Below are 68,528 nucleotides of genomic sequence, written 5' to 3' on the forward strand. Positions count from 1 at the left end.
TGAATATGCATAGAGTATAACCATATATTGTAATCTCCTGTGTGCGCTGTCAGGAGGAGATATCCCCGCACACCCAGTGTGCTGAATAAAGCAAATCCCTCTCCTTGGGCTTTGTCTGGGAAGTGTCTCTTGGCCTGGTTTGGGGCCATTCACATCCATGGGGTTCTGTCAAGTCACAGTGGAACCTTGGTGCCCTGTTGCACAGCCTCACAATGCTCTCCTGCTGCCATGAGGTCCCTCCCTCGGTGACACACTGCAGCCCTGGTTCCATGAGGGGCTCTTGGGTGCAGGCCTTTTTCACATCTGAGCCTTGCTTCCATGGGTTCCATGGACTGACAGTGGCCCTCTGCATTCCATGGGGCCCAGCTAGATCACAGCAGAGCCTGGCTTTCATCAGGTTCTGATACCTGTTCTGCCAGCTGACTGGGGTGATTTAAAGAACACAGAAACCAATGGGAAGAATGGTCTTATTTACTGGGAGTGTTAAGGCAACACAAAAGTTAAATTATGCATTCAATAAAACTACATGCTTGGATTTAGCAACAAGCAAAAAGAAGCAAGGTAATGCACTAAATCATTATTATAGGAGAGAAAGGATAGGGATTGAGAAAGACACATCACCAGTTGCCTAAATACTTTACCATCATCCAGAGTCTGCAGTTGCTGAAAGGTCCCATTTCACAGCAAGGACCTGGAGAACTCTTCCAAGAGATTGGGAAAATCCCATGTGGTGCATCCACCCATAGGTGAGTTCTCCAAATTTGTTCCAAATGCAGGTCCAGCTTTTATAGGCCCAAATCAGCAAGCCAAAGTGACTTGATTGTATTTTTAGCACATAAACTCCTGGGTCTCATGGCACTTTTCCTGGCCAGGAGGGGCCAGGGATTGGCCAGAGTACAGTCCTCAGCTTGGAGGGTTTCCCCTAAAATATCCTACAAGCCTCTATTCATGTCAATTGGGGAAATTTCTTAGAATGATGCATTTCTTGCAGGTAACTACACAAGATTATGTGGAAGTCTCCACAGCAGCTGGTTTTGTTTTAAACAGCAGCAGAATCATATGGGTCATCTCTTTTTAGCTCAATAAAACTGATGGTGTTAGTCACATAATGCCCAGGTTTTGTCCTGTAACCCAGCTCTGGCTGAGGCTGCCACTTAGGCCTGAGCACATCAGAAGCTGAAGTGACCACGACTGGGAATGGCAAAAACACCCCACTGGTACTGGTCCAGAGGCCCTGGGACTCCCTGGCATGGATCACCTCAGGAGACAGTATTTCAGGAAGCCCAAAGGACTTTTGGGAGAGATGCTGTGGAGACAGAAGAATTCCACAGCTGAATCCCTTACCTGGGCTCCCAGAGAACCCTTCTGCTGTGGGGCTGCTGAGGGTGGAGGAACAGCAGGTACCCATGGCCACCCCAAAACAGGGCCCCGTTGGCAACACGGCACCGAGCAGGATTGCGGGACCCCATCCCTGGGATGAGTCAGGAGCTGCAGAGCTGGGAGTGCTCAGCCAGACCCGCTGACCCTTCAGGAGCCCCACACGGCCAGAGCGTGAGCCCAGCGGGGAGTGGCCACTGACAGGGACTGTGGGGCCTGAACCAAGTCCCAGCCCCACGGAGAGCAGCTGTGCCGGACACGCTGGAACTCCAGGAGCAGCTGGAGTCCGAGGCAGCCAGGTGGTGCCACCATGGACGTTCCTTTCTTCCCCCTCAGAAAGGACACTGGGATCTGGGGAAGTGTCAAGGAAAGGAGTAGGGATGGTGGAAGCTGTGGAACAGCACTAACAGGAGAATCCCAAACTCTTCTGAGAAAGGAGGGCAGAAATCCCTGGTGTCCAGCATCCTGCCAGAGAAACCCATTCCCAGAATTGCCAACATGAAACCATGCTCCAATTCTCTGGATTGTGCTCCTCTTGACCCACTAACACCTGCCCACCAGAGTGATGCTCTGAGGTGGGATTGATGGAGGAAACCTGAGGCCTGAGCCATGCCAGGGTCAGTGCCAGGAGCATCTCCTGGCACTGTTTAACAGCGGCTCTGCAGGAACTGGGGATGCAAACAGGATGAACCTGAACACCTCCCACCAGCAGATACCTCAGAGCTTACACAGCAACACAGCCATGGCTCTCCCAAACTGGATTTAGGAATGGCACACCTACTGCAGCCATGGGATCCAGATCTGCCCAGATCCCTTTGGGACTCCTGCTTTTGGTGTCTCTGCCTCCTCTCCCTGCCCAAAGGAGGCTCCTCTCTCCCCTCTCCCTGCCCTGACAAGACAGTCACACAAATAAAGATGTGAGATTGCCGGTGCTGAGGGGTTGTAGAAGGAGCTTCTCCAGGTCTGGCCTCTTTCCAAAACCCATACAGTCTCCTGCAGCAAGGAACCTCCTTGTTCACCCTCTCCAAGGGTGTCAAGCTCAGGAAGGGACTCCTGACACCCTGTCCAGCTGGGAGAGCTCCTGTGTCTCCATATCAGGGGATAAAACTAAACAAAGGAACCCCGGGGGGACTGAGATTGTGGCATGGGGACATCTGCATTTATTTCCCAGTGACAAATAAATATTTGGTATGATGCCAGAGCTTGTTTTGATCTACATCAACCATTGATAAATGTCCCTCGTCCTGACAGCGACTCCTCTGCAGCTGCTCCGGGAGATCTCCCGGGCCAAGTACAGTAAGAGGAGATGTCAGTGGTGCTGAGGTGCCAGGGGGGCCATTTCAATGCTCTGCTGAATTCCAAGGATAATGTGTTTCCCCAAGGAGGAACATTCCTTTCTGGCACTCACTGCCCATGAGGGACATTATTCAGCTGCTGCTGTTGGGTGAGTTCCAGCTACAGGGAGAGGGAGGAGGAGATGATCCCACCCATGGCTGCTGCTGGGCCCAGACATCTGGGGAGATAAAGCTGAGCCAGAGCTTCAGCATCTCTCCCAAAATCACAGAATGACTTGGCTTGGAAGAGACCCTAAAGTTCATCTCATCGCACCCCCTGCCATGGGCAGGGACACCTTCCATTATCCCAGGCTGCTCCAAGCCCTGTCCAACCTGGCCTTGGACACTGCCAGGGATCCAGGGGCAGCCACAGCTGCTCTGGGCAAGCTCTGATCTCTGTCCAGGTGGGCAGGGACAGGACCTGAGGGAATGGCTGGAGTTGGGCCAGGTTAGGGCTCGGCTGGAGATCAGGAAAAGCTTCTTCCCCCAGAGAGGGCTCAGGCACTGCCCAGGCTCCCCAGGGAATGGGCACAGCCCTGAGGCTGCCGGAGCTCCAGAGGCCTTTGGACACCACTCCTAGGGCTGCTCAGGCTGCGATTGTTGGGGGGTCTGTGCAGGGCTGGGGGCTGGACTTGGTGATCCTAATGGGCCCCTGCCAGCTCAGCCCCTTCTGCAATTCTCACCCTTTGGCTCAGCCTTTGTGTCACCTCGAGGCACTGGCAGAGCTGTTGGGGACAGGGCAGGAGTTGTGACAGCCCCAGCGTTCCCCTGTGTGTGACACCCCAGCGATGACAGCCCCAGCGTTCCCCTGTGTGTGACACCCCAGCGGTGACAGCCCCAGCGTTCCCCTGTCTGTGACACCCCAGCAGTGACAGCCCCAGCATTCCCCTGTGTGTGACACCCCAGCGGTGACAGCCCCAGCGTTCCCCTGTGTGTGACACTCCAGCAGTGACAGCCCCAGCGCTCCCTCCCTGCAGATGCTCCAAGGGAAGCGTCCAGAGCCGTGTCCAGTCCATGGAACTGAGCGGCCACTGCCCAGCCCAGCCTGGGCTGATGTGGATTCCTCTGCACACAGCTCGGGGAAGGTCCCCCTGGCCACCTGCACAGTGCCACAGACAAGTGTCAGACACAGTTACAGAGCTCTGCCCAGAGATGACAGGGAAAGTTCATTAAAAAAAAAACAACAAAAAACAAACAAACAAAAAAACCCCAACAAATAGCCAAACAAAACCATACCAAAACAAACAAACAAACAAAAAAACTACCACCACCCCTACAAAAAGAAAGAAAGCCAAACAACCACAAAAAAAAAAATAAAATAAAACCAAACAAACCAACGAAAGCAAAACAAAAATACCCAAACCAAAATAAACAAAAGAACAACCAAAACAAGAAAAAGAGAACACCCTCCCACAAGAGCTGTTCCATCCTTCAACTGTCACACCTGCACTCACGCAAGGCCTGGGGCTGCAAAAAATGAGGGTTCATTGGGCACATTTGCAGGAAAAGCAGGTGTAGGACAGACTCTCAGCAGAACTGTTCTCAGCTGAGCCCCTTTGGCAGCTGCAGAGCCATTGGAAATGCAGAGCCTCAGCTCACAGGGCAGAAAAGGGCTCTGAGCTCCCCTCCCCTGACACCAAACCCTGTTCCCAGGCTGCCTCACACACAGGATTCTTCTGGAGCACCACGCAAAGCTGAGAGTGGGCTCTGGCTTCTCCATGGTGCGTGTCCTAAAGCTGCCTGGGAGAAGAAATTTCGGGTCAGCTCGGCTGGCACAATCCCTGCTGGCACAGGGCACAGCACCGGGAAGGGCTTTGTGTGACGAGGCTTTGCTGCAGCCAAGGAAAGCTCCTGGCTCAGGGTCACCTTTGCTGCTCAGCCAGAGCCCTGAGTGCCCCAGCAGCAGCAGCAGAGAATGGCAGCATTGCCACGGGCTAGCACAGGAGGGGAGATTTCCCCCTGGAGAGAGGCTCTCGTTGCAATTTTTGCACTCAGGCAGCTGCAGATGGCTCAGCTTTGGCTGCACAGCAGCTGGAAATGCAAGTCCAGGAGCTCTGTGCATGGTCAGCCCCAGCAGGTGACAGCAAGGACAGGGCCCTGGCACAGTGACATTTGCAGGGAGCGCCTTCAGCAAGCGCTGGGGGCTGGGACTGTGTGCAGAAAACGCCCTGGGGGTCTCTGCAGCCAAGCAAAGGGAACAAAGTTTCAGTTGTGGCCTGGCCAGGGAGCACCAGAATCGATTGTCTTCCATTGCCGGGTGTTGTAGGAGCCCCAGAGAAGAGCCCAGGGGGCCAAGGAATGGAGAGCGGGGACGGTGCAGGAGCCGGGGCAGCGAGAGAGGCCGGGCTGAAGGTGCGGGGCAGGCACGGGCTGGGAGGGGGCACAGCCCGGGGGTCCCGCAGAGCCTCCCTGCTCCAGAGCCGCAGCTGCCACAGCGGGGCAGCTGCCGGGATCGCTGTGCCAGGGACGGGCGGCAGCTGGGGCTGCCGAGGGGCTGGGCTGGAGCAGCTTTTTGTCCCCATGCACCGGGGGCATCGCCGCGGGGCTGGGGTCCCCGGGGAGGCGCAGCAGGACAGGGTGGCGGAGGTTGGTTTGTGGATTTGTTGCTGGGATGTTTTGTTGGCGGCCCCGGGCGGGCTGTGGGAGCCGGGAGCGGCCGGGCGGGCCCGGAGCCTCCCCTCTGGCCGGGAGCCCCGGGCAGAGCTCTGTGCTCGGGGGCCGGGCCGGGCAAAGGCTGAGGGAGAGCGGGGGAAGCGCTGGCACAGAGGCCCCGGGCTCGCCGTGCCCCCCTGGCCACGCAGCCGGGCTCGGGGCCGCCTCGCTCAGAGCCAGCCCCGGCTGCGGGGGTCCCCGGGGCTCCCTGGGCAGGGGGCGGCGGGGGCTGCCCGAGCTCTGTGCCCGGCGCTGGGCGCGGCTGCCGAGGCAGCGGAGGATGCAGGGTCCCCCCGTGCTGGGGCTGGCTCTGCCCGGCCCAGGGGCTGCACTGTCAGCCCAGAGCCACCTGGGGATCGCCTGGGACCGGCAGGGCTGGCAGGGAAACCGGCACTGGGGGGAGCAGAAACGGGCAATGCGAGAGCTGGGGGTGCTCCAGAAGCCTGGACATGTTGGCAGCATGGACAGGGGGGAACCCATGGATACCCCAGGGCTCTGAAACAGGGACCCCGGACAGTGCTGACCCCTGGGATGCCTGTGATGCCAAAGCGGTGAGCCCAGAGAAGGGGAAACTGCGGGATTGCCAGGAGCCCCAGCAGCCCAGAGAGGGGAACACCAATACAAACCTGACCCGCAGGAACCCAGACAGGGGGGCCTACAGGAGCCCAAAGTGGAGAGACCAGAGAGGGGAAATCCAGGGTTGGTTTCTTTGCCGAATCTTGGTCATTTGTGTATTTTGGGGGACTAAATCTCGGTGTTTTGGGGGTTTATACAGGCACCAGATTCCCAGTGACTTCTAGAGTGTGCAGGCACAGGGGCCAACATTGGAACTGTAATACCTCAGGGCAAAGGTGAACAGGGTCAGAGAGAGACACCCCTCTGAGGACAATGGTCTCACCATAAGCATTTGCAGGCTCATGTGAATGCAGCAGGCTTCATTGGTATCACCCACTCCAGCTGCCCTTTTTTCCTTATATGTACTCCCCTAGAATGTTCTTCCCTCTCTTGTCCCCCATTGGTCCCGGTTTACTGCAATGCTCCACCCCATTACCTCATTGGTTCCCCAGTTGGCTGCCCCTCCTCTGCGCCACCTGTGCTCAGTTCCCATTGGCCCTTGGCCCTCAGACCCGCCCCTTCCCCCCTTATCAAACCCTGTGTCCTCAGCCCCATTTTGTCTCTGTGCCTGGACCCTCTACATTGCAATAAACTGCGTTTGGAGCTGTGCACACAGACCCGTCTCTGGCCTTGTTCATCAGCAGGTTAAGCAAGCATGCTCCGGGCTCTGGGAGTGCAGGTTGCTCACAGGGGCTCGTTGTGGATGTGCTGCAGCACTAGAGATGGACTTGGGCAGGAGGAACCCCCTAACCCAATGTGCTCATACATTATGTTTTTCCCCAAACCAGGATTTCCCATTCCCAAACCTTGGCCGAATGGAGGGGGTGGCTGTGAGGAAGAGGAAGAAGCCCCGTGACACCGAGACAGGTGAGGCAGAAGTCATTGCCCCTTTCCCTCTCTCTCCTGCTCCATCTTCCAGCCCATCATGGCTGTAAGACAACCTCGCTGCTAACGCCATCCTGCTGGGGATGCACTGGGGAGATCTCCTTCCCCTTCCCTATTGCACAGAGTCAAATCCCATCCTCTCCTTGTCCTTCCTCCCCCAGACAAGGATCTGAGGATGGAGACAAGGGAGGACAAATCCCCATGGCAGAACCTCATGGCAGAGGCTGTTCTGAGCGATGCCACAGGGCAGAAACCCAAGGGGGAGAAAAAGCCTCAGAGATCCCACAGGAGGAGGGCCTGCAAATCCAGCCCAGGTTGCTCTGAGGGGGAAAGACCTGCCCTGTTCCAGGAAGGTGGACAGAGCTTCAGCCAGAGCTCAAAGCTGTTCTCCCATGAGCAGCTTCATGATGGGGAGAAGCCTTACAAGTGCTTGGAGTGTGGGAAGAGTTTCAGGCAGAGCTCCCACCTTCTCTGCCACCAGATGATCCACACTGGGGAATGAGCCTGTGAGTGTGGGGAATGTGGGAAGGGCTTCAGGTGCAGCTCAGAACTTGTGAGGCATGAACGCATCCACACTGGGGAGAAGCCGTATGAGTGTCCCGAGTGCCAGAAGAGGTTTGCCACCAGCTCCAGTCTCCTCCTGCATGAGCAGATTCACACCAAGGAGAAGCCCTTCTGCTGCCCTGACTGCAGGAAGGGCTTCAAGAACAACTCCAACCTCATCAGACACTGGTGCATCCACACCGGGGAGAGGCCCTACAAGTGTCCCCAGTGTGGGAAGAAGTTTCAGACCAGCTCCAATCTCCTCCTGCATGAGCGGATTCACACAGAGGAGAGGCCCTTCTGCTGCCCCGACTGCGGGCAGGGCTTCAAGCACAACTTGACCCTCATCACCCACTGGCGCATCCACACTGGGAAGAGGCCCTATGAGTGTCCCCAGTGTGGGAAGAGCTTCACCCAGAGCTCTCACTTGACCCAACACCAACGGAGGCACCAGTAAGGGAAGCCCTGCAAATGCCGTAGTTGCAGGAAGAGCTTCATGCCCAGTTGCAGCTTCATCCCCCATTGTAAGACCCATGTTGGGAAGAGCCCTGGTGATCGATGGTCCCTGTGATACATGCTGGGAAGACACCTGTACCTTTTCCTACCCTTGCCAACGACATGATGTGGGATCAAATAACATGAGGGTCAGGCCATGGCCCTGTCATTACATTCACTCCCATCTCTAGTCAGTGCCAGGAGCACTAACGAGACTCCCTGTCTCCCTGAAGAGAAGGGTGTCCTTCCCAGGAGCGAGGATAAACATGGTTGGGTAGAGGCAGCCAGTGGTAATGTAGTTTTTCCTGCAAATCCTTTCTCTTCTTCCCTGCTGTTATCGATATTGTTTCTGTTGCTCTTTGTTCTTTGTCTTGTTGCTATTCCCGATAAATTGTTCTTATCCCAGCCTGTGATCCTTGCCTTTTGTGCTTTCGATGGGAGGTGGGAGGGCAGTGAGGGCAGCGCGGTTTTAGCGGGAGCAGGAAACTGGGGACCCGAAGTCCTAAACCTCAGCCGGTGGAAACCAAGCCCTGGTGGCCATGGCAACAGCCTTGGGAGCGGGTCCCTGGCTGGGGCTGTGGGAACCTCTTCCCGCTGCTGCCCAGGGACAGGACTGGAGGGAACGGCTGCAGCTGAGTCAGGGCAGGCTCAGGTTGGATCTCAGGAAAAGGTTTTTCCCCAGAGGCTGCTGGGGCAGTGCCCAGGCTCCCCAGGGAAGGCTCCCAGCTCCAGGGCTCTCTGAGCTCCAGCAGCATTTGGCCAGCGCTGCCAGGCCCAGGCTGGCATTGTTGGGGTGTCCTGTGCAGGGCCAGCAGTTGGACTCCAGGATCCTGATGGGTCCCTCCCAACTCAGCCAATTCTGTGGATCTGGGATCCCATGACCCTGGGGATGGGACTGCCAATGGTTGCCATGGCAACGGGCTCTGGCTGCAGGCCTGCGCTGGTGTCCATGGCAACCACCCCTGGCATGGGGTCTGCATGGAGCTGCCAAGGGACTGAGCATAGCAACAGGGGGCTGGGTATGGTTGCCATGGAAACTGACCATAGCAACAAGGGGCTGCTGATGGTTGCCATGGAAACTGGCTATAGCACCAGGGAGCTGGGGATGGTTGCCTGCTAAGGATCAGATTTGTCACAGGCACTCAGAGGGGCTCCATAGTCACTTTCCAAGAGTCTCCAGGCTGTTCAAGAGCTGGAATGTCACAGGCAGAGACAGGGGCTCCATGGAGACCTCCCAGGGGTTTTTGGGAATGGTAAAGAGCCCTGTGTTCAGAGGCTGTCACAGCCATTCCACAGTGACATCCCAGGGCACCTTGGGCTGCAAAGGCACCGATCTGTCACAGGCACTCACGGGGGCTCCACAGTGACATCCCAGGAGTCCCCAGGCTGCCCAAGAGCCGGGATGTCCCAGACACTCACAGGGGTTCCTGTCATAGGCACAGTGGGAGCTTCAGGCAAAGTTTATTAGAGAAGCTCCTTTTAGGACACAACGTGCAGAGAGGATCCCCAATAGCCCTCATAGATTCCCAAATGTCATCACTGATTCAGAGATGACACAGACCAGAAAGCTAAGGGCTAAAAGCTGCCTATTTATGCAATCCTCTTCTTTCATACCTTGGTTTGCTACAGGTGGACCTCATTGGTCATTTAATCAACACATTCATTAAACATCTTTATGGAAAAAAACATCTTATTACAAATACCACCTGTGGATAGTTTACAATTCTTTCTCTCCAGCTCCCTAAATGTTCCCAGACCAATTAATGAGAAACCTTATCTTGTTATCTCTGTCTCTGACCACACTGTCATATCCACACCCAAATTCCCCCAAGGACCTCCAGGCTTTCGAAATTCTTTCTGTGAGAACAGCATTGGAGGAGCTGGTTCCAATGTCATCTCCAGACTTTTCAAGCCTTCATGTGTAAAGAATTATCAAAGTGGAATTAAGCCTTTATAGAATTTGTCCCACAGGATGAAGGATAGCAAACCAAAGATATTTATATAAGTATCTACTATGGTAATGATGAGACAAAATTATCTTAATCTGAAATTTTTACACCAAGATATAAGAGTAACATATTAATTTATATAGACCACTCCGAAGTGATTTCAAAGCAACTGTATTAAAACAAAACCAGTAATTAAACAGAGATTGATGTCTCGCCCCCAGACCAATGATCATGGGCATATCTCTTTGGTGTAGCCTTGAGGAGTGACCTTGAGGGGTGTCTCCACTGCAGGGAGGAATCTCCACACTCCCCAAGAAGGGAAATGTCAGGACACGCTGCTGTTAAAATCTGGGATGGGGCTTTTCTAGTCTGAAGTGCTGCCCTGTCAGTCAGATGTGCCCAGGCTGGGCCAGCTCAGCAGCTCTGCAGAAGCTCTCATTGCTGTCCCTTGGTTGTTCCTTTCTCTGGGCATTTTTCCAGCTCTGCCACAGCTTCAGCTCCCTCTGAGGATGTTGAACTTTGGGATGGAGAAGTCAGGCTGGTTTCAGATTTATTCACCCGAAAAGCAGCATGACCCTCCTCCTTCATTTCCCACTGGGGGCTTTGCAAACGGCCTGGCTGGAGTTGTTGGAGCCCATTGTAGGCAGAGCCTCCTGCTCCAGCAGGAACTGCCTTTCCTGTGCCAGGAGCAGGGCAGGTCCCGCTGCAGGAAAAGCCCCAGGCCAGCCCCAGCACAGGGAAGGGCTCGGGCACAAGGGCAGAGTGCCGTGCTGGCAGCTGTGCCAGGCAGAGCCTGAGGCACCAAAGGCACCTCGGCAGCAGCAGCTGCTTGCAGGGCATGGCCAGAAGCCTCCCTTGGCAGCCCGGCCTGGTGGCCAGCACTGCAGAGCTGCTGCCTCAGGGCTCATTTCTGCCTGGGCTCTGAAAAGCCACTTCTGCTCCAGGAGCCTGGCTGGGAAGCCATTGGCCCCTGCACCTTGGGGACAAGATATTCATGAGAAAACTCTTCATGCCAGCAGAGACAAGGCAGGGGCAGAGGAAAAGGCAGAGCCAGGCCCAGGGGACGGGGCTGCCATGGTGATGGCTGTGAGGTCACTGCCCCTGCAGCAGCCTGGCTGCCCTCAGCAGACGTTCTGGCCAGAAGCGTTGTGAGGGCACCCAGCACATCAGAGAACCCACACAACAGGAATTCTGTCCTTTGGGATGAGGGGTTTTCAATGGGTCCAGTTGCACAAAGCTCCTGCTCTTGGACAATTCCGAGGATGAGGCATCTACTTCTCTGGAAAAACAGTTGCAGTTTTGTGCCACTCTCATCATTGTAAAATATTTCCTCCTTTTAAGAAATGTAAATCCACCCTCATTTAGTTTAGAGATATTGACCCTTGTTCTGTCACTGCAAGATTTGGGAGAAAATAACTTTGACCACTATTTTTCCATTTTCACAGACCTGGAGAATACCGAAAAATCTCCCAAGATGGGGTTTGGAGGCCTCATCACATAACCAGCATGGAGAGGCTGATGGATCTGGGCTCAGTGGTGTGGTGTCTGAGGACAGAACAGGAGTAGTCCGGGAGGGAGTGAAGGGTTGTATCAGAAAGGAGTTTTTCTTGTAAAAAGCAGCTAGAGAAAGAAATAATGGCACCAAGGGTGTGGAGTGCCCCTGCCCCATGAGGTAGGGATTCTACCCAGACAGACACCATCAGGCGATGGGTGTAATTGAAAGCAGATTCCAACCCTCCACCCTGTGGGGTGTGCCTCTGCAATCCCGGGAAAAGACACTCCACCCCATCTGGTAAAATAAGGAATGGGCCCAGAATGTTCTTCCTTTTCTGTACCCTTATTGGTTTAAATTCTACTGCAATGTCTCCAGCTTAGATTTTTTTTGGTTGTCCTCCTCGATCCACCCATTTCCAGTCCCCTGCTCCCTCTGCTGTTGGACCCCGACCCTAAACTTCACCTCTAAACCCATGACCCCACCCCCTTCATTTCTTGTCTTGGTTCCCTGGCACAATAAAGGATCCTGGGTTTTCCTAAACAAGATCCATCCTGTTGCCATCCTTTCCCTGTTGGTCATCGGTGCCTGCCTGAGGTCTGAGACTCCAGGGCCCTGAGGGAATTGTTGCGCCCCTCACTGTGGTGGAACACAACACAGGGGCAGCTGGGGAGCCCCAGACTGGACATGAGGAGAAAAGAATTCCCCTCCCAGGGCAGGGCTGTGGTGCAACACATCCCCCAGAAGGACCCTGGAGCAGCCCAAGGCTTTGTGTGGGCAGGCAGAGGCAGGCAGGAGGCAGAGCTGTCAGCAAAGGAAGGGGCCAGCTAGGTGGGGCAGCCGGGGGATGACAACAGCCTGCAGGGACAGAGGCACAGGGCAGGGACACCATAGGACAGCCTGGGCTGCACAGGGCACAGGGATGGGCAGCAGCTGCAAGGCCCTGACACAGCCAACTTGTGCAGACACAAAGAGCACCAAAGCCCCAGAGGGTCATTAAAGTCCTTGTGCTGTGTCTGTGCTGCTGAGCTGGGCCGGGCTCCTGGCCCAGAGGCAGCTCCTGGCAAGAGCAGCGCTGCAGAGAGACAGCTCTGGCCAGAAGCAGCTCCTGTGCACAGCCCAGCAGGGCTGGGGCACTGCCAGGGCAGCTCAGGGACACCAGCAGGGCACAGACAGAGCTGAGAGGGGCTCAGCACTGGCAGGGGCTGGGGGATGTCCCAGAGGGGGCTGTGTCACAGCGGCACCTCTGTGGCTGTGTCCTAGAGGCACAGAGCAGCTGTGATGTCAGCAAGGGGCTGTGTGACAGCACAGAGTGGGCTGTGTGAGGTCACAGGTTGGGCTATGACATCACAGAGTTTCTTGTGTGAGGTCATTGAGTAGCAACAGCATCACAGAGGGGATTCTGTATGACATCGTAGAGCGGGCTGTGATGTGAAAGTGTGTGCTGTGACACTACAGAGTGGCAGTATGGCATCACAGAGAGGATTGTGTAACATCACGGAGGGGGTTGTGACATTACAAAGCTGTCTGTGACATCGTAGAGTAGGGTGTGAGGCCATGGAGTAGCCTCTGCCATCATGGAAGGTGACTCTGTGACATTAGAGAGTGGGTTGTGACATCACCGCGTGATGGAGTAACATCATAGAGCCAGCTGTGACATCACAGAACAGACTGGGACATCACATGGTGAGTTTGTGACATCACCAAATCTTCTGTGACATCACAGTGCAGATTTATAATATCACAGAATGGTATCCCAGCACTGGCCCTTTGATATCATGAAGCTGCTTTGTGACATCACAGAGCAGGCTGTGACATCACAGAGCAGTTGTGTGTCATCACTGAGTTGCCTGTGACATCATAGAGTAGGCTCTGTGACATCATAGGCTGGACATCATAGAATGGATTCTGCCATCACAGGGTATCTGTGTGACATCAGAGAGGGGTTGTGACATCACAAAATGGCTGTGTGACATCCCAGGGTAGGTTGTGTAATATCACTACAATAACTGTGACATCGTAATGTGGGCTGTGACATCACAAATGGGCTGTGTGACGTCACAGGGGCTTTGTGACATCACAGGAGCTGTGTGAGGTCACAGGGGCTGTGTGAGGTCACTGGGGAGGTCACTCTGCCCCAGGCCCCCTCACAGTTCCCCCAGAGCAGTCCAACCCTGCTCGTGCTCAGCGGGGTCCCCTGTCCCCCCGGGTCCCCCCGCCCCCAGCGCCGCAGCCTCCCCCAGAGGATGTTCCATGAGATTGACCCCAGAGCCTGACACGGGGACGGGGGGCCGGGGCCCTGGGGGGTGGAACAGGGGGACAGGGACCCCCCGGCAGCGTCCCTGTGTCCCCCAGGGCCAGAGCCTGGGCCAGGGCTCCTTCACCCTGTTACAAACGAGGGCTTGAGAGCGCTGAAAAAATCCCCAGCAAGAGATCAGCAACAACCAGATTTAATATTAAGTGACAGCACCACAAAGTTCCTTGGTAAGAGTCACTCTTGACTGGACACTTCAGGCACACCAAGGAAACAAAGCAACAACAAAACCATACAAAATCCCGACAATCAAACCAGAAATAAACCAAGACCTGACCCTGTGTGTGTGTGTGTGTGGTGTGTGTGTGTGTGACAACAGGACAGTGAAGGCAAGGACAAAAGGAATACGGCCTAAAAGCTGAACAGGACTAAATAGAGCTCAAGCTTAACAGGACTTAACTTATACCTTAACCTTAACTGATACCTTAAACTTCACAATGAAGCAAAAGAACAGCACTTAACAGTATTTAACCTAACTTATAACCGATGACTTATCAATTTAAAAGAGGAATAACATGTAACAATATTTAACTTAGCTAATAACTTATATTAAATGTAACAACTTAGCAAAAGAACAATTCTTAGCAGCATTTCATTTCACTTACAGGTTATGATTTAACCTCACTTACGGGCCTGACTGATTCAGCTATCCAAGGCACTCCAACCCCTCAGAGAGAAGCATTTCTGCCACATTTCCCCAGCACAGGCACTCCTGTGTGCACACAGACACAAAGAGTCAGTGCAAGGCACCTGTGAGAAATTCCCCTGAGGGCAGGAAATGCTCCCTGTGGATGCTTTGGCATCTCCCCAGCAGGTGAAGGGTTGAGCCTGGAGGAGTGGGGGGATCGGCCCAGGCTCCCTCGTTGTTTGGGATCCCTGAGTGCAGCAAACGGGAGAGTTCCCGGCTGGGAGAGGCCCCACTCAGAGGGAGTCGCTGGCCCAGGAGAGCTCCAAGGGGCTCCTTTTGGAGCGCTGTTTGTATGGCCCCAAGAGAGGGGCTTCAGTCACAGCAATGGTTCATCCTGGCCGCACTTGGCATCAACAGCTTTCTTTGGCAGTGTGAGAACAGGGATGTTGTGCCACTGAGGGAACAAAAGCAGTTCCCAGGGCTGCTCCTACAGAAACCAGGAGCTGGTTGGGCAGCAGCAGTGCCTGGAGCAGACAGTGTTTGTGCTGAGCTGCAGAGGAGCTGAGCCCAGGGGCTGTTGGCCAAGGCTGAGGCCCAAGGAGCATTTCTGAGCTGGCAGGGCTCAGAAGGGGAGGGGGGAATGCAGCAGCACAGGGCCCATGGAACCAAGGGACCGTGGTGACACTGTGGGGCCCTGTGACACCAAGGGACCATTGTGACATTGTGGGGCCCTGTGACACCGAGGGACCATTGTGAAACTGCGGAGCCTCATAGAATCATGGAGAGGACTATGACATTGCTGAGCCTCCTGGAACCAAGGGAACAGTACTGACTCTGTGTGGCTCCATGGAATGTAGGGATCGTGGTGACACTGAGAGGACCCATCAAACCAGGTGTCCATTGTTACACACTTGGGGCCTCATGGAAGTGTGGAGAACATTATGACACTTTGAGGTGTCATGGAACCAAGGGGCCCTTGTGATACTGAGAGACTCCATGGAGCCAAAGGTCCATTGTGACATTGCAAGGCCTCATGGAACCATGGAGACACCATTAAGAGACTTCACAGCCTCGTGGAACCAAGGAACCATTGTGACACTAAGGGGCACCATGGAAGCAAGGAGACCATTGTGATACTGAGGGTACTCATGGAATAATGGAGACCATTGTGACACTATGAGGCCCCATGGGATAAGCAAAGCATTGTGACATTGTGAGGCCTCATGGAACTAGTGAGACCATTGTGACCCTGGGGGTCCCCACAGAACCGAGAGGACCATTGTGATACTATGGGGCCTTGTGAAACCAAGAGGTCTTTGTGACACTGCAAGGCTGCATGGAGCCAAAGGTCCATTGTGACGTTGTGGGGCCTGATGTCATCAGTGGTCCATTGTGACACTGGATAATCAAAGGAGACCATTGTGACACTGCAGAGCTGCATGGAACCAAAGCTCCAGGGTGACACAGAGAGGCTTCCTATCATCAATGGTCCATTGTGGCACTGGGGTGCCAAAGGAGACCATGCTGACACCACAAACATCCAGGGTGCAAAGGTCCATTGTGACATTGCAGGGCTCATGGAGCAGAGGAGTCACGTGTCATTGTAGGGCCTGGGGAACCATGGAGACCATTGTGACACTGCAAGGCCTTATGGAATAATTGGGACCATTGTGACACTGCAAGGCTTCATGGAACCCAGGCATCATTGTGACACTATGAGGCACCATAAAACTAAGGGAACACAGTACAGATCTGGCTGGTTTGGCCTCCCAGGTCCCCTGACTGGTCCAGCAGTCCTTGACATGTTGAGAATCTCTTCTCACCTCCTACTGAAATACTGAGGCTCTGTGGTTTCCTTCCTATGGAAAAGAACTCTCCTTCTCCTCCAGGCACCCATGGAAAAGAACTGGGATTTCACCTCCAGATTTCCTTATATCCAGGGATTGTTCCCACAGGAATATTGCCAGGACAAGTCTGGCTGGCAATGGTTTCATGGTCATTTCCCATCTGTCCCCAAAAGCCTGGGGAAGGCTCCATGCTTTCCTTCCTATGGGAAAGAACTGTCCTGCTTCTCCAGGCTCCCATGGCCACCACTGGGCTTCCACCTCCAAAATTCCCTATATCCAACGAGAACTCCCAGAAAAATCTGCCATTACTGACAACTCTGGCAGGCCTTGGCTCTCACTTGCCTTCCAAACACTGGGGCTCTGTGCTTTGCTTCCAATGGAAAAGAACTGTCCTTGACATCCAGGTGCCCATGGCCAGAACTGGGATTTCACCTCCAACATTGCCTACTGTGACAGAATGGAGGAGATTGTTGGCTCTAAACATTTTGTGTGGGGGGGAGAAAGGGGCAGATCCAGCCTTGCCCTGCCCTGGAACCTCAGCACTGCTCTGCCCTGCAACCCCAATCCCCCCAGAGCCTCTATCCCAGCCCAGCAGTGGCTGCCAGTCCCTGGCACAGCACAGACAATGCTCCACAGCCACCTGTGGAGCCCCAGCCCAGCTCCTGAGTGACCAAATGAGCCCAAGTCCCACCTGGGGAAAGGGCCCAGGAAGATCAAGGGGTATTGAAGGCTGACCACAAGGCAAGCACACATCTTGACCTGACCTCCTCTTGGAATTTCCATCTGAACACCGCTGGAATCCAGGAGTTGGTAGCTCTGTGTGTGCTGCTCTATATCTTTTTTGTCTTTCTCCCTTTCTGTCTTCTATTTCGATCCATTTGAAAATATTGAGTAAATTAAAATGGAACACGCTTAGAGTTTGTGAAGATGAATGGGCCAAGTTAATGCTTTGAGAAGTGTATTTCGGTGATTGAATGTCCTATGAAAAATTTTGCTAAAGTGTTTCTGATTTTCTAAAGTTCCCTGTAAAGGCTGTTTTGTTGTTTTGAGCTCCTGAGAATCTGTTGTCAGTATTTCTCCAGTACATCCAACTCAGAAAAGACAAACAACTGTAATTCCTTTTAAATGTCTCACTGAGAGAGTTGTTTGGGGGATGGGAGTCAGGGCCTTGTCTGTCCTGCTTGGCACAGCCCAGGCAGGGCTTTCCCAGCCACATTCCACACTCCATTTCCCAGCTGGAGCCGCTGGTGCCTCTGAGTTCTGCTGGCCCAGCCCCAGGGACGCTCTCCTTGTCTGCCCATTCCCCCACGGTATCTGGGCAGGGGATGGCCTCAGTGGGGGCTGCTGACATCCTCAGCAACTTGGAGGCTGCTGCTGGATTTCACTGCTCCAGAGGCTTGTTCAGCCTTCAGTTCTTCAGTTAAGGAATTCAGTGTCCCAGGGCTCATTAACATTCCGAACACCTTAACAAGCTCATCCTCTGGGAATAATTTTATTTAAGTGTTTAAAGAATTTGTGGTTAATTAGAGAGATTTCAGAAGCCTATTCAAACTGAATATATTCTATTTAAAGACAGAAAACATTTTTCAGATCCTGTTTAGGTATTTTTCCTGTTAATTCATTGATATATGCAATCTCCAATTGGCACTGAATCCAAGTACCTCCTCATGCAGTCTGAATAGATATGAAAATCAAGACCCTTCATGGCTGACAATCAATCAGACTCTGTCCCTACCCCCACCCCACCATTTCCCCCATCCAAGCCCTGGCACCCAGAGCAGCCTTGTGCAAATCTGAACTCCCTCCAGCCCAGGCTGGTCCTGCAGGTTTCAGCTCTTTGGCTCCAACTCCCACCTGCTTTCCTTGGAGAAGGAGCTGCCCAAGACACAGAGGGATGTTCATTTATTGTCAGCCAACAAGGCCAAGGGAAGGCACAGCTCCATCCAATGCAACAATCATTCTTCTCCCTGGCTCTGCTCTGGCCCTGATCCCCACAGCCTGTCCTGTTTCCTTTTCATTTGCTGGAACATTTTCATTCTATTGTTTTTTGGAGCAGTGTTTTAATAGATCTGGCTGAGGCTGCTGAAAAGAGTACAGCAAGTTACTTTTGTGAGGGGTGGGAAACTGAGCTCTTGCATATCCAGTGTTTCTGTTGTTGGAAGTCTTCAATCCCACCTCTCTGATGGGATGAAATAGCTGCTACTAATCCAATTTCTAAAGTATCATGCATCGAACTGACACTATTTGAAGACTTAAAAATAAAGCCAATTTAAACAAAACTCAGCTCTTTTCCATTTTCTCTGTTCCACAGTTGATAACAGAAGACAGGACATAAAGATTGTTTTGGGAACAATGATTTCAGGACTCCAAAAATAATATCAAACCTGCTCTGCCACACTCTCAGCTGTTACAGCCCCAAAAAGCACTGGTTGTCTTTGCTCACAGAGTCACAATTGTGGTGGGATTTCTACCACACCACAGGACAGCCAAGTTTTGGGTTTTTTCCTGGCAATAACTAGAACACTTCTGGGCAGCAAGGCAAACATGTGGCTCTTCTAATGGCCCTTGAAATTGGACATGTGAAATGAGGGAGACAAAGCCAAAGGCCAGCTGAACCTGAGATCTCTGAATGGGTCTTCCCATTCTTCCCAGGATAATGAATGGCAATCACTGTTCTACCAAGGAAAGGGCATCTGCTCGGAATGTGGTGTAGAAAATGTGCTTTCTGCTCCTCTCAGAGCCAAAATTCCTACCCATTTTTTCTAAGTCCTTCTTAGATAAGGACCATGTTCAGCTGAGTGACAGTGAAGCAAAATGGCAAGCCAGGAATACATTGCCCTGCACACAACATCCTCCATTGCCATGGATGGTTTCTCACTGGCACACAGGAGGAAGGAAGGAAGGAAGCCAAATGCATCATTGTACATCAAGTCAGACGTGTTGAGGGATGAACAGATCTCACAGGGATATGGAAACCTGCCCTGAAAACCAGTTCAGAGAAATCCTGAGCTGTTTTGTGGTCCTAGGCACAGGATCTTCCACAGATGCTCAGCAGGCAGTAGGATTGTGCCTGGATGTCACTCTGGAAATGCCAGTGGCTCAGCTGAGAGCTCTGTCAGTGACTGACACTGCACTGAGAGGGGCCACAGTCCTGCAAGGGTCTTTCATCAGGAGCAAGGAGCAGCCTGGAGGGTGGGCAAGGCTGGATCTGTACCACTGCGTGCTCATCCTTCACCTGAATGTGGAGCTGCCCCCAAAGTTACCATGCATCGCTTTTTCTTTTTCTCCTCTTGGGTATATTTTGGAGCAGCTGTTCTATGTAGCTTTTGATGGTGATCCTGTGGGAAGCAGCCATTTGCCTGCTGTGCTCTCCTCGCAACTAATACTAACTCCTCATTCCCTGTAGTTTTACTTGGGGATTTTGATCTATTTGTTTGATTGGTTTGCAGGGGTTTCTTGTGTGTTTGTTTGTTTGTGTTTTTGTCTGTTTTGGTTTGAGTTTTTTGTTTGCTTTTTTGTAAATGAGTGGTGAAGTTGGCATAGCCAAATTTAGGATAATGTAAAGCAGGCTAAAGCAGGCTTGACTTTCCAGAAATTGCTTTTGGCTGGGTTTAGCTGAATCCCCCAGGCTCAGGACCACTAGTGTATTTTCAGGTTTTGCCCAGCATCATCAGCCTGCCCAGACTCCGCTTGGTGTTTCACAAATGCAGAAGACAATGGACATTATGCCAAGCTTCGTTTCAAACACAAAAACCTGGGTCAGCATGACAGAAAAGAAGAAGGAGAAAAAAGGAAATCACCAGTTAGAACAGAACCACTGTCCCACCATCTTCCTCTCCACTGTTATTAGTTTTGTACATTTAGAGGCAAACCTGGGTCTAAAGCTTGCATCTCTCAGTTCCTGATGCTATTTTCTACCCTGCAGCCTTGACTCGCCCTGATGTGACTGACTGCTGGGCAAGTGGGGCTGGGGATGCTCAGCCTGGAGAGAGGAGACACTGAGCGGCCTCACTGTGGCTCTGCAGGACTGGAAGGGTCCCGCAGGAAAGAAGGGGACAGAGTGTTCAGCAGGGCCTGTGCTGACAGGACAAGGGGGGATGGCTTTCAACTGCAGCAGGTTGATTGAAGCTGCATCTAAGGAAGCTGCTCTTTTCCACTGGGGGTGGTGGGGCACTGGCCCAGGCGGTGCACAGAGGCTGTGCATGCTCCATCCTTGGCAACAGGGCTCTCAGCAGCATGCTCTGGGGGAAGACTGCTCAGCTGGGAACAAGATGTTGTTCTTCAGGCTCCCTTGCAAGCCCAACCGTTCAGGGACTCCATCATTCCACGGTCTCCAGTGTCCACTTCAGATGGAGCCTGGGAACTGTGATGTCACAGCCCACGCTCCAGCTGGAACGTCCAGTGCCCAGCATAGGGCACAACACAACCCTTGGCCGCTCTGTTTGCACGCTCTGCACCTTGCTCCTGCCCTCGCCTTTCACTCTTCTTAACCCCCGATACCCGGATCATTCCTGACAGCTCCTGAGTGCCTGGATTTCATCATCCAGCCCTGCAGGATGCTCCCCTTTGTTCTGAGGAAGGTATGGTGCCATTCCATGGAGGTGGACACCCCCAACCTGCCCGGGTGGGCTGGAGTTCTGTGGGGATGCAGTGGGACAGGGACCCCACTCTGAGGTTTTGCTACCGCTGCAGGAGGTCCCAGAGGGAGAGGAGGAGATGGAGGTAGACACCAAGATTGATATGGAGGAGGAGATGGAAATAGACGGAGAAGTCCCTGGAGAGGAAGAGATGGATGTGGATGAGGATGATGAAGAAGAGATGGACGTGGATGTGACTGAGGACGAAGAGATGGATGTGGGTATGGAAGAGTCCATTGAGGACATGGATATTGATTAAGAAGGTGAGGAAGAGGCCATGATCTTGGCATGAAGAGCAATGCCAGCAGCAGGACAGGCAGAGTGGGTCTCCTGCTGCCAGGCTGGGGCTGGGCTGGGTGCTCCCTGCTCAGGGACATTGTAGCCAGGGCACTGGATTCTGGTGGCCATCCACAGCCTGTCCTGTGCCTGCTTTGCTCCACACAAGCTCCATGCCAGACACAGCCAGGCTCAGTTCTGGTAGCAGAGTCCTGCTGCTGGGCCAGCATGTGCCAGCCTAGGGGCACATGCAAGAGCCCTCTGTGCCTGACTGGAGTGACCGTGCCATTTGCTTTTCTTCCAGGTGCGATGGACATCACCGACAGAGGCACCACCCTTTTGTATATATGTTTTACACTTTGTTGTTGTTCTTTAGAATATAGATTTTAGGACTTCTGTAAATACATTTCACATAGTTTTGCTAGGTAGGTTTTTCTGTATAAATGTTCTATCGATTGTTGTTGTTATAAATATTCTTAGAATGTAAATATGTTCTGTATTTTTGCTGCTGTTCTTCTGTAATAAACAAATTTTATTTTTCACATCCCAGTTCTCCTTGCATTTGCTTCAGGCACAGGCAGCATTTTGCAAAGTTGTAGTTTCCACTTGCTCCTGGTTCCCAGGGCTGGAGGTCAGAAGTAGATGAAGGGGAAAAAAACCTACAATTAAGAGTGTCCATAACACCCAGAGCCAAAAGAAGCCCAGGGGATCAGGAAAGAGGGAAGCACGTGCCCCAAACAACAGCAGAAACGTAGTGGAAGCTCTGGAGGGAACAAAAGAAAGAGGAAGCCTGAGGGAAGGAAAAAACGTCTCCCCACAAGGTGTTTTGCTTTTTTTCATTGAGAGTCTCTTCTATCATGTGGTCGAAACCCAGAAAAATAAAGGTCAGGAGAAGCATGCTTTATTGGGAACATTCCTGCATATTAGACAATCCTTGTGCAAATCATTCCATGCAGCACTCACATATTTAATTGCTTCTCTTCCTGGGGAAGCAGAGTTGCTTTATTTACTCCAAGCAAGATTTTCTCCCTCCTCCCTGGCAAAGAACAAGCTCCCATCCTGGCAAGTGCTCGCTGCTTTCCTTAACACTCATCAAATCCCATGCTAAGGAGAGTGGAGCAGGTTAATTCATCACTTCTTGCAAGTTCTAAGTCCTTCTTAGATAAGGACCATGTTCAGCTGAGTGACAGTGAAGCAAAATGGCAAGCCAGGAATACATTGCCCTGCACACAACATCCTCCATTGCCATGGATGGTTTCTCACTGGCACACCGGAGGAAGGGAGGAACCCAAATGCATCATTGTACATCAAGTCATACATGTTAAGGGATGAACAGATCTCACGGGGATATGGAAACCCTCCCCCCCCCCCCCCAAAAACCAGTTCAGAGAAAGTCTGAGCTGTTTTGCGGTCCTAGGCATGAAGATGCTCAGGATCTTCCACAGATGCTCAGCAGGCAGTAGGATTGCGGCTGGATGTCACTCTGGAAATGCCAGTGGCTCAGCTGAGAGCTCTGTCAGTGACTGACACTGCACTGAGAGGGGCCACAGTCCTGCAAGGGTCTTTCATCAGGAGCAAACAGCAGCCTGGAGGGTGGGCAAGGCTGGATCTGTACCACTGCGTGCTCATCCTTCACCTGAATGTGGAGCTGCCCCCAAAGTTGCCATGGATCACTTTTTCTTTTTCTCCTCTTGGATATATTTTGGAGCAGCTGTTCTATGTGGCTTTTGATGGTGATCCTGTGGGAAGCAGCCATTTGCCTGCTGTGCTCTCCTCACAACTAATACTAACTCTTCATTTCCTTTGGTTTTATTTGGCTTTTTTTATCTATTTCTTTGATTGGTTTGATGCATGGGTTTGTTTGTTTGTTTGGGTTTTTGTCTGTTTTGGTTTGAGTTTTTGGTTTGCTTTTTCATAAATGACTGGTGAAGTTGGCAAAGCCAAACTCAAGATAATGTAAACCAGGATCAGCTTTCCAGAAATTGCTTTTGGCTGGGTTTAGCTGAATCCCCCAGGCTCAGGATCACTAGTATATTTTCAGGTTTTGCCCAGCATCATCAGCCTGCCCAGACTCCGCTTGGTGTTTCACAAATGCAGAAGACAATGGACATTATGCCAAGCTTCCTTTCAAACAGAAAAACCTGGGTCAGCATGACAGAAAAGAAGAAACAAAAAATCACCAGTTAGAAGAGAACCACTGTCCCACCATCTTCCTCTCCACTGTTATTAGTTTTGTACATTTAGAGGCAAACCTGGGTCTAAAGCTTGCATCTCTCAGTTCCTGATGCTATTTTCTACCCTGCAGCCTTGACTCGCCCTGATGTGACTGACTGCTGGGCAAGTGGGGCTGGGGATGCTCAGCCTGGAGAGAGGAGACACTGAGCGGCCTCACTGTGGCTCTGCAGGACTGGAAGGGTCCCGCAGGAAAGAAGGGGACAGAGTGTTCAGCAGGGCCTGTGCTGACAGGACAAGGGGGGATGGCTTTCAACTGCAGCAGGTTGATTGAAGCTGCATCTAAGGAAGCTGCTCTTTTCCACTGGGGGTGGTGGGGCACTGGCCCAGGCTGTGCACAGAGGCTGTGCATGCCCCATCCTTGGCAACAGGGCTCTCAGCAGCATGCTCTGGGGGAAGACTGCTCAGCTGGGAACAAGATGTTGTTCTTCGGGCTCCCTTGCAAGCCCAACCGTTCAGGGACTCCATCATTCCACGGTCTCCAGTGTCCACTTCAGATGGAGCCTGGGAACTGTGATGTCACAGCCCACGCTCCAGCTGGAACGTCCAGCGCCCAGCAAAGGGCACAACACAACCCTTGGCCGCTGTGTTTGCACGCTCTTCACCTTGCTCCTGCCCTCGCCTTTCACTCTTCTTATCCCCCCAATACCCCGATCACTTCGATCATTCCTGACAGCTCCTGAGTGCCAGGATTTCATCATCTAGCCCTGCAGGATGCTCCCCTTTGTCCTGAGGAAGGTCTGGTGCCATTCCATGGAGGTGGACACCCCCACCTGCCCGGGTGGGCTGGAGTTCTGTGGGGATGCAGTGGGACAGGGACCCCACTCTGAGCTTTTGCTGCCTCTGCAGGCTGTCCCAGACAGAGAGGAGGAGATGGAGGTAGATACAAAGATAGATATGGAGGAGGAGATGGAAATAGACCGGGAAGACCCTGGAGAGGAAGATATGGATGTGGATGAGGACAAGGAAGAAGAGATGGATGTAGATGTGACAGAGGAAAAAGCGATGGATTTGGATATGGAAGAGTCCATTGTGGACATGGATATTGATTAAGAAGGTGAGGAAGAGGCCATGATCTTGGCATGAAGAGCAATGCCAGCAGCAGGACAGGCAGAGTGGGTCTCCTGCTGCCAGGCTGGGGCTGGGCTGGGTGCTCCCTGCTCAGGGACATTGTAGCCAGGGCACTGGATTCTGGTGGCCATCCACAGCCTGTCCTGTGCCTGCTTTGCTCCACACAAGCTCCGTCCCAGACCCAGCCAGGCTCAGTTCTGGTAGCAGAGTCCTGCTGCTGGGCCAGCATGTGCCAGCCTGGGGGCACATGCAAGAGCCCTCTCTGCCTGACTGGAGTGACTGTGGCATTTGCTTTTCTTCCAGGTGGGATGGACATCATGGAGAGAGATGCCACCTTTTTGTACATACGTTTTACATGTTGATGTTGTCTTTAGAATATAGGTTTTAGGGATTTTTGTCTTCTGTAAATACGTTTCATATATTTTTTGTTAGATAGGTTTTTATGTATATATGTTCTATCGATTGTTGTTGTTACAAATATTCTTAGAATGTAAATATGTTCTGTATTTTTGCTGCTGTTCTTCTGTAATAAACAAATTTTATTTTTCACACCCCAGTTCTTCTTGCATTTGCTTCAGGCACAGGCAGCATTTTGCAAAGTTGTAGTTTCCACTTGCTCCAGGTTCCCAGGGCTGGAGGTCAGAAGTAGATGAAGGGGAAGAAATCCATAATTAAGAGTGTCCAGGACACCCAGAGCCAAAAGAAGCCCAGGGAATCAGGAAAGAGGGAAGCATGTGCTCCAAACAACAGTAGAAATGAAGTGAGAGCTCTGGAGGGAATAAAAGAAAGAGGAAGCCTGAAGAAAGGAAAAAACGTCTCCCCACTAGTTGTTTTGCTTTTTTTCATTGAGAGTCTCTTCTATCATGTGGTGGAAACCCAGAAAAATAAAGGTCAGGAGAAGCATGCTTTATTGGGAACATTCCTGCATAGTAGACAATCCTTGTGCAAATCATTCCATGCAGTACTCACATATTTAATTGCTTCTCTTCCTGATGTAGCAGAGTTGCTTTATTTATTCCAAGCAAGATTTTCTCCCTCCTCCCTGGCAAAGAACAAGCTCCCATCCTGGCAAGGTGTCATGGTTTGACCCTGGCACAGTGTCAGGGCCCCCTGAAAGTGTGTATTTCCAAAATGGTTGCTGTGAGATGTGACCCGGGGACAGAACAAAGCAGGCTCCCATTCGGGGATGGAGGGAAAAACACAATACTTTATTCATTAGAATATCTAGAAAGGAACACATACATAGCTAACAATGAAAACCTTCCAAATACATTCCTCCTTCCCCCTCCCTTTTCTCCACAGATTCACCACCCCTCAAATAATCAACTCTCAAATCCATCCAGGAGAGAGGAGTCCTCTCTTGCATCACGGGATTCCTCCGGAAGCACAATTAAAGCCTCTTGTGCTTCCGTGTCACCCATGGCCTCACTCAGAGAACATCGGCCCTCGTGACTTCTCCCCCCACCATGTCCAGTGCTCTCACCACTGGACACGGGCCAGGACTGCCTTTAGGGCTCCCCGTTTAAAGATGCTCCACCCACTTCCAGAAGCAGCAGTCTCTCAACTTTGGGACACCAGTCCCCCCCAAATTTCACCACCTGGGGCCGAGGGGCCTCGTGAACAGAGATCTCAAACCCTCTCTGAGGACAGAGGGCACCCCACACCCTCCTCACCCATCTCTGTTCTCACCACTGCTTCACCTCTCAACTTTGGGACACCAGTCCCCCCCAGATTTCACCCCCTGGAACCGAGGGGCCTCATGAACAGAGATCTTCCTCCCCACGGAGACAGAGGGCACCCCACACCCTCCTCAGCTGTCTCTGTTCACGCCGCTGCTTCACTCTTGACTCCCGAGTGTTGCCTCCCCCTAAATACAGTCTCTGGGTCACAGGGAAAAAACACGGGTCTGTCCATGGCTATACAAGAAAGAGTCCAGTCCAAGGCCACTCCATCATCTCTTCCCACCTAGGATTCTTCTCTCCTCTTCCAGCTTTCCTCACGCTTGCCCATTTCATCTCTCATTTTTCTCTCTCCTCATTGTGATTCAGGAGGATTCAGTATTTGTAAGTTTTCTATTATTCTACAAAGCGGTTAAAATCTTCCCTCCTGTCTGCCCAGGACTCCCACAGCTGCCGGGCACCTTCTTTCACCGCATCCCCCGCTTCTGGCTGGCCGTGCTGCCAGCACAGTCTCTATCTCTCTCTCCAGGGGGGCTGCCCAGACATCTCAAGTCTCTTCCACCCCTGCACGGACTCCTCCACCCCTGTACCTTTTGGGGCCCTGGCCTCGTCCCCACAGGCCGCATGGCCTCCCCCTGCCCGACCCAGATGCAGCTGGGCAGGGGAGAGGTCCAGACTCCACTCACCAACACCAGAGTCACAAAGAGGAAGCTCTGTGGGAATCTCCTGCTTTTAACCTCTGTGTGTTCTCAGAGGCGTATCCAGATCCTCAGTGGCCACAGGAGATGCCAATTTCAAATCTGGCCAGTGATTGGTCTGACCTAGACTTTTCCAGAAACACACTTCCGGGCCAAACCACGACACAAGCGCTCGCTGCTTTCCTTAACACTCATCACACCCATGCTAAGGAGAGTGGAGCAGGTTAATTCATCACTTCTTGCAAGTTCTAAGTCCTTCTTAGATAAGGACCATGTTCAGCTGAGTGACAGTGAAGCAAAATGGCAAGCCAGGAATACATTGCCCTGCACACAACATCCTCCATTGCCATGGATGGTTTCTCACTGGCACACAGGAGGAAGGAAGGAACACAAATGCATCATTGTACATTAAGTCATACATGTTGAGGGATGAACAGATCTCACGGGGATATGGAAACCCCCCCCCTGAAAAGCAGTTCAGAGAAAGTCTGAGCTGTTTTGTGGTCCTAGGCATGAAGATGCTCAGGATCTTCCACAGATGCTCAGCAGGCAGTAGGACTGCGGCTGGATGTCACTCTGGCAATGCCAGTGGCTCAGCTGAGAGCTCTGTCAGTGACTGACACTGCACTGAGAGGGGTCACAGTCCTGCAAGGGTCTTTCATCAGGAGCAAACAGCAGCCTGGAGGGTGGGCAAGGCTGGATCTGTACCACTGCGTGCTCATCCTTCACCTGAATGTGGAGCTGCCCCCAAAGTTGCCATGGATCACTTTTTCTTTTTCTCCTCTTGGGTATATTTTGGAGCAGCTGTTCTATGTGGCTTTTGATGGTGATCCTGTGGGAAGCAGCCATTTGCCTGCTGTGCTCTCCTCGCAAGTAATACTAACTCTTCATTTCCCTTGGTTTTATTTGGGGTTTTTTATCTCTTTGTTTGATTGGTTTCCTGCATGGGTTTGTTTGTTTGTTTGATTTAATGATTTAGGTTTTTGTCTGTTTTGGTTTGAGTTTTTGGTTTGCTTTTTCATAAATGACTGGTGAAGTTGGCATAGCCAAACTCAAGAAAATGTAAGGCTCGACTTTCCAGAAATTGCTTTTGGCTGGGTTTAGCTGAATCCCCCAGGCTCAGGATCACTAGTATATTTTCAGGTTTTGCCCAGCATCATCAGCCTGCCCAGACTCCGCTTGGTGTTTCACAAATGCAGAAGACAATGGACATTATGCCAAGCTTCCTTTCAAACAGAAAAACCTGGGTCAGCATGACAGAAAAGAAGAAACAAAAAATCACCAGTTAGAAGAGAACCACTGTCCCACCATCTTCCTCTCCACTGTTATTAGTTTTGTACATTTAGAGGCAAGCCTGGGTCTAAAGTTTGCATCTCTCAGTTCCTGATGCTATTTGCTACCCTGCAGCCTTGACTGGCCCTGATGTGACTGACTGCTGGGCAAGTGGGGCTGGGGATGCTCAGCCTGGAGAGAGGAGACACTGAGCGGCCTCACTGTGGCTCTGCAGGACTGGAAGGGTCCCGCAGGAAAGAAGGGGACAGAGTGTTCAGCAGGGTCTGTGCTGACAGGACAAGGGGGGATGGCTTTCAACTGCAGCAGGTTGATTGAAGCTGCATCTAAGGAAGCTGCTCTTTTCCACTGGGGGTGGTGGGGCACTGGCCCAGGCTGTGCACAGAGGCTGTGCATGCCCCATCCTTGGCAACAGGGCTCTCAGCAGCACGCTCTGGGGGAAGACTGCTCAGCTGGGAACAAGATGTTGTTCTTCAGGCTCCCTTGCAAGCCCAACCGTTCAGGGACTCCATCATTCCATGGTCTCCACTGTGCACTTCAGATGGAGCCTGGGAACTGTGATGTCACAGCCCACGCTCCAGCTGGAACGTCCAGCGCCCAGCAAAGGGCACAACACAACCCTTGGCCACTGTGTTTGCACGCTCTTCACCTTGCTCCTGCCCTCGCCTTTCACTCTTCTTATCCCCCCGATACCCCGATCATTCCTGACAGCTCCTGAGTGCCAGGATTTCATCATCTAGCCCTGCAGGATGCTCCCCTTTGTCCTGAGGAAGGTCTGGTGCCATTCCATGGAGGTGGACACCCCCCACCTGCCCGGGTGGGCTGGAGCTCTGTGGGGATGCAGTGGGACAGGGACCCCACTCTGAGGAGATGGAAATTGATGGAGAAATCCTGGAGAGGAAGAGATGGATGTGGATATGCATGAGGACGAAGAGCCCCCGCCGCCCGTGCCGGTCCTGCTGCTTCTAGCCGACCCGATTGCAGTGCAAGAGGTTGCTGAGAATGGTGCTGAGCCCATGGGACCGCCTCAAGAGCCGACACTAGCGCCCGTGCTGCCCGCACCGTCCACCCCAGCTGTCCCACTGGCTTCTGGAGCTCTGTCCTTTGCATCAGACCCTGTGAAGAGCCTGTCCTTCCGTGGAGGGGGCATGGCTGGCCAGGTGACTATGGCTGCAGTTCGGCTGGCTGTTTTCAAACTCAGCGTGGTTCACGGGTCATTTTGCGTGTGCTCGGGGGCTTCTCCCTGGGGGTTGGGGTGCCTGTCTCCCCTCGAGCGCCCCAGCGGCGTGGGGCAGTTGGCTCCTGGAAATTCTGCCTCTGGTTCCCAGCCCAGTGGGGATGTAGGTGGTGCCGAGGGGCAGAAAGCAGGAGCAGTGGCATTTGCCTTGCAGGAGCAAGAGAAACAGAGCAAAGCAAGCATTGCTCGCTTGCTCTGGGGACAAGAAACCCTCAGATCTGGGATGAAAATTCCTGAGAAAGCTTCTCTTCTCCAGCTGCCGGTGTGCACCGGTGCTGCTGGGGGGAGGAAGCATTGGGTGATTTCTGCTCTGAAGACACTGGCAGCATGGTCCTGCCAGGTTCTGAGCATGCAGAGCCCGCCTCACAGGCTGGTTCTGGGCCGTTTGGCTCATTTCCCTGGGCCGGGGCCACTGCCCCGCCCACTGCTGGGTTTGGGGACTTTGCTTTCCCCACAGGGACCTGGGCCACCATTCTGTGGGCCAGGTCTGGGTCTCTGGTCTGTCCACCAGGACCAGGGCCACCGAAGGGTCCTAGAGACCCTCTGCTGCTGCTACTCTTCTTTTGGAAAAAAAATAAATTAATAAAGAAAAGTGGAAAGAGCTAGCAGATCAAAAGCATTGAAAAGCCACAAATTAGCCTCAGCCCAAGTGGTTCAATGAGGGGCTGTGGCCAGGGCATTCCAGAATTTTCTCTCTGAATTGTTTCATGACTGTCAATGAATTGTTTGTAATTCTTGTTTTCTTTAGCAGTTCTTTGTTTCAGAATTCTGCAAGCCTGTTTCAGGACCAAAGGGGACTTCCAGAGATGTCAAAGAAGAACATCTTCAGTCCATGGACTCTGTCCTGAAACTCAGCTGTTTGGACTTGAAACAATGAACTTTCTTTGCATGAGTTTTTGCATTTTCTTATTTTTTAAGATTGTTTTAGTGATATGATATAATTAGATGTTTGATAAGTGAAGAATTTCCCTGAATGTTCTACAGGTGAAGAATTTCCCTGACCATTCCACATCAGCAGATGATTGAGATTTTGATTGGCAACAGATGAACCTCAAGAGGTGTTGTTCTCTCTTCTGCAAAGCCCTAGTAGAAGAGATTGCAAACATTTCTTTTTCTATTTAATTTAATAATTTAAAAGGGTGAGATGTTGCCATGATAATTTAGGGAAAAAGCCTCTGCTAGGATTTTTCCTGTCCTGAGGAGCTGAGGGCCTCAGGAAAGAAATGGAAACAATGGCTATCTGCTGCTGTGGAATGCCACGGGTGCATCTTCCATTGGTTCATGTGGATTGTTTTCAATCAGTGACCAATCACAGCCACCTGTGCCAAGGCTGTGAGCAGTCACAGGATTTTTGTTATTCATTCCTATTCTATTCTTGTCTTTGTAGCCTTCTGATCTTCTTCTCTCTGTTCTTTTAGTATAGTTGTAATGTAGCATTTTAGAATAATATATAACATAATAAATCAGCCTTCTGATCAAAATGGAGTCAAGCCTCGTGTCCTCGCATCAGGAATCAAAGTCTAAGCAAGAACCATATTTCTGGCATACTAGAAGTGAGAAAAAACCCTTTGAATCAGGATTTTATCCTTTCTTCCTCCACCTCCTCCTCCCAGGAATTTTAATCTCTGACGTCTAAGCTCTTCAGCTGCCTCACAAACATTGTTTTAATTCAGACAGGCATCCATGCATTGAGCCACAAATCAGGACCGTGGTGTGAACCTTGAAGCAATGTAGGTTTATAGCACTGAAAATAATAATCCAATACCCAGGTTAAGCCAAGCCTATTGGTTATTTCCCAAATAACTCTACCTATCCTCAGTGATGTTTCAAAAACGATCATTGTAAAAGCTAGGAGCAGGGAGAGCGAATGTTATCAAAATTAAAAATACAGCTTTCTGAAATCTTTATATTCCTATAAAAAAAGAGTCCAAACTGTTCGTCTATGGAACATTAAGTAAGAAGTGAACAAAAGACTGTCAAAATAATTGCTTGGGGAATAAAAAACCCATAAATAAAAACAAGCTTAAATGTAGATAATAAGTAAACCATCATGCAGAGAAAAAAACCAGACCTGCCAAAACTAAAACCAATAATGCTGTTTCATCTGTCTTAATAAAATAAAAACTGAAAAGAATCAGAGCTTCTCAAGGGCATTATTATATATAGAAACTTCCTGGTATTGGGAAAAACATTAAGGAAACTGTAGCATGCAGTTCACAGATGTAACCTAGAATTTCTTAGTGGATTTGTTGCAAAATTTCTGAGAGCAGACTGGAAAAGCATAGGGGCTGATCAGACCACGTGTGGGCATTTACAGCAGTCTGAGGGATTTACAACTGGAGGGAGGAAAAGCAGCACACAATTCCTGGGGCAATCTCTTTGCTGGCTGTGGACTTTTTGACAGTCTGTCCCCTGGGGCTGGGGGAGCTGTCACGGGGCAGGGAGGGCCAGGGGTGGCAGTGGCTGCTCAGGGATGGCTTTGGCCCCTGTCCCTGGCAGCAGCCACTGCCCAAGCCGCTGCGCTGCCCCCGGGCTCTCCTCCCGGCCTGCTGGGCTTTGTTGGCTGGCACAGCCTGTGCCCAGGCCCGGCAAGGTGCCTGCAGGCCCCAGCTCTGGGGGAAACAGAGAACGTCCTGCCCGTATCCACCGTGCTGCCAGCTCAGCAGTGCAGCACAGCATGGACTTATGCTCCCCATTGCTCCCACAGATGCAGCCGACCCCACAATACGTGTGCCCTAATCCCAGAATAGCTTCAGAATGGGTTGCTGTTGGGGAACCCTCGCTTTGCATGTGATAAGGGCAAGTCTGGCTATCTGTTTCTGCCAGGAAATAATTTGGAAGTGCTCAACTGACCCTTGAATCAGAGTTTCCCCACTGCAGTTCAGGTCTTTGATTGTAATTCAGTCCTAGCAGTCAGTTTTATACTCCTCCACTTATTTTGTACTGTTATAGCATATTTTTTTACCAATGGGTTGCTCCTTTCCCCCTGTGATGTTGGTTTTGCCCCACTTGTCCATCTCTCCAAAGACCTGCCCTTTTGTTCACTGTTCCTCCTCCCATTGCATGTCAGTCCCTCTCCAAGCCTGCCCCTTGCTCTAGAAACTTCCCTATCAATTTTGTATCCTTCGGAACCCCATTGGTTTGTTTAAGTTCTTCCCCTCCCCTGTAATCCCCAATTGGTTTAAACCTTGTATTCCCCGCCTGGTGTTCCACCCTCAGTTTCTCCCAATTGGCTAAAGATTGGATCCTGCCCTGGGACCCTGCCAAGTTTGAAAGTTGGTGTATGCCTTTAATGCAGTGTTGGTCTGGTCCTGATCGTCTGTAGAATAATCACCTTCGGAAAACATAGAACAGACCCCACCCCGTTCCTTGTCCCTACCCTCAGTGCAGTCCTACCCCCAAGGCAGTCCACCTGTGCTGTAGAGCAGCTGTGCCCTGCAGCCACAGCCCAGATTCTACAGTTTTCTGGGGGCGGCCCAGTCCCACTGTGGGTGTGGGCAGCTAGTGGGGCTGAAGAAATGGGGCACCACAGCACTTCCCAAATCAGTTCTTCTGTTGCAGTAGAGAGCTGCAGCTGTGACCACTGTATCCTGGTGGTAGCACCAGCAAAGCCCACCCGGCACCAGCACTGGCTGAGCTCCATGCCCAGGAGCAGCCGTGGATGGCCACGGTGTGGGCAGGCAGGAGCCAGGCAGGGGCTGCTGTGCCCAGCAGCGGGGCCCCGAGGGGATGGGGGAGCCCATGCTGAGCATCCCTGGGCTGAGGGCACATTTCCTTCTGGGGGATCATCTGGGACTGGACCTGAAGAGGCACAAAGGGATATTTTGGGGTGCCTGATGAGGGTCCCAGGAGTCCCGCATGTTTTAAATGAATTAGCTTTTTTTGATTAATAAGGAGAATTTATTCCATAATTAAATTCAGTCATAGAAAATCTAGAAGCAAATATCAGATTGGCCCTGAACCAGGCTAACAGCGTTAGGTGAGACAGGTGGGGCATTTCTCTCCCCTCTGCATCACGAAGGGACAGCTCTCTCAAAGTCTTTTTTGTCCATTTCCAAGCTCCAAGCGGTGTGGAGGGCAGGAGTTTTTCTGCTTTCTTATGGTTGTTTTTATCCTTTTTGCATATTGATGTATTTTTTCCTTTCTTGCTGCAGCTCTTGCTGAGAGTTTCCCCAAAACTGGTAAAAAATTCACTTTGTTAGAGGAAAATCTCCTGCAATATGCATTCTAGGAGGCACACATTTGTCTTACAGATGATGCATATCGAATGCACATTGCTGAGGTTTGGTCAGAGAAATAATCTTCTGGAATCAGCATTTCTGGGGATGAATATTCAGGCTAGGATTTTGGTGCATATTGATTGCCTGGAACCCTCTTTTAGTATGCTAGGATTTTCATTAGGCGAGATTACTGTAGTCTCAGCATGAATTTGTGCATACAATCTATCAGAATCCCTCCCTTTCTATATTAATTTATTAAATTTGTACTTTTAGGATACACTTTGACAAAGCTTACTTATTTTCTAATTTTATATTTAGTATTTATAAAACTTAACAACTACGCTTTTATACTACTAGTCAGGGTATAAAATTAACAGCTCTTCTCATAAGGTAGATTATTTTAAATCTTTAATTTCTTTTCTTTGGATTGTCAATTACATTTTTTTATACCAATGCATGTGCTTATTGTACTTTAGATATATTTTGACTCCATAGTCGTTTAAGGCTGGTAATATTTGTAAAATAAGTTTTTCATGTTTTCTTATGTTGCCTGCTAAAATGTGTCTTTATAACTGTCTCATGTTCTTGTTTTCTAATTCTTGAGCAATTTGCTTTATTCTAACTCTCAGGATTTATTTCTTCTCTATCTCTTCCAGAACAAAAAGTTTTAATATATTGCTTACAAATTTTGCCATTTTATTCTTTTTGCTATATTTCACATTTTCTTTATTCCAGTGTCTTTTACTACTCATAGTGCACAATCTGAATTTGTTAAAATTATAGCGTATTACACTAACTTGGGACGTGTGCATATGGCTCATTCTTTTTAGGCTTGGATGACTAATACAGTGACAATAATCCTCTGCAGTTTTAACTCTCTAGCTCTCTCAAATCCCCTTTGGGTTGCAGCCAAAGGGCCAAGATGTGTATCTTCTTGGTAGCAGAGCTTACACCTTGGGATCTAGTCACTGATGTCATTCGTCTCATTCTCAGTATTTACTTCATAAGATTTATAAGAGCCTTTTAAATTGTTTTTCAGGATTTAGGATAGCATCTGCTTATTTCTAATTGTTATAGTTTTGTTTCTTTGACATCTTAGCTCTAAAGTTGTAATTAGTCTGTACACTTCTCTTTCTTTCAGCTATACTTGGCTTTTTTCCTTTATTTTAATTTGATCCTTATTAAATATCTAACGGCTTTTGTTATATCCTATCTGATTTAATGTTACTTTTAGTGTTTCTTGGAACGTAAATCTGGTTTGTATCTTATATACTTAATTTTTTTCCGATTTTTCACGAATCATATTATTGTTCTAATATATTCTTTACAGTGTTTCATTAGCTTTTACTTCTATTTCTTTTCTCTGTTATAACAAAAGCACTAAAATATTTTATTTTTTGAAATAAATTTGCATATCACACTCTAAATATTCAGTTCCTTTAAAACAACCTCACGAATAATACAGTTTAAAATAAAACATTTTACTTCTCATAACAATTGGTTTTACAGCGTACAAGCTTAGGTATTAACATGCATCATTCTATTTTACTTCAAGGAGTAGTGGTGACTTTTTAGTGAGGTTTGGCTGGTGTTTCTGTTGGTGGATTTACAGGTCTTCTGTCCTGCCTTTCTTTGCAGCTGAACCTGCTGTTGAAGGTGGTGCAGCTTCCCAAGCCACGTCCAGGACGGAGCCTCTGGGAGATGCTGAGGGCAGGTCAAAGCCTTTCCCCCTGGGAGAGCTGCCAGCTCAGAGCCCAAAGCTGGGCCAGACGGGCATCGCTGCAGGTGCCAGCACAGAACCATGCACGTGTGTGCCCTCGCCCTGCACGATCCCCTCACCGCTCCTGCTGCTCAGTGGTGCCCGTGAAGATCAGCAGAGATGGCAGAAGCCTCTGTGGCTGTTGAGTTACAGGTGTGTCTGCGGGGAGGACTTCTCCAGCTCCTTTGCTGATTCCTACACAGAAGCCTGGCAACCATCGCAGAGGTGAGTAGTGTGTCCCTGCTGACCCCACAGGCTGAGCCCTACTTTTGTGGGATCTGTTCCTGGGAAATGGAATTCTGTTGCTCTAAGGTCCTCCGAGGGGGAAGGACCTAGCTACAGGACACCAGAAACCCCATGATCCATCCGAAAACATGAGGCAAATGCTGAAGGAAATGCAGCAGGCAGGAGAAGGTGGGTGCATTTCCCTCATGCTTCCCCTGGGACTCAGCAGCCGGGGCCTTTGGCTGCACGTCTGGACACACCGTGCCTGGCACAGTGGGAAGGGATCCATGGCAGCCTCGCTGCTGCTTCCACGCTCTGCAGGGCTGCTTCCCAGCCTGGCCTGGCTGCAGCTTCTGCCCAGCCCCTGCAGGAAGGCATTTGGCATCAGCTGACAGGCCGCCTAATTGCACCACTGCCCTGAGATCCCGTGCAATTTTCCAGTCACCACGTAGAACAGAAAGGGCACCAGTTTGGAGAAGGGAGGGCCCTGGCCTACCCAAAAAGTTTGTAGGGATTTCCTGATTCTTAGCCATGTCTTTGACAAGCATTCCCTCCTAAAGGCGCCACCTCCCCAGTGGGGAACAGCCCCACCTGATCCAGCTGTCCCTCTTCCTCTCTCCAGAAGTGGATGGAGAGGCTGGGCATAAGGTGGCATTTCCTGGAGGAAGCAGTGGTTCCGTGCCAACCTTTGCTGCAGGAAGAGAGGCGATGCCAGGCACAGGCACAGGAGGTAATTGCTGTGCCTCTGGGCCTGAGCCCTGCTGAGGCTTGAGCTGCTCTCTCTGCTGCCTGGCAGTGCAGGGACAGCCTGGACTAGAGCAGCACAGCCCAGGGGAATTATCCTGAGCAGGCTCAGGGCACTCGGGTACTGAGCAGTCCTGCTGGGGTCCCTCTGTGGGAGACACTTCCTGAAACCTGGGAGCGACTGCATGGGGTGCCCATGGTGGGGAAAGGGCCGAGGGGGAGAGCAAGGCTCCAGTGTGTCCTGAGAGAGCTTGACTATGTGCCCTTGGGCTATAGGATTTGTCCCAAGGGAAAAAGAGAGATGGAGAGAGGGAAGAAGATAGAAAGGGAGGAAGAAAGAGGCCGGAGGGATGGAGGGATAGAGGGTTAGTTGTGGCACTGCCTGCTGCAGTTTTCCCCAGTGCTTTAGCAAGAATTTCAGGTGTGGGAGTGGGAGAGAGCACCAGGGCCCTGGGCTGCTCCAGCAGCCCCTCCAGGGATGTTGCAAAGGGCAGGGAAAGAGGCACCAGGAGCCAGCCCAGAGTTCCTAAGGCCCCTGTGCAGCTTTGGCCATGTCCATTCACATCCGGCTCGCACGGCCTTACCCGGCCCCCTTGCAGTGCCCAGTTCCCTGAGGCAGAAGGGGATCCCAGCACACCCTGAAAAATGTTCTCATCTGTGCTCCGATCTAGCTAAAGGTTGCTCGGAAGGCTTCTCCATTAGCTTGGCTTCATAAAGTTTTGAAGCCCTTGGAGTCTTCTGCAGGTATGTTCTCAGTGTGCCACCAAGGAATAATTGTTGACAACCTGTCAGGAAGCAGGTGACAGAAGCTTCTGTGTCTCTTGTGTTGCAGATGTGTCTGCAGGGAGGACTTTTCCTGCTCCTTTGCTGATTCCTATACGGAAGCCCGGCTCCCATGGCAGGGGTGAGTAGTGTGCTCCTTCTGACCCCACAGGATGAGCCCTGCTTTTGTGGGATCCACTCCTGGGAAACAGAACTACTTTCTCTTAAGGTCCTCTGAGAGGGAAGAACAAAGGCAAAGGACAGAAGAAACCCCACAAGCCAAACATCCTGAAAAAAATCGTGACAGAACTGCACAAAGGGCATGGTGAAAGCATTTCCATTTCCTTCTGCCTTCCCCTGGGACTCAGCAGCCAGGTGCTTTGGCTGCACATCTGGACATGCCGTGCCTGGCACAGTGGGAAGGGATCCATGGCAGCCTCGCTGCCCCACTGCTGCTTTCACGCCCTGCAGTGCTGTTTCCCAGCCTGGCCTGGCTGCAGCTTCTGCCCAGCCTCTGCAGGAAGGCATTTGGCATCAGCTGACAGGCAGCCCAAACTGCACCACTGGCCTGAAATCCTCTGCAATTTCCCAATTCCCAGGCCCATCCGGAGGGGTGGCTGCTTGGAGGAGGGAGGGCCATAGCCAGCCCCAAGGCACTGGAGGGATCAGGATTTTCCTGATCCTTCTCCATGACTGGGATGTGTGTTGCCTCCTGAAGAGGCCACCTCCCCAGTGCATAATGATTCCATCTGATCCAGCTGTGCCTCTTCCTTTCTCAAGGGATGGACAGAGAGGCTCTGTGGAAGGTGGCATTTCCTGAAGGAAGGGAGGAGATGCCAGGCACAGGCCCAGGAGGTAATTGCTGTGCCTCTGGGCCTGCGCCCTGCTGAGGCTTGAGCTGCCTACCATCTGTGCTGCCTGGCAGTGCAGGCACGGCCCGGACAAGACAGGCACAGCCCAGGGGAATATCCCGAGCAGGCTCAGGGCACTTGGGTACTGAGCAGTCCTGCTGGACTCCCTCCATGGGAGACACTTCCTGAAACCTTGGAGCGACTGCACGGGGTACCCATGATGAGGAAAGGGCAGAGGAGGGGAGCAAGGCTCCAGTGTGTCCTGAGAGAGCTCGGATATGTGCCCTTGGGCTGTGGGAGCTGTTCCATGAGCAGGTGGGCAAGCAGGAGGGAGGGACAAAGGTTGGGAGGGATAGTTGTGGCACTGCCTGCTGCAGTTTTCCCCAAGCATTTAGTGAGGGGTTCCTGTGTGGGAATGAGGGAGGACCAGGACCCTGAGCTGCTCCAGCAGCTCCTCCAGGGATGTTGCAAAAGGCATGGGAAGAGTGTGGAGAGTGACCGGGAGCCACAGGCTCCCACAGCCTTACCCAACCCCCTTGCAGTGCCCCATTCCTTAAGGCAGAAAGGGATCCCAGCACACCATGGAAATGGTTCTGATCTCTGCTCCCTTATAGATTGGGATCACGGCTTAGATTACTTGGAAACACTGGTGAATGGTTGTTTGAAGTCCTTGCCAGATGTTGGAGGCAAGTTCTCAATGTACATTTCCTGACAGAATAATCAGTGTCAATGTGGCAAGAGCTCAGTCAAGTGGCATTTCCCTTAAGTTCCTCTGAAGGTTGATCCGTTCAGGAAATCTTGCCCTGCTCCATTCTGGAGCTCTGAAGGATCCCACAGGATTGCTGTCAGTGGGAGCATTTAGCTGTCCATCTTCCTCTTGTGTGCAATGGCAGTGTGTCCTTCCATGTGCTCTGTGCAGCCAGGGAGAAGGGCAGAGAGGGAAGGGGCCAGGCCCAGGGCCCTGCCCCGGGGCTGAGCCTTTGGCAGCTCCTTTGCCAGCCCCAGGGAGCCTGAGCTGCTCCTGCTGCCACTGCCAAGCCCTGGCCCTGCCTGGGGCTGGCTTTAGAGCTGCTGGCAGCTCCAGGGAGTCCTTTCTGCCCCGACTGCCCCGCAAGGGGCTCCTTCCATCCCAGTGTGGGGCCACTGCAGGCACGAGGTCCCCCTGCCCCTGCTCCAGAGTGGAAGGCAGAGCTGAGGGAGTGCCTTGGAGGGCACCAATCACCCAGGTGCCCTCACTGCCACTCGGGCCTGAAGGAGAATCTTCAGCAGGGTTACAGGAGCTGTTCAGTCCCGCCTTTCTTTGTAGCTGAACTTGATGAACATGATGCCGTTGATGAAGATGATCTGGATTCCCAGCCCATACCCATTACTGAGCCTCTGGGAGATGCTGAGGGTAGGTCAAGGCTTTCCTCCCTGGGAGAGCTGCCAGCTCAGAGCCCAAAGCTGGGCCAGGGGGCATTGCTGCAGGTGCCAGCACAGAACCATGCACGTGTGTTCCCTCACCCTGCGCGATCCCCTCACCGCTCCTGTGGCTCAGTGGTGCCTGTGCAGATCAGCAGAGATGGCAGAAGCTTCTGTGGCTGTTGAGTTTCAGGTGTGTCTGCAGGGAGGACTTTCCCAGGTCCTTTGGTGGATGTTGCACGCAGGCCCAGCTCGCATCACAGAGGTGAGTAGTGTGTCCCTGCTGACCCCACAGGCTGAGCCCTCATTTTGTAGGATCCATTCCTGGGAAATGGAAATATTTCTCTTAAGGTCCTCCAAGAAGGAAGAAGAAACCTATAGGAGCTATTAAGTCCCTGGAGGATTCCAAACATCTGGAACAAAAACGGAGTGATGTGGACAGCCAGCGTGGTGTGTGCATTTCCCTCAGCCTTCCCCTGCGACTCAGCAGCCGGGGGCTTTGGCTGCACATGTGGACACGACATGCCCGGCACAGCGGGAAGCCATCCATGCACCACAGGCCATGCACACCCTAAGATCCCCTGCAATTTCCCAGTCTCTGAGCACATCTGGAGGGGCCGCTCTTTGCAGGAGGGTGAGCCCTGGAGCAGCTCCAAAACCCGGGCCATTTTCCTTGTCCTTTTCCATGTCTTCGACAAGTGTTGCCTGGAGCAGAAGGGCACAGCACAGAGGAATTATGGCATGCAGGCTCAGGGGGTTTGGGTACTGAGCAGGCCTGTGCCAAGGGGCAGCAAGGTGCCTGCAGGCCCCAGCTCTGGGGGAAACAGGGAGCGAGAACATCCTGCCCTTATCCATGGCACTGCCAGCTCAGCAGTGCAGCTCAGCACGGGCTCATGCCCTCCATTGCTCCCACAGATGCAGCCGACCCCACAGCACATAATGACAACATCTGGGAAAGCATGAGAAGAGTTTTCTGCTGGGGAACAGCTTCTTTGATGAAGTTGATGGCCATTGTTGCTGGTGTGGCACTGTGCCTGATGATGTGCTGTGCAGGAATCTGGTATTGCTGGAAGACAAAACGGTGAGTGTTTTGCGATTCTCTGCCTCAAACAGCTTCCTTTAAAGGCTGCTCATAGTCAGGGAACATTCCCACGGAGGCTGCAGTGGAGCTGTGGCCAGTCCATGATTTTCCAAATAACTCTGCTGAGGGTTCTGCTGCTGCCCAGTGCTTTCATTGGCCTCTTAATTGCTGGGCCTTGTCCTGGGGGCCCGCTGGGGCTGCAGCCAGTGCTGGCTCCCACTGAGGCTGCCTGCCAGGGGCAAGGGGCAGAGGCAGAGCAAGGTGGGGAGGAGAAAGAGCAGGGCCGAGATTGCCCTTGAAAGGCAGAGGCGCTCTGGGGCCCGCTCCTGGCCAGGGACCCTGCCCAGAGCCGTGCCCTGCTGGCCGGGGCCTTGAGGGGCAGCTGTCCAGCTGGGCCCAGCTGTGCCAGCAGCTCCAGCCGTGCTGGGGAGCCTTGCCAGCTCTGGGCCCTGCTGTGCAGGAGGGTCCCTGTGTGCCACTGGCAGCTGGGGCCTCAGCCACCTCCTCTCTTCACAGGTGCTCCTCTCCATCTCCAGAAGACCAACCTAACAAAGCAGGCAGCGAGAACTTGAGCTGTGACCTCACCTATCCACTTCTGCCCCTATCTGCCCTGCCATGGCTGCAGCACCGTCGTCACGAGGCTGTCCCAAAACCCACCCCTCCACAATGGGACCCTCTGCCCCTGAGCCCCCTGGTCCTGTTCCCCAGCCAAGACTGAAGGTGGGCAGCCCTTGTCTGCCAGGGCAGGGCTTGTCCCACATTTTATGTTGAAATAAAGAAATAGAGTTTTCACAACCATGTCCTGGTGGTAGCAGCAGCAAAGCCCACCCGGCACCAGCACTGGCTGAGCTCCATGCCCAGGAGCAGCCGTGGATGGCCACGGTGTGGGCAGGCAGGAGCCAGGCAGGGGCTGCTGTGCCCAGCGGCGGGGCCCCGAGGGGATGGGGGAGCCCATGCTGAGCGTCCCTGGGCTGAGGACACATTTCCTTCTTTGGGATCATCTGGGCCTGGACCTGAAGAGGCACAAAGGGATATTTTGGGGTCCCTGCTGAGGGGTGCAGGGATCCCTCATGAGGCACAAAGGAGTATTGTTGGCCTCTCCTAAGGTGTGCAGGGATCCCTCATGCGTTGGGCAGCAGGGTTAAATTTGAGGGGTTTTTTTACTCTTCTCAGCACAGCACAGGGACACTTGGCCGAGGTTTTGCCAAGCTGGGAGAAAGCCTCTTGCAAAGCCTTGGGCCCAGCCTGTGGGCACAGCGGGCGGGCGCAGCCCATCCCCTGGGCCAGTCCGGGCTGCTCAGGCCGGGCCGGGCCGGGCCAGGCTCAGGCCCCGGCAGGGAAGGGCCGCGGCCCTGGGCTCTGCTGAGGCTGCTGAGCTCCGGCCTGCCCTGTGCTGCAGCCCAACACATTGACAGCCATGGCCGTGCCCTGGGCCACCGCAGCCACCCGGGGCTACAGCTGAGGCCGCGCCTTCTCCCACTGAAGGGAGGCTGGCTCTGTTCCCTCGGAGGGCACAGCTTAGCTCCCAGCACCTTTGTGAACCTGCCTGCTGGGGAAGTGCTGGGAGCCAGAGAGTTCCAACCCATCTCACTCGGAAGTGTGTCTGGTGGTGTAGGGATTTTAAAATTTTTTTCCCTCTAAATTTGTGTCCTGGCAGAGAGTTAAGTTTGCTTGCTCTCAATAGGGCGCTTTTCTTCTTGGCAGTCAGTGGGGCTTCAATGCAGCCAGGGTTGAAGGAGGATCTCTGGCCGCTTGCGCTGTGGTTGTGGGACACCTTGGCTTCATCCTCCCTTTGGCTGTGATTTGCACTGGTGCTTGTGCAGGCATTTTTACTGTAAGTGGCTTCAGTTTGTTCCTCATGGTACCAAAAACCGAGAATGAACCTCTTTTACATCACTGTAGTATTAAGAGGCAGGCCTTACTTTCTTGACTTGCTGGATGCACAGGCCATTGGCATCACAGGGCCTTCTTGGTGGGGTCTTCAGATACCCTGGTGGTCACTGAAGAAGGAAGCTGATTTTTCTGGGAAAAAGATTGTTTCCCATGTGTGGAAAAGAATAACCTGTCACTTCCCCATCCCTTTCTTTGTAAAGTGATACAGGGAAGTGCATTCACATATCTCTATCTGCCTTGTCAATCTATCTATCTATCTATCTATCTATCTATCTATCTATCTATCTATCTCACTAATCTGTTGTGGTGTTGCATTTTATTCAAATGGTATGCTCTCAAAAATGTACCTCTTGAAAATATATGGTTTATTCCAAGCTGTGTTCCTCCCCTGAAGGCCCATGAATCTGCAATCCCATTGGCCCAAATCTTATTTCACACTGTCATGGTTTGACCCTAACACAATGCCAGGGCCTCCATGAAGAGTATATTTCTAAAATGGTTGCTGTGAGATGTTACCCGGGAACAGAACAAAACAGGCTCCCATTCGGGGATGGAGGGAAAAACACAACATTTTATTAATAACAATATCCATAAAGGAACACACACACAGAGCAAAGAATAAAAACTTTCCAAATACATTCCTCCTCCCCCCTCCCTTTTCTCCACAGAATGAGATAACACCATAGATTCCCACCTTTCAGGTAATCAGCTTTCAGTCCATCATCATCTTTTCAAATAATCCACCCTCAAATCCATCGGGGAGAGAGAGAAGTCCTCCCTTGCACCATAGGCTTCCCCCCCATGTCCAGTGCTCTCACCACTGGACACAGGCCAGGACTGCTTTTAGGGTATCTTGTTTAAGGATGCTCTACCCAGTTCCAAAAGCAGCAGTCTCTCAACTTTGGGACACCAGTCCCCCCCCCAAATTTTACCCCCTGGGGCCGAGGGGCTTGTGAGCAGAGATCTTCCCCTCCACGGAGACAGAGGGCATCCCACACCCTCCTCAGCCGTCTCTGTTCACTCCACTGCTTCACTCTTGGCTCCAAAGTATTGTCTCCCCCTAAATACAGTCTCCAGGTATGGGTCTGTCCATGGCCATACAAGAAAGAGTCCCGCTCAAGGCCACTCCATCATCTCTTCCCACCTAGGATTCTTCTCATCTCTTCCAGTTTTCCTCACACGCAGTCCATCATCTCTCTCTCCTCATTCTGATTCAGGAGGAGCAGTATTTGCAAGGTTTCTATTACTCTACCAAGGGGTTAAAAACTTCGCCTCTGCCTGTCCAGGACTCCCACAGCTGCCGGGCACCTTCTCTCACCACCTCCCCTGCTTCTGGCCGGCTGAGCCGCCAGCACAATTTCTGTCCCTCTCTCCGGGGGGGGGGGGGGGGGGGGGGGGGCTGCCCAGACATCTCAAATCTTGTCAACCCCTGCATGTTCTCCTCCACCTCTGCAGCTTTTGGGGCTCCCGGCCTCCTCCCTGTCATGGCCTCCCCCTCCCCCACCCAGACACAGCTGGGCAGGGGAGAGGTCGGACCTTACTCACCCACGCCGGATTCCCAAAGAGGAAGTTCTCTGGGAATCTCCTGCTTTTAACCCCCGTGTGTTCTCAGAGGCGTATCCAGACCCTTAGTGGCCACATCAAATGCCAATTTTGAATTTGGCCACTGATTGGCCGGGCTTAGACTTTTCTAGAAACACATTTCCGGCCAAACCACGACACACACCTACTTTGAATTTCCCTCTTAAGCTGTGTGAGGAAGACCAGATTCTCTCATGGCCCATCTCTCCCCTAGGCTCAGCCTCTCTCCCCCTCCCTTTCCCTTTCCCCCTTCTCCCTCAGAAACCATGTTACTCCCGGGGCTGGGTCCCCCAATAAACCCTCATCTAATCAGCACCCTCAGAAGTGTGGAGTCTCCCTGTGTGCCTGCTGCTGCCAGCGAACTCACAGCCCAGGGGGCCCTCTGGGGACTCCCCGGGGAGCTCCCCTCAAAGGAACTGCTACAATCTATGAAATATTTCTATGCATGATATTTTGTTTATTTGGAAATTATGACATCTCTTGAGAGCTGGAAAAGAATACCATCCATCTTTGATACAGCAAAGCTTGGGTGTAGGAGCAAACCTGAACAGTGATTTTCTTCTTGCTAGACATATCCTGGATTGTTTAGATTGACTTTAAACTGAAATCCTGCAAAGCTGGAAAATGACTGGTGGCCACAACTCTGGTATCCTTGAAAGCCCTTTTTTGATTTTAATTTTTTTCATTTATGGTGGCTGGTAAATACCTTTCTTCCTTAAGCTATGTGCTGGTAATATTGGAGGTAGAAAATAATATAATACTGCATAGTTTAGATACTTGATAGTTTTCTTGTGAAATTTTATGGCAGTATCTCCTGCCTAAAACTGCCTCAAAACTAAAGCTGTGCGGGCCAGGCACAGAGGTGGAGAGTCCTTCCTTGAGCACTTGGCCGGCCTTGGTGTGTCCAGGGCTGCATTAGACACTCGGGGCAACAGATTCCTTCCAACCGGGGGCACCTTGCCTTGGGAGGGGGTGGCCCCGGGGCACACGGCAGTGTCTCCAAGGGCCCCTTGTGACACGCTGCAGTAGGGGAGTGGAGTGGGACAGGGTGTCACAGCAGCCCTTTGTGACACGTGCTGACATAGGTGCTGGCAGCGTTGCGGCCAGGCCACAGTGCTCGGTGCATGCGACGGGACAGAGCAGTGCTGTGAGGAGCCCCCACACAGCCAGCTCATTCCTTGCTGACCCAGAGCTTTTCCGAGGCATTACTCCTGCGGCTGGTCTCACGGCCAGACCTCGGGACTCACTGACTTGGAGCTTTTCCAAGGAATCTCCCATCCCTGCGGCCGGTGCCTTCGTGGCCAGGCTGTGGGACTTGGTGACATCCATCGTTCACGACGAGTCTCCTGTCATTGTGGCAGGAGCCCTCGGGAACACAGTGCAGGACTTGCTGTCCTGTAGTCTTTCTGAGGCCTCTCTGTTGCAGGTGCCTGCAAGGCGTGACTGCGGCATCGCTGACTTGGACCTTTGCCAAGGCGTCTGTCTCGAAGGTGTCCTCAAGGTCGGACAGCAGGATGGCGAAGAAAAAGAACGGCCCTGCAGCTGCCCCAGCTCAGAAGCCTGCAGAACCAGAGCAGTTGCAGCCACTGCAGGATGGTGAGTGGTGGAGCTGGGCTGCAGGGCTGGTGCTTGCAGCCAGCCTGGCCCCATCCCATCCCATCCCATCCCATCCCATCCCATCCCATCCCATCCCATCCCATCCCATCCCATCCCATCCCATCCCTGTGGACATGCCCACTGACAGGGCCAGGACTGCCCCCCTGATGGCAGCCGTGCTCCGTCCCCCCGGGCACGCAGGGGGCTGTCCCTGCCTGGAGAGCGCAGGGCTGGCCTGTGTTCTCCAGCCTCTCCCGCGGCCCCTCAGCTCTGGTTTGCTCTCTCTTTGCCAGATGCAGCCAAGGACCAGACTCAAGAGCAGGACCCCACCCGCGGCCGCTTCCGCAGAGCAGTGCAGGTACCTGCGGCCATCCTCACCTGGGCCGGGCCTGCTGGCACTGCTTGGCCCAGCCCCACGCTTGGAGCAGACCATGGAATGTCCCTCTCTTCCCGCCCTTCCTTCTGCTGCAGGCACTGCGGAGGTTCCTGCGCATTTGGCGCAGAAAGACCAGAGCCAGCGTGACCAAGGGCACGGCCGAGCCCAACTCCAGGCCCAGCGAGCTGCAGACAGAGCCTGCTGCCAGCACAGCGTTCTCTGAGCTCGCTGCAACCTGTGACCGGGCAGCGGCCGAGGGCAGGGCAGAGGCTGGCATGTCCCTGACTGAGGGCATGGCCAACTCAAACAGCCAGACTCAGGCCAACTCAGAGACTGACATCATGACTGCACGGACTGTGAGTCCTGCACCCAGGCTGGAGTTTTTCCAGAAGGGTGTTTCTTCTCCGCAGCAGGCAAGCAGCCTTGGGCCAGGGCAGGAGGCCTCTCAGGATCATGTGGCCCCTCAAGCCACGTCCACTAGGCTCACTCAGCCTTTGGGGCCATCACAGTGGGGTGGGAAGGCAAGCACTTCCTGGGGGAAGCTGGGGAAGTTGCTCCCTTTTTACACCACACCAAGTCTTCCCCATGCTGCTTCCTCCAGGTGTTAGCCACGGTGAAGGACATTCTAGAGAGACTCGCGTCCTGTGACACTGTGGACGCCGAGCTGCAAACGGACATTGTGAGCCTGACAGAAAAACACCCTGCTCACGTGGTGATGAGCCTCCTGCACTGTGCCCCATTGTGTGACAGGTATGGGGCACAACTGCATCAAGAGCTCAGTGCTCATGGGCCTGTAGGGTCCCTCGCCCTGTACAGCCTGCCCGGTGGGGTCTGCCAGACAGCGGAGATCTCCGGGACTCTCGGGCCCCTCTGTTTCCCCAGCCCTCTGCCATGCTCCCTCCCGGCCCCTCAGGGCACCGGGGCTCTGTCACCCAGCCCCACGCAGCTGCATGGGGCAGGGTGCTGACGCACAGCTCTGGTCCCACAGAGCTGCCACACTGATGTGGAGGGCCATGGGCACCTCCGAAGTAGCCGCGAAGGAGGTGCTTCCAGCGCTGCTCTCTGTGCTAGAGAAGCAGCCACCGTACAGCACGTTCTTCTGCAGCGGGGACGAGGCCATCTTTGCCCTGGCTGTGAGTTTCTGGAGCTGGCCTTTGCTCACCCTCCAGGTCACCTCTCCAGCAGCTCTCCATGCTCTCGCCATGCTGCAGCTCCTGGCCTGGGCTGAAAGCTGGGCTCAGGGCAGGCTCAGGGGCAGCAGGCTGGCTGCTCGCCCTGCATCTCCTCTTCTGTCCTGCCTCATGGATACCTTGGCACTGAGAGCTGTCTCAGGGTGCTTTGTGTCTTGCAGGCAACTCTGGTGCTGTGGAGGATTGCCCCCATGTCTGAGTGGCACGACGCAATACTCCTTCATTCTCCCCAGCTGTTTGTGGATCTGCTCTTGCAAATTTTCACTACCACAGAGCAGATGCCAGAGGACGCTGAGACCCGGAGTTTCTGGAGAGTGTGCTGGGAGGAACATGGCCTTCCCAGTGACCCCAACAGGTCTCAGTCACCCTGTCCTTCCCATGCCCCCTGTGGCCAGGGCCCGTGCTCCCAGCGTGACCTGGCCCTTGCTCGGCACACAGGTTTGCAGCGCAGACCATGAAGGCTCTGCTCTCCCGACTGGGCTTCGACAAGAAGCTGGTGGCTCTGGAGCACACACAGGTCTGGGACGCCCTGCTCTGTGCCGACACCCAGCACGAGGCAGCGGGCCTGCTGGCCAGGTGAGACCCCCTTCTCCCCACCGCCAACGCCAGCATTTGTGCCCTGTGCCCGGAGTGTCCCACACAGTCCCTGCGGTTGTAAGTGAGAGGGCCTTGCCACCGAGGGACGACTGAGCAGACTGCAAAAGCCTGGCAGAGGAGGATGCCCAGGAGCAGCCGCCTCCCAAGGGGCCCGTGTCCCCTTGCAGAGTGATGGGAAAGATCAGACCTCTGCCAGTCTATCCTGGGAGAGGTTTGCCCCCCGGCTCAGGGCCTGGGTGTCTTTTTCCCCTGCCAGGGAGATGCGCCATGGCTTGAGCCCCCTGTGTCCCCACATGGCCTCGCACCTGCTCAGCCTGCTCATCGGGAAGCAGCCACGCTGGGAGCTGCCTGCCCTGGCGTTCTTGGTGGAGGTGAGCCTGATGGCCAGCGCTGCCTGGCTGAGCTGCCTCCCAGCTCTCTGGCCTCTGGTAGCTGCAGCCACCTGGGACGCTGCCTGTGCCCGCTGCTGCTGCCTGGGCCCGGCCCTGTGCGGCTCTGGGCTCCTGCCGGCTGGGTGCCCATCACTGCCCTGTGCCTTTCAGCTCCTGGAGTGTCTGGACTTGAGCCAACACGGTCCCAGTGCCCTGTGGGTCGTATCCAGGCACCTGCCGAGCGAGTGCAGGGACAGGCTGCGCCTGCAGCTCAGAGGCCTCGTGGTGCTCAGCAAGGAGCCCTCGTTGGTGAGAGGAGGCAGTGGCTGAAGCTGCGCTGGCAGCGTGGGGCTGGGGAACACAGACCTTTGGCCCTGGCTGGGCTCTGGCAGCAGAGGCAGCTGCTCCCAGCTCTCCTGCCTCCCACTTCAGCTGCCCCAGTGCCCCAAGCAGGTCTTGGTGCTTGTCGTGGTTTGGCCCGGAAATGTGTTTTTGGAAAGGTCTAAGTCGGGCCAATCAGGGGCCAAATTCAAAATTGGCATTTAAGGTGGCCACTAAGGGTTTGGATACGCCTCTGAGAACACACGGGGGTTAAAAGCAGGAGATTCCCAGAGAACTTCCTCTTTGGGAATCCGGCGTTGGTGAGTAGAGTCTGGCCTCTCCCCTGCCCAGCTGCGTCTGGGTGGGGGAGGGGGAGGCCATGATGGGGAGGAGGCCGGGAGCCCCAAAAGGTGCAGAGGTGGAGGAGAACATGCAGGGGTTGATGAGAATTGAGATGTCTGGGCAGCCCCCCCGGAGAGAGAGACAGAAATTGCGCTGGCAACTCAGCCGGCCAGAAGCGGGGGATGCGTCGAGAGAAGGTGCCCGGCAGATGTGGAAGTCCTTGGGCAGGCAGAGTTGAAGATTTTAACCCCTTTGTAGACTAATAGAAACCTTGCAAATACTGAATCCTCCTGAATCAGGATGAGGTGAGAGAGAGATGAGAGATGGGCAAGCGTGAGGAAAGCTGGAAGAGAGAAGAATCCTGAGTGGAAGAGATGATGGAGTGGCCTTGGGCTGGACTCTTTCTTGTTTAGCCATGGACAGACCCGTGTTTTTTCCCTGTGACCCAGAGACTGTATTTAGGGGGAGGCAACACCCGGGAGTCAAGAGTGAAGCAGCGGCGTGAACAGAGACGGCTGAAGGGGGTGTGGGATGCCCTCTGTCTCCACGGAAAGGAAGATCTCTGTTCATGAGGCCCCTCGGCCCCAGGGGGTGAAATTTGGGGGGGACTGGTGTCCCAAGAGTTGAGAGACTGCTGTTTCTGGAAGTGGGTGGAGCATCTTTAAACGGGGAGCCCTAAAAGCAGTCCTGGCCCGTGTCCAGTGGTGAGAGCACTGGACATGGGGGGGAGAAGTCACGAGGGCCGATGTTCTTTGGGTGGGGCCATGGAGGACACGGAAGCACAGGAGGTTTCAATTGTGCTTCCGGGGGAGGCCCATGAGGCAAGGGGGGACTCCTCTCTCCCTGATGGATTTGAGGGTTGATAATTTGAGGGGTGGTGGATCTCTGGAGAAAAGGGAGGGGGAGGAGGAAGGTATCTGGAAGGTTTTCATTCTTAGTTTAGTATGTGTTCCTTTCTAGATTTGTAATAAATAAAGTGTTATGTTTTTTTTCCCTCCATCCCCGAATGAGAGCCTGCTTTGTTCTGTTCCCGGGTCACATCTCACAGCCACCATTTTGAAAATATACCCTTCATGGGGGCCCTGGCATTGTGCCAGGGTCAAACCATGACAGTGCTGCAGCCATTCATGGCTTCACAGCACAGCCTCATCTTGCACACAGAGCGGAGAAATACGCAGCCTCTATCAACACCTGCTGGAGCAGCTGGCTGATCCCGATGCAGAGATGGTCTGGATGACCCTCTCTGTGCTCACGCATGTGCTCCAGGACAAAGACCGTAAGATACCCAGCATCACCGCCCTGAAGCTGGCTGAGGCCCTGCTGCCACACTTTGACAATGTAAGGCTCTGTGCCCCCAGCCAAGGGCACTGGATGCTGCCTGGAAACTTTGTGCTCTCTGCAGTTTTGGGCCTTTGCCCCTGTGGGCCTGGAGTAGTTGGTGCTTAGGACTTTTCCTTTCCTTCCAGGACAACAGCCAGGTGCAGCTGCTCTCCATTCAGCTCTTCAGCAAAGTGATGGAGCTGGTAGTGGAAGAGGGGGAAGGGCCTCTCACGAGAATCGTGAGCCAGAGCCTGCTCCCTCTATTCCTGCGCTGGCACGATGAGAACCTGCACGTGGCCAAGGTGAGGTTTTGTGGCATGCTGCTGCATCCCTGGGAAGGGGCTCGGCTGCCTCCTGCCCTGGCGCCTGGTGGGCTCCAGCCTCCTCCTGGCCTTGGCACAGGGACACAGGTCCTGTGCCCTGGGCTCTGGTGCCACCTGCGGCTCTCTGCTGCTCTCCAGGCCTCTCACAAAGCCCTGCTTTGTGCGGCACGCTTCCTGAGGAGGACAGACCTCGAGGAGCTGCTGACGAAGGAGCAGCGGATGAAGTTTGCCCAGAGCCTGGTAAGGACAGCCCGGGAGCCCCAGCCGCAGGCTGGAGAAGCCCCCTGCCCCCGGTGCTCAGTGTGCGGGGTGGCAGCTGTGTCCCTGCCCAGCGCCGCAGCTGGGGCCGCCAGCCCGCACCCCGCACGCTGCTCCCTGCCCTGGGCCGTGCGGGCCGGCTCGGCTGGTGCTGGGCGCAGGGAGCGCCCGGCCGAGGGGCAGAGCCCGCGCCGAGCCTTCGCTCCCCGCAGCTGCTGCAGGACGCGAGCCGAGCAGCCGAGCACCTGCGCTGGGCCCTGCCGCGCCTGCAGAGCCCGCAGCGGCCCCTGCGAGAGGCGGCCATCAGGATCATCGGTGAGCCACGAGCCCGGCGTCCCTCCCCGCCTCCCGGCCCGGCCCTGCCCCGGCAGCGGGAGCCGCGCCCGGGCCGCTGCAGCCCCGCCCGCCCTCGGCGCTGCCGCCGCCCTCCCGCAGCCGTGCCCTCCCTCGGGCGGCAGTGTGCGGCAGGGCCCGGGCTGAGCCCTGCCCGGGGAGGAGGGCGTGCAGCCCCGGGGCTGGCAGCGCCCGTGTCAGGCAGCTGTGCCGCCTGGGGCCCCACAGCCTCTGTGTTGCCAGGGGTGGCCGGATCGCTCATGACGGGGCAGAAGGAGGAGCTCCGGGTCTTCGCCGAGGGTGAGTGAGGGCAGCCGCGGGCCAGCGGGGACCGCTGGGAGCAGCTGCACATCCCGGCCCCGGAGCTACAATCCCTGCCCGGGCTGCCGAGGGCTCTGCTCCCTGTGCGGACCAGGGGCGGCAGGGGCAGAGCCCGGAGAGCTTTCAGGGACACGTGGGGGATGCGAGGCCAGCACCTTCCAGCCCAAGCCCTTGTCTGCCACTCCCTTCTGGCCATGACAAGAGCCGGCTGCGATGGTCCTGGCAGGAGGCTTTCCTTGCATTCCCTCAATCTGGCCTCTGGCCGTGGCTCTGTTCCTCTATCTTACAGTTCTTCAAGCTGTCAGGGAAGATCACAGCCCATCCTGCAGGAATACACTGATGCAGATTGCATTGGAAAGAAGATCTGAGAGACTTAGTTTGTCTGCTGCATCAGAGTCCTTCAGTGGTTTCCAGCTCCCATTGGCGATGGGAAAACCTGCAGAGGAGAATGGACCAGCTGGAGCTCCAGGCACAGCTCTAGCTGCTCACAGCTGAGCCTGTGGAAAGCTCCAGGAGCCATCCCTGCTGCCATCTCTCTCCTTGTTGCAGCTCCCTCCCTGTAGCCCTCAGACCCTGCCCATCCCCTTTTTTACCTCCCCAGCTGACCCCTTTCCTTTGCTTCTCCTTAATAAACAGTTTAGCTTTTTCCAAAACCCAAAGGTGGGAGCACCTGCAGAGCAGAATGGACCAGCTGGAGCTCCAGGCACAGCTCTAGCTGCTCACAGCTGAACCTGTGGCAAGCTCCAGGAGCTCCTGCCATCCCTCTCCCTCTTGGCAGCTCCCTCCCTGCAGCACTCAGGCCTTGTCCATCCCCCTTTTTACCTCCCAGCTCACCCCTTCCCTTTGCTTTCCCTTAATAAAGTTTGGCTTTTTCACGTTACCCGCGTCTCCGTGGAGCTGAAGCGGTGCAAAACCTGAGCCCAGGGACACGCAGGGCCCTGCTGCCCTGCTCTTCCGTGCTGCGTTCTGTGCACGGGCAGAGAGGAACAAGGGCAGCTCAGGCTGCAAAGGTCCCTGCCCTGCTGCTCTAGTTGCACAGCACCGTGGAGTTAAAGGTGATGCTGAGCACGCTGAGGGGGACAAGGACCTGGGTTTTAGAAGAGCCAGCTTGAGTATGCTCTGAACCCAGCCGTGAGGGATTCCATTTCAGCCCGTGCTGTGAGCCTCCTGTATTGCTTCGCTCTCCACAGTACAATCTTACTTCTTTTTCTGCCAAGTCTCTTGTACCTACAGACAGTTACCCACAAATAAGTGTAAAATTTTTCTTTCTTCCTTCAGTTCCGTGGTTTTAGTAAAGTCTTACTGATACTTCCTATCAGAAGGAATCCTAAACACTGGTCCCCTGTTGATCATTCTTTTCCTGGCAAGTTGCACTCACTACATAAAAGAAGAGGCAGTCCATGGGCAGGGATACTCTTTGTCAGCTAGAATGAACAGCCCAAGGCTAGGACTGGTGGCTAAGTGATCTGCAATACCAGGTACTGGGTTTTTTTTGCACGTTGCTCTTTCTTTTATATATACATCACATATACAATGGATATGGATTTCAAGAATTATATAAACAGCATTCACAAAGTGTTAGAGTAGGTAATGATTTCCCCAAGGCATCTGTCTGAGGTTTCTATGCAGAATTTTTATTTCCCTTCTGTATGTTTGAGCTTCTTTTCAGATGGTTTGTAATAAGTAATAAATTGGCTGGGACTGCTGTGAAGGCTCTTGTTAAACACCTTGGTTAGTAAAAACTTGGGAATCCATGATCTGCCTTTAGGGCAAGGCCTGGATACTGGAATCTTTCTATGTCATCTTTACAAAAATAACTAAGTCCCATCTTAAAAGCCCTTACTATGGGAAGCACCCCAAAGGAAGTACGCCTTTCTTCAGGAAGTCCCTCTGTCACCAAGCAGACCAAGTGCTGGGGTGACATCCAGGTTTAAGTACTCTGTTTTTCACTGGGATTAGGTAGGAAGGCCAGATGCAGCATCTCATCAGCATCAGCAAGCCTGATCATATCTACTTGCAGAACTGCTTCAGGTGTCTCCACACATCAATATCAAGCATAGCATGGCCCTGGGCTCTGGGCTTCAAAGACAGAGCAGTTGGTTTTAATCTACAAGTGAAATAACTTTAATAGAGAAAAAAAAAAAAAAAAAGATAGCTTTTCTTCCGGCTTCTTAAACTGTATTTCAGGCTTTTATAATCAGATTCCTTAGCCAGAGAAATTAGTTTTCTTACATCGTATCCAGGAATGTAAACATTTCTTTATGCAGGGTCTTACATGTGAAATATGGTATTAGATCACAGTCTAGGGCATTTAATTGTCTTTCCAACAGAGCTTTGGGGAGGAGTTTTAGTTTCACCCACTTATAAGTCCCAAATCCTCCACAGACCTCACTGAATTTTGTCACTGGGGAAAAAAGAGGCTAAGATTTCACCTTGATCATTTGATTAGTAGTTTACAAAGTTTAATATATTACCTAAAGTTGATTTATTTGATGATTAATTTAAGACTTCTAGTTCATGTTAACTTTGAATGTAAGTTTAAGTTTCAAGTATTTGAAGCAATTTTGACAAAAAAATCACTGTTTTTAATAGTCATCTCTCATGGCTCCAAATCCAATCCATACTTGGCCAGAAACCTTTACTTTGTAAATACAATTCTAAGTGAGGATAAAAACCAGAAATTGAAAATTTGTATCAGCAATACCTGTACCAAGATGATTCACAAGTTTATTCCAGTCTGCCATAATGTGAAATGAGAACTCAGCAAATTGTTTTATTAGAGAACTACAAAATAGTCCACATACAAACAAAGAAAACAGCACGTGGTAATTGCAGGTGTTTGGAACGTACTATATTGGTCCTTATTTTTCAACTATTTTTAAACATGAAAATGTGCTTTGTGTAACTTTTTTATTTATTTTGCCTCTTCCTACTACACAACTGACAAGTTCATCAAACAAAAAATGCTGCAGCTTTTCTTATCTGGGCTGTTTAATTTCTCACTTTTTTGAGTAGAATCCAAATTTCAGCCTAACCATTTTTAGCAATTTTCAATCATTAACAAATTCATTAAAAGCAGAAAGAAACTTTTTAGCCCACCATGTAATTTAAGGAAAGTAATTAAGTATATTACAATCAATTATTCAGTTTGCTTACTTGGGAGATGCTCAGGCAGCTTTCTGTCTTTGCTGCTCTCACACTCCTGAGCTCACAGTGGTGTAAATGCCAATGCTCCATGATTGCATTGAGAAACATTCTCTGTGTATGAATATTGGATGGAAAGGAAATAAAAACAAATATTAGGCTGAGTTCTTGTCTAGAAAAGAAATAAAAGTTAAACTAAGCTATCCCCAAAGCCCACAATTTCATCTTCAAACAATGGAAGTCAAGCTACACAATTATTAAAAGGAAGCTTCTTCCAAAAAAATTGTGTGCATATTTTAATATTTGTAAGTATTTTATGAATAAGTGATATAAGGGACATAAATACTGCAAAGAAACTGAGTCCATCTCTCAAAGTAACAGTTATTTTGCTACCATTTAATCAAATACTTTATTGCATTGATATCAAACCAATTTGTGGGGTTTTTTTACTTCAAAATTGCTCTTCTATCAATTCATAATACTTAATCTCTTAATAAACTTTTCAAAAATCACTGATGGTGATTAATTTGCTATCAAAACTCTCTCCTCTAATTTTAACAGATAGAAAGGTGAATTAATCTTGCCCTTTCCCAAAGTGTGAGCCAGCCACTTTAATGATGAACAAGGAAAAGGAGAGCAGAATTTTTTGTCTTCCAATATGGCATGTTCATGTCAGGCAAATCCAGTCCAAATTAACTTTATTTTAATGATATTATTTTTGTGTCACTGCAAATCCTGATTGCTCTGTGGTTGTTTAAATAACATAAATGGAAATCTATTAAACAATATTATCTTTGTTAGAGATCTTAAGAGATGGGAATAGTTTATATATTATGCCTATGTTGTACTGACTGAAGACATTATTTGTGGTTTATTTAAATATTGATTAAAAATATTAAAAAGGAAACCTTAAAAATAGATAATATATCTCCAAGAAAGAGCAGAACCTGCTGGGGATACAGCAGCACCATGAAACAAATGTGGTCTGCTTCTTCCATGCTAAAAATAACAGGAACTAAATCAACAGCTTTAGAGTGCTAAGATGTATATCCTGCCTGACAAGGCTTAGCTGCTGAATTAAATCTGTTGCTGAGGCTTTCCAGTGTGTCTATATACTATGCTAATTATAAAATAACAACCTGGATTTTCAAGGGGAACATCAATTTGACTCTGTAACTGTGGTCACAGCTTTAAGCAGGTAAATATTGTTGACATTAATGAAGGGGGTGTCTACACTGCTTATCAGAGCCAGCTCTGGCCCCAGACCAGAGACCTGTGCTCACCTGGGGCCTCTTCAGTTGGCCTGAAGGTAGATCTCAGCCACTTCTCCCCAGTGTTTCTACTTTCTGAACACTGTTTTCAACCATGGTTTTTGAGACTGTCAATACTATAAAAGCTTGTGCAGAGATGAAGGTTGTTGATGATAACCATAAATTTTGAGAAAAACAGATTTTGTCATTTCTATTAAAGCTGATTAGAAATGTTTTGACAGAATCTGGTCAGATTAATTAAATTCAAAATTAGCTGAATACAGTAAAAATAAGCAGTTGGTCTCATTTGACCAAAGCTCAAAAAAAATTACAAATTCCCAGGAGACTGGAAGCTGTGTTTCCAAAATCCACTGATGGGCCATGTCCAGGAAGTCCCACAGATCCATTTAAGCTCTCTGCAGGCTGTGCCTGCTTTAAAAATTAGGATTAATCATCCTCACTACAAATCAAGAACATACAGTTGGCTAGCCAAAAACAATAGAAGAAAAAAGAAAATAACACATCCATAATCAGCTCACAGTTTAGGAAAAAAAGGTAAAAATTATAAGCTTATTTCAGTACTAATGTTTAGGAGGTGAATATTCTGCCAGTACATATATGATACAGAAATAATGGCATTAAAATTAACAGTGCCCAAACCCTTGGCACACTTCTGTCAATACATCTCTACCAATTCAGAGCTTCTGATTGTTGGGCTTGGTGTTTTAATCTATTGTCATTTCATTGTCATTTCATTGTCAATTCCACTTCTGTTTTTATTAATCATACCAGTGATGTCTGAATAACTAACTCCAGAGAAACTGGATTTAAGGGTTGGTAATAAAGAATAGAATGTACAAGTACAGAACTGATGAGCAGGAAGAAATATATTGGTTCTTTTTAGGTGATATGTATTGCTGCATACACCTTCAAGGTATCTGCGGGCAATTTAAGTGTGTTTTCTGGCAGCTGTCACTGGTATCTCCATCAGAACAAGAGCCCTGGCCAGTGACACTTTGCTGAGGTGCTGAAGGGATGTGGATTTTAATTCTGAACAGCTTTATATGACAGATAGTGGGAGGGATGAAAAAAAATATTCATTATAGAGCTTGCATAATTATAAATAATTAAGCCATTTTTCTTGTAAAAGCAGCCGCTGGACTGTTGCTGTAGTTGCTTCAGCAACTCCTCCCAGGCTCCATTTTTAAGCCAGCTGGATGCTGGTGCTGAGATCACACAGGGCATCTGACCATGCCCTGTGTGATCCCAGGAGGAATGTGGTTGTTTCCATGGTCATGGGATGTTTTAGCTGAGTGGTTCAGACACAAATTGCACTGTCACCCAGAAAGGGGAGCTTTTAACACAAGTCTCTGCAAGTACATCTCCAAAAAGAAATAATCAAAGCCATCACTGGTCTGGTATCAGCTGGAGTACAGCATGGATAGTAGCCTTGGGCTCGGTTTTCTATACTTAGAACTTAAAACTAGAAAATTGCTGAGCTTCAGACTGTACCATCAAATAAAGGCTTCCACTGCTCCAGTGTGAGGCAGTTTGGGGATTACTGGTGGCCTTTGCCAGGGAATGCAGCACAGGGGACCCTTCTCTAGCACTCAGAAATCGAAGAAGTTTACAAGATTCTGTCACACATGGCCTGTACAAGTTACAAGATTCTGTCATACATGGCCTGTACATATTTGAAGCCTGTACAAGAAGTTACGTTTCCCTGCTGAAAATTTATAAGACTGTTTTTCCTACCCCATGAGTCTTTGATGAGATATCACAATTTGAATGTTACACTCTATAGCACTATATTAAACATGCAGCTTTTTAGTTTAATCCTGGAAGCCCTCAGTACAGAAAGATGCCTTGAATAAAGGCAAGTATTTCACCTTGAAAATAAAACAAATTGCTAAAAATAGTGGGGGAGGAGAAGAGAAAAGAGAAGAAACAGACCTAATTTCAGCTCTCCTGTTAAAGGAGGACTAATTTTTAGGAATTCTGAGAAAACAGCCACTGATTCTGAAAATCATAACCTACCATATAAATTTAGAAATTTCCTCATGAGTATTGCAGAGTTTATTATGATGTTTTTTGCTTTTACCATAATAAACAATTGGAATTGTTGCTTGTTGAAAGCATTCTGTTTCTCTCCTGAACTAAATTTAGATTATTGTCACCGTTGTAAGGAAAGCAGTAAGAGAAATTTATTAAAACAAAAGGAAAGGCATTTTTAAAATAGGATGCTTGAGTCTTCCTTTGAAATCATGTATATTTTAATAAAAAAACCAATGTGTGTTTAAAATACCCAATGTGCTGATTTATTCCACGCAGAAAATATGCTGTAGCATATTCTGAATTATTTTAAGTAGGTAAAAACTTCTGTCAAATTAGAAGCTGTATTTTCTGTATTTCATTCTGAATTTAAATAGTAAAAATAGCAGGAAAGAAATTCTTTCCATAGAAGAGAAAAATCCATTTCAGATATCTACACTCTGTAGGTCTGCACAAATGAAGCTGCCTCCCTTATATCAGAGTGGCAAAAAGGATGTGTTTTTAGGCTGGTTTGTTCCAGTTTGTGCCCAAGGACTCTGGGTGACCTTTAAGCTGGGGTGAGGGCAAGAGGGAAAGGCCTGGGCAATGTGGTTGCTGTGGAGGGAAGGGAGCAGCTTCCATCTGGTGATGTGTCCAGCAGGGAAAGGTGTTGGGGGATGTGAGGATGTGAGACTAGCAGAGGAAAGAGGAGGACCAGGAGCAAAAGTCTCAAGGTGGCAGGAGGAGGGAGCCTTTGCTTTGGGTTTCTGTGGCTATAAAACCCAGGAAGCTGCAGGGAGCTGCTGAACTAGAAAATAATACTGGAGGGATTAACTTACCTTTCAAGGACAGAAGCAAGAGGAGTGTTTTTCAAACATTTTTAATATATCTTTCCACTACATTTCCTATTTAATCTGACACCTTGTTATAGTTTATTATTTTGCTGTTCTGATAAATATGTTTTGATATCCTTTGGCACATTTGCTTAAAAAAGTGGGGGGAAAAAAGTGTGAGCAGTTGGTGGTTGAGCAGGTGGCCAGAAAAAAAATCTGGTTTTTCCTGAGATGTGCTGAGTTTTTATCCTCATCACCCTCTGAGGCATCATGGGAAGTAACACCAGCACCAAGTTATACTCAAGTCACCCAAGATAAAAAGTAATAATGGCTATCAAACTCTGAATTGGAACTTTCTACCCCTCAAACTCAGCAAATTAAGGTTTTTCTGTAACTGTGAAGTATTTTCAATGTAATCCTTCCTCTCTCCCAGCTGTCTTCCTTTTGTTCTGTCCTTTCTCTCTTGCTCAAACACTCTATACTGTATGTGGTGTGTTCCCATTCTTGCCTGCAGAATATCCTGGCAAGATTACAGTGATGGGCCCTTGGAAACAACTCCAGGTCCTCCCTTTGTGATACCAGGAATCCATTCTGAGCAACTCCATAAAGAATCCTCAGAAAGAAAGGTGGCTTGGTAAGAGCCCACCTCACCTTTGAAGGCCACCTAAATGTGTGATTGTTCTTGGTAATAGGTTTTAACATTCTTTCTGTACCTTTGGAAATGGAGAAAAGAGAAAAAAATTTTTTGAAAGATAGGACTTAAGGATACCAGCTTATCTATTTGATTTATAGTAGCCTGAGAAGTCTGTACAAAGAAAGCAAGAATGGGGTAAACAAAAGAGATATCTCAAGGTTGTGCATTTATGGTTCACTTGTGCTGAGGTACACTGGTACTGGGGAACACTGGCAACACTGTGGGAGATGTAACAAACAGGGCAGGAGATCTTTCTCCTTTTTAATGCCTTTATTAAAAAGAATCAGCTCAGGTGGAGACAAATCGACAGGTCGCCCGCACCCCCACTGCTCCCAGGAGTGGCACGGAGGAGGAGGATGGTGCAGCTTTGTCCGCTGGTCTGCAGGCAAAGCTGGGGCTTCCGTCCTCACGGGAGAGTAGGAAATTCCACCTTTTTCAGTCTAACATTCCAGGTCCTCTTTCTAGTTAAGACCTTTTCAGGTTATGGTGAGAAGTAAAAGGATCTTAGCAGATACTGGATTAAGTTCCTCGTCCTTAGACATCACTTAGGTCTCTTAATTCCATGTTGGCTCGTTGTTTTTAGGGTTTTTTTCCTGAAACTTACAGGTGAAATGCATTCTCTCATCTGCATACTAGCTCTGATGTCACTCCCCTGCCCCTACTGCCTGCGGGGTCTGGTATCACCCCTGGCAAGCATTAGAGGGGACAATGGCTAATCACCAACCATTAACAGGTAATTGAAGAAGAACTCTTAACAATAGGTGGCTGCAACATGCAGGTAACCTTCAATTTAACAGCAATTGGTTCAACTTTTTTTAACTTTGCAACCTTAAAAAAATTGATAATTTTTTTATTCATAACAGTTATGAGGGGCTCTGGGGCCGTGGGAGATGAGAGGAGATGAATTCCCAGAAGCGGCTGTGACAGGGGTTGGGGTTGGGAGCACTCAGGGGATCCAGAGACACTTTTGGGAGGTTCTCGAATGGATGCTGAGGGGGCACTGAGGGATCCTGGAGCGTCTGGGGGACACTTAAGGGACAGATGGGGGGCGGATACCGCGGGGGGGGGGGGGGCGGGGCGCAAATGTCTTTGGAGCGCGGGGCATGACGGTCGTTTTAGTCCCGGCTCCAATGGGGCTCTATCGGACCGCGGGGCATGACGGGAGTTGTAGGCAAAAACGAAAAGATGGCGCCGATTCTAGGCACCGCCCCTGAGTCCCCAGTCCCCTGTGCTGATTGGTTTTAGGTGGTGATGGGCAGGAGCCTCGGCAAATGAGAGGCAGCAGAAGCGGGAACAGCTCTTTCAACCCCTCCCATCCCTCCCAATACAGCCCAGTTCACCTCCAGCACAGCCCAGTGTGACTGCAGTGCCTCTCCAGGCACTCCCAGTACAGCCCAGTCCCTCCCAATACACATGAGTTCTTTCCCAGTCTCCTCCAGTTCCCCCCAGTCTTCCCCACCTGCTCTCAGTGCCTTTGGGGTTTCAAACCTGGACACTGGGGCTGATGGCTGTCCCAGGGAAGGAGCTGGGACAAGGTATCCATTGCTCAGGAGCTGCACTTTGGATTGTCACTTGCCACTGTTCCTCTGAGCTCTTCTCAGTTTTGGAGATGGGTTCCTAATGAGCTGGTAGCTCTCCAGTGATGGCCCTGGGAGCAGCCAGGGCAGAGAATGAACTGAGTTTCTCCTGCTGCCATTGTTGGTGCCCTGTCTGGGTGTGCAGATGAATCTCTTATCTGTTAACCTGGCACAAGGCTGCAGGAGCACCAGTGTCCTGAGGCAGCCCTGTTTGGAGGCTGCGCTCGCAGGCACTGGTATTGTGTAGCAGATGTCACCAGATTCTTGGGGTGGCTTTCCAGAAATGCACCATGATTAGGTGGATTATCAGAACCAATCAGAACAGCTGTAAGTGAAGCCGCATTTGGTACAATTGAAGGCTCTGTTGCAAAGGACACTCTTCCAATGTGAGTTATTCCACAATTCAATCTTTTCCCTCAGGGCTCATCAAAGAATAGGAGAGGAAGAAAGAAAAGAGACTTGGTGTTAATCAATGTGCCCATTGTAAGAAAGAGAGGCATTTGAAAAAGGACTGTCTGCAGTTACAACACAAAACCCCCCTCTTGTGGCTATCATCGATGGCCACTGAGGGGGACCAGAGGATTCTTTCCCAGCAGAACCTCTGGTCACAGCTAAGCTGGGAGGGAGGAGGTCAATGAGGAGTTAGAATTTTAGTGGCTACAGAAGCTGGTTGCTCTGTGCTAAATACAACCAAAGGAAGCTTGAGTAATGATTCTATAACAATCATTGGTGCAACAGGGAATCATGAAACTCAGCCATTTTCCTGGCCCATTGATTTTAAATTAGGAAAACAATGGATCTACTCAATTTACTAAAGCTTCTCCTTGGAGGATTTATTGGAAAACCTGAATGCTAAAATCAAGATTATAATGGCAAAATGCAGGTTATTACTCCAAAATGTAACTTGGAGTAGAAGCCTCTATTTTTGCACTGCAGTCTTCAAAATCAGATGTGATCCATCTGCCATCTGTATCACTTAAGGATGCAGTAAATCTGGTAGTCTGGACTGGAGAGGTGTACCAGTGACCCAGAAAAGCAGCGTCTGTAAGAAATAAATTGAAACTCTGAGCAGGACCAGTAAGGCAAAAACAATACCCTTTGAAAAAATAAAGTCTTAGGGGGTTATTATCCCTTGTGGAAAGTTTTCTAAAATAAGACCAGTTGAAGGAATATTAATCCAAATGTAATATCCTTATTTTGCCAGTTAAGAAGGCAAATGGAGAGGATTAGTGGCTGGTACAGGATCCTAGAGCCATAAATGAGACAATGGAAGATATACACACGTCAGTAGCAAATCCTTGCTAACAACCTGGAGTGAAAAATTAAAATGGTCCACAGTATAGAATTTGAAAGTGGCTTTTTCTGTATCTCTTTGAGTAGTGAAGTCAAGAACTATTTACTTCTGAATGGGGAAGTCCAAACACAGTGAGAAGAACCCAACTGACTTGGCCAGTTCTACCAGAGGGGTTTAAAAATACCCCCACCTTATATGGAAACCAAGTGGCAAAAGAACTGGAGGAATGGAAGCATCAGAACCCTCTTGGAGTCTTGTTCCAGGCTGGAGATGGCATTCTGAGGCCACTGAAACTCAGCAGCAATGCAGGGATAAGACTGTGGCATTGTGGAATTTTCTGGGACTAAGTGGATACAGAGTACAAACAGTCCAGACCACAGAAGCCTACCTGGGATTCAAAATCCTCCAGGGACAAAGGGGGTTGGGACAGGAAGGAAAGGAAGCAATTTGCCAACTCCCACAGCCATGAACGATGAGAGAGTCGCAGGCATTTCTCAGGGCAGTGGAATGATGTCAGCTGTGCATCAGCAATTATGGGCTGCTGGTAAAGCCGCTGTGAGAGCTCTTGAGGGCAGCTCAGCAGGACTTTATAGTCTGGACTGGTGTAGCATGGGCTGCCTTTTCACAGCTCCAGCGAGCCCTCATGCGGGCCCTGCTTTGGGGCTCCCAGACCCTATGGAGCCATTGGATCTGTTTCCCTATGAGAGACAAAACCCAGCACGGGGAGGGCTGTCACAGTTCCTGGGGGCTGCAGCAGGGCTGTGCCTACTTTTCACAGCAACCAGACAATGTCAGCCAGGGCTCTCTGGGCTGTCTGAGGGCAGTAGCAGCTGCTCTTTTATTGATCCAGGAAGATCAAGAACTGACTTTGGGACCGAGTATTATAGTTTAAAAATTCTTTCAATGGACAGCTCAAGATGAAACGTCCTGGGGATTTGAAGAAATCTGGACCAAACTTCTTTCCTGACTACCCAGCTGAGTTTGGTTAAAACATCTGTTTAAAATGGTCACCACAATAATTGCTGTATGGATTTTGCTTCCATCACAATTCAGTGCTATAGTGCCCTACGCTATAAAATGGAACTATTGAGAGACCAGTCCATATAAGGAACTGAGTCTCAAGAAAAGGGGGGATGTGATGAGGAGAGTAGAACAGAACAGCACAACTTTGGAGAAGCAGATAAAGGATGTTACTCACACAAAACACAAGCAGGATGCCAGCTCTGCTCTGCAAGGCCGACAAAGCAGAAGTTATGCAAAACAACAATATTGCCCTTACTCAAAAGCAGGAGTTGAGGAACAGCCATCTAAAAAGGACAACAGATGTTGGAAACAAACCCGCAAGAACCCCATAAAGATTTCTGATAAGGGGTGCAACTATATTAAATAAATTCAAAGGATGTGGGGAGAGCTCATGAATATGTAATCAGTGTGTCTGCAAAAAACTCTGTTCACTTGATGTTCAGTGCACTCGAATGGATGAAGGATGGCCCAAGTGACCACCATGCTGTAATGAAGAATACCTGCTTTCAAATATTCAAAACTGTGTTCAAAAGTTTATGTCCTGTGGATTTCAGTATCAGTGGTGTCCTTGACTCTGTTATGCCCCAGAGTTTCACAATGGCCGCTTGGTTCCATCAGGCCCTGCTGTGTAACAATGGACCCTTGTTTTCATTGGGTTCTGTACTGTCAGAATGGTTGCCTTGGTTCTGCACTGCCACAATTCTGTCCTTGGTTCCACAAGGCCTTGGTGTGTCACAACAGCCCCTTGATTCCATGAACTGCCATAGTGTCACCCTGGTCTCTTGGATCTGCAGTATCAAAATGGACAATTGGTCACAAGCAGCCCTGCTGTGTCACCATGAATATTTGGTTCCAGGGGCCCCACACTGTCACAATGGCCCCTTGGTTCAATGAGGTTCCGTGGTATCACCATGGTCTCCTTGGTTCTGGACTGTAACAATGAACCCTTGGTTCCCTGAGTTTCCATGATGTCACCATGGTCTCCTTGGTTCCACGAGGCCTTGCTTTGTCACAATGGATCCATGGTTCCATGGGCTTCCATAGTGTCACCGTGGTCTCCTCAGAGCTGCATTGTCACAATGGACAATTGGCTCCATGGGCCCCTGCTGTGTCACAATAAACCCTTAGTACCATGAGGTTCTCTAGTGTTACCATGGTCTCCCTGGTTCAATGACACCTTGCAGTGTCACAATGGCTGCTTGGTTCCATGAATTTCCATAGTGTCAGCAATGGCCTCCTTGTTTCTGCAGTGTCATAATGGACCCTTGGTTCCTTGAGGTTCCTAAATGTCACTGGCCTCCTTGGTTCCATATGGCCCTGCTGTGTCACCATGGCCCCTTGGTTCCATGAGTTTATGTAGTGTCAACAATGGTTCCTTTGTTCCAATGAGGCCCTGCTGTGCCACAACAGACCCTGGGTTCCATGAAGTTCTTCAGTGTCACAATGGCCCCTTGGATCCATGAGGTTCCACAGTGTCACCATGGTCTCCTTGGATCTACATTGTCATAATGCACAATTTGTTCCGTGCGGTTCCACTATGTCACAGTGGCCCCTTGTTTCCATGAGGCCCCACTTTGTCACAATGGATCCCTGGTTCCATAGGTTTTATCCTGTAACAATGGACTCCCTGGTTCTGTGAGTTACCCTGCTTTTTACAGAAGTTTCTTTGGTTCCAACAAGACCTGACTGTGCCTCAATGCACCCTTGGTTCCATGAGGATCTGGAGTATCACAAAGGCTCCTTGGTTCCACAGGGCTCTGCTGTGTCACTATGGATCCTCTGTTCCATGAGGTTCCATGGTGTCACCATGGTCTCCTTGAATGGGCAGTGTCACAATGGACCACTGGTTCCATAAGCCCTCACTGTGTCACAAGCGTCTCCTTGGCTGCATGAGGAACCGAAAACCTTTGCATAAACATTGAGCAACACCTGCTTAACACACCTGGGAACATCTGTTTGCATTCAAAAGAGGGGTTAAAGGTGAGAATGGCACCAGCAGCTTCCATCTGCAGCAGAGATCCAGGGAACAAACAGGGACAGAGAATTCAGCTGCAAGACTTGGAGAATTCTGCTTCCAGAAATCATTTCTGGTCACACTGTCCCTTGTAGAAAGGTGACACCATTCCAGGCAGCCTGGACTGAGCAGGTGGTTCTGAGTGGGGTTTGTTGTTCAGGAAATCTGCTCAGGCTTTTCTACGCCTTCCTTACAAACAGGAAAACTTCTCATGGGCCTGCATGCAGGCAGAGCCCTGAGGAGAGAAGGTGGGACATGTTGCTATGGGCTGGGATGTAGAGATGCAGAGCTCAGGGGATAGTTTCTGCTTCAGGGCACAGGGATGTCAGTCCCAGGTGGGCGATGTCAGACATGGTGAGGCTGGGGATGAGGAGCAGGTTGTACAAAAAGAGTCAGCCCGCAAGGGGCTCATTCTTCTCCATGCCCAGACCTCCTAAGGAGACATTCAGCATCAAGATCACTTGAGGAATGCTTCTATCACGTCTTCTCTGCAATGAAAAAAAAAAACAAAAACAAAACAAACCCACACATGTGATTAAAAAACCAAAAATCATGAGGTGCACTTTATAATATCCCTCCTTAACAGAACTCCAAACTGACTCCAATCACTGCACAAGCCCTGGAGATTTGAAGACAATTGAAGGGAGACAAAGAGCTCCTGAGGGCTTTCTGTGTTTTAATCAGCCCCAAGGTGGATTTGGGGCTGGGTACAGGACCCTCAGGCACTGAGAGAAGGATGAAGAAGCTGCTCAAGGAGTCAGCAGCAAAACTCCAAGTGCCGTGGAGCATGGCTGAGCCCCAGTGAGGGCAGGGAGTGCCAAAGGCTCCCCAGGGACTGCTGAGAGTAGATCCTTGAGGCCAGGAGTGCAGGGAGCCCAAGGCTCTGGGCAGGGAACTGCAATGATGAGCAAGGCCTGGGCTGGCTGGGGGAAGCAGAAAGGCCAAGCCCTGAGCCCAGCCTGGGCCAGCAGGGCCTGTCCCTCACGGGTGGCTCGGGGCTCTCTGTGGGGCAGGGGGATATGAGGGGCAGCAAGGACAAATGCCATAAACCCATGTGACGCTCCAGATGCTCAGGGAACCGAGGGCCAGTGTGACACACCGGGGCCTTGTGGAAACAAGAGGCCATTTTGAGCCTGCAGGGCTGTGACACCCCAGAACACTCAAATGCTGGGGACAACCAAAGGCTCCTTTACTCGAGTTTGGTGCACAGGAGAAACACCAACCAGATATTCTCAAGAGGTCAAAATGACACAAAATTTTACTGGCAAAGTACAAAAAATCAAGTAACTTTGGTAAAGGGTTTAATACAACATCCAATTCAACATGAAAAACTTATAGCAGTAACTTCATTAACTTAGCCCATTTAACCTGGAAACCAAATAACCATAAAGATGTTAAATTATCCAAAAATATTCCAGGTAAAGAGGATAAGCAGAAGAAGAAATAGGGAAAGACCAAAAGACAGAAGATCTACAGGAAGACACACATTCAGCTACCAACTGCTTGGGTTCCAGCATGGGTGAGACACAAAGCCCAGGAGAAGGAGGGTTCATACCATGAGCTGAGCTCATGCTCTGTTTTTTAAACCCTAAGGCCTTTGTGCAGCCATTGTGACACTGGAGAAGCAAGGAGACATTGCTGACAGCACAGAACCTCCTGGAACCAAGGGGCCATGGTGACTCTGAGGTGCCTCATGGAATCAAGGAGACCATTGTGACATGCGGGGCCCCAATGGAACAAGGGGACATGAAAGAGGTCTGGCTGGTTTGGCCTCCTGGGGACCACCTGACAGGTCCAGCTGACCTTGGCATGGCAAGGGCTGCTGCATGTCTGCCCCTGGAGCACTGGGGCTTTGTGCTTTCCTTCCTGTGGGAAAGAGCTGTCCTTCTCCAGGTGTCCATGGCCAAAACTGAGTTTCCTCCTCCAAATGTTTGTCTATCCAAGAATTGTTCCCAGATGAAATCTGCCAGGACAGACAGATCTGGCTGGCTTGGCCTATGGTGGCCACCTCTTATCTTCTTCCAAAACACTTAGATTTCACACTTTTATTTCTTATGGAAAAACCATCCATCTCCACCAGGAGCCCATGGCTGAAACTGGGATTCCACCTCCAAAACTGTATTCATCCAGGGATTGCTCCCATGTGAAAGCTGCCAGGATAGACAGGTCTGGCTGCCCTTGGCCTCTTAGGGGCTGCCTCTCACCTGGTTTTGAAACACCAGGGCACAGTGCTTTCCTTCCAATGGAAAGGAACCGTCATGCTTGTCAACATGTCTGTGGTCAAAAGTGATATTCCTCCTCCCAAAATATATCCAAGGATCCCTCTGTAAAAGCAGCTGCCAGGATAAACAAGTCTGTCTTGCTTGAGGTCCTGAGAGCCACCTCTCATCTGCCTTTGAAACACTTGGCCTCTGTGCTTTCCTTCCTATGGAAAAAAAACCCCATTCTGCTTATCAATGCAGAAATGGCAGAAATTAGGATTCTATCTCTGCAATTCCCTATATCCAAGGCTTGCTTTCAGACAAAAGTTATCAGAATGGAGAGGTCTGGCTGACCTTGCCCTCTGATAGCTGCCTTTCAACTGCCCTTGGAACTCTTGCTTTCCTGCCTATGGAAAAGATCTGTGTTTCTCCTCCTATCATCCATGTCCAAAATTGTTATTCCACCTCTAAAATTCTGTATATCCAAGATTGCTCCCAGACAAAATCTGCCAGTACCATCTAATCTGGCTGCCCTTTGCCTCTGGTGACTGCCCCTCATCTGCCCCTGCAACACTGGGGCTTGGTTGTTTCCTTCCTATAGAGACCACTGTGACACTGTGAGGACCACGTGGAACCATGGAGACCATTGTGACAGTTCTGGATCTTCATGGAACCAAGGGGCCATTGTGACACTTTGGGGTAGCATGGATCCAAGGGACCACTGTGACACTGTGTGGCCTCGTGGCAGCAAGGACATCACTGTGGCACTGCTGGGCCACACGGTCCCAAGGGGCCAGTGTGAAGCAGCAGGGCTTTGTGGAACCAAGAGGCCATTGCTGCACTGCAGGGCCTCGTGGAGCCAAAGGGCCTTTGTGATCCTGGGGGGCACCGTGGATCCATGGAGAGCACTGTGGAATTGCAAGGCCCCATGGAATCGTGGACACCACTGTGACATTGTGGGGCCCCATGGAAGCAAAGGGCCACTGTGACCCTGCAGGGCCTCATGGAATGAGGGGAACACGGAGCAGGCCTGGCTGATTCCGCCACCTGAGAGGCACCTGACAGGTGCAGCTGATCTTGGCATGTCAAGGGCTCCCTGTCATCAGCATGGATGCCTCCCATGGAGCACTGGGGTTCCATGCTTTCCTTCCTATGGAAAAGAATCTTCCCTTCTCTTCTCCCTTTTCAGGTGTCCATGGCTGAAATTTCCCTATATGCAAGGGCTACACCCAGACAAAGGCTGCCAGGACAGAGAGCTCTGGCTGGCCTTGGCCTCTGGTGATGACATCTCATCTGTCCCTGAAACATAGGGTGCTGTTCCTTCCTTCCTATGGAAAAGAACCATCCTTCT

At 51.2% G+C, this 68,528-nt stretch overlaps 3 protein-coding genes and 6 long non-coding RNA genes across 9 annotated transcripts in view; 6 read left to right on the top strand and 3 right to left on the bottom strand.

The window, feature by feature from the left end:
* Positions 1-116, bottom strand: part of LOC135283056 (uncharacterized) — a 4,894-nt gene extending 4,778 nt beyond the window's left edge. Inside the window, exon 1 of the long non-coding RNA XR_010348968.1 lies at positions 1-116. This exon is cut by the window's left edge and continues 18 nt beyond it. This is a non-coding gene — a long non-coding RNA (uncharacterized LOC135283056).
* A 6,391-nt stretch (positions 117-6,507) lies between these two features.
* On the top strand, positions 6,508-8,293 carry LOC135283301 (uncharacterized). The gene is made up of 3 exons (XR_010349141.1): positions 6,508-6,622; positions 6,767-6,845; positions 7,025-8,293. It is a non-coding gene; the product is annotated as an uncharacterized LOC135283301 (long non-coding RNA).
* Positions 8,294-20,561: 12,268 nt separating this feature from the next.
* Positions 20,562-21,975, top strand: LOC135283276 (YTH domain-containing protein 1-like). Its single transcript, XM_064393865.1, has 3 exons — positions 20,562-20,711; positions 20,824-21,031; positions 21,349-21,975. Exons 1-2 carry the CDS (start codon positions 20,688-20,690, stop codon positions 21,025-21,027), a joined length of 228 nt encoding a protein of 75 aa, XP_064249935.1. The 5' UTR covers positions 20,562-20,687; the 3' UTR covers positions 21,028-21,031; positions 21,349-21,975.
* An 862-nt stretch (positions 21,976-22,837) lies between these two features.
* On the bottom strand, positions 22,838-23,701 carry LOC135283294 (uncharacterized). Its single transcript, XR_010349136.1, has 2 exons — positions 23,297-23,701; positions 22,838-23,185 (listed from the first exon to the last, which is right to left on the bottom strand). It is a non-coding gene; the product is annotated as an uncharacterized LOC135283294 (long non-coding RNA).
* Positions 23,702-23,858: 157 nt separating this feature from the next.
* LOC135283318 (uncharacterized) lies at positions 23,859-24,927 on the top strand. Its single transcript, XR_010349145.1, has 3 exons — positions 23,859-24,014; positions 24,126-24,333; positions 24,651-24,927. It is a non-coding gene; the product is annotated as an uncharacterized LOC135283318 (long non-coding RNA).
* Positions 24,928-35,305: 10,378 nt separating this feature from the next.
* On the top strand, positions 35,306-41,012 carry LOC135283343 (uncharacterized). The gene is made up of 9 exons (XM_064394054.1): positions 35,306-35,455; positions 35,543-35,644; positions 36,078-36,185; positions 37,032-37,103; positions 39,119-39,205; positions 39,407-39,478; positions 39,565-39,663; positions 40,129-40,294; positions 40,811-41,012. The coding sequence occupies exons 2-9, from the start codon at positions 35,605-35,607 to the stop codon at positions 41,010-41,012; spliced, it is 846 nt and encodes a 281-aa protein (XP_064250124.1). The 5' UTR covers positions 35,306-35,455; positions 35,543-35,604.
* A 3,888-nt stretch (positions 41,013-44,900) lies between these two features.
* Positions 44,901-45,894, top strand: LOC135283401 (uncharacterized). Its single transcript, XR_010349174.1, has 3 exons — positions 44,901-45,364; positions 45,658-45,722; positions 45,836-45,894. It is a non-coding gene; the product is annotated as an uncharacterized LOC135283401 (long non-coding RNA).
* Positions 45,895-45,981: 87 nt separating this feature from the next.
* Positions 45,982-50,942, top strand: LOC135283344 (maestro heat-like repeat-containing protein family member 6). The gene is made up of 10 exons (XM_064394055.1): positions 45,982-46,096; positions 46,342-46,490; positions 46,729-46,873; positions 47,092-47,285; positions 47,369-47,506; positions 47,784-47,898; positions 48,070-48,207; positions 49,723-49,899; positions 50,028-50,183; positions 50,343-50,942. The coding sequence occupies exons 1-10, from the start codon at positions 46,016-46,018 to the stop codon at positions 50,940-50,942; spliced, it is 1,893 nt and encodes a 630-aa protein (XP_064250125.1). The 5' UTR covers positions 45,982-46,015.
* Positions 50,943-60,526: 9,584 nt separating this feature from the next.
* Positions 60,527-63,859, bottom strand: LOC135283082 (uncharacterized). The gene is made up of 2 exons (XR_010348980.1): positions 63,463-63,859; positions 60,527-63,246 (listed from the first exon to the last, which is right to left on the bottom strand). It is a non-coding gene; the product is annotated as an uncharacterized LOC135283082 (long non-coding RNA).
* Between the last annotated feature and the right edge of the window lie 4,669 nt (positions 63,860-68,528).

This window comes from Passer domesticus, chromosome 18, assembly GCF_036417665.1.
Source record: "Passer domesticus isolate bPasDom1 chromosome 18, bPasDom1.hap1, whole genome shotgun sequence".
In the NCBI taxonomy this organism is placed as follows: Eukaryota; Metazoa; Chordata; class Aves; order Passeriformes; family Passeridae; genus Passer; species Passer domesticus.

Bases quoted from the DNA above. Each gene is read 5' to 3' on its own strand.
- LOC135283276 (XM_064393865.1), top strand. From the start codon at position 20,688: ATGCTCCCCTTTGTTCTGAGGAAG. The intron at 20,712-20,823 runs GTATGGTGCCAT...CTACCGCTGCAG, and splicing joins TCCCCTTTGTTCTGAGGAAG to GAGGTCCCAGAGGGAGAGGA.
- LOC135283343 (XM_064394054.1), top strand. From the start codon at position 35,605: ATGAGGCAAATGCTGAAGGAAATGCAGCAGGCAGGAGAAG. The intron at 35,645-36,077 runs GTGGGTGCATTT...TCCTCTCTCCAG, and splicing joins AATGCAGCAGGCAGGAGAAG to AAGTGGATGGAGAGGCTGGG. The intron at 39,206-39,406 runs GTAGGTCAAGGC...GTTGAGTTTCAG, and splicing joins GCCTCTGGGAGATGCTGAGG to GTGTGTCTGCAGGGAGGACT.
- LOC135283344 (XM_064394055.1), top strand. From the start codon at position 46,016: ATGTCCCTGACTGAGGGCATGGCCAACTCAAACAGCCAGACTCAGGCC. The intron at 46,874-47,091 runs GTGAGTTTCTGG...TGTGTCTTGCAG, and splicing joins AGGCCATCTTTGCCCTGGCT to GCAACTCTGGTGCTGTGGAG. The intron at 47,507-47,783 runs GTGAGACCCCCT...TTCCCCTGCCAG, and splicing joins GCAGCGGGCCTGCTGGCCAG to GGAGATGCGCCATGGCTTGA.